A 72,089-nucleotide genomic window follows, 5' to 3' on the forward strand; every position below is an offset into this window, starting at 1 on the left:
AATACAAAATAATGAAATTTTGTAATGAAGATTAAGCCTTGGATGAACAAAGGCCATAAAAAGGCTTTTCAAAAGGCAATTATGTGTACATTTCCTCCAATGAAAACACATATATTATCTTAAACTGTGGCATACAAGAAAACGAAAATGCAAATGACAACATTAAAGTTTGTCAAATATTGATAACTACCTGGAAAAGTTGAAAACTAAGCCCTTGAATAGTATGCAAAAGGAATATCCAACCAATCCACAAAGCTGAACAAGACTGGTAAAATCGTAACAAAACTTTTTCCACAAGTGCTTAGTCTAAAGAACCCACAAATTAGCTCGGAAAATAATGGGAATTCTAGCAAGATGGTGTTGAATCCGTTTCAACCATACAAACATTCTACTTTTAAATTATTATTTTTTACTAGAAATCTGTCATCCGGGCAAATTTGCGGCATCGAAGATGTTTCATTTCATTGGGATAAACAACAATGTTTTGATAATGAATAATTCCACATTCAGGTTGGTGTTTCCAAGTATGAAAAGCCTACAACGAAATTACATCATAACATAATGTGAGGAATTGAGAATAGTTTATGCAATCCAAGCATTTTGGCATTATTTCTTAGCTAACTTCTAAGTATTTATGTAAGCCATTAAGCTCTTTTATATTTAACTAATAAATCAGTACTACATCGAAGGATCTATAGATAGCTACTGCTATTAAAAGAATTTATTGTAGAGTTAAACTATATTTAACTAAAACAAAATTTATTGTAGAGTTAAACTATGTTTAACTAAAAAATATTATTTATTAGCAGCTTTAAACCATTATAAAGAAATAAGAATATCAATGTTTAGGAAAATGAAAGGAGCTAAACTAATATTTAGGCATTATTCTATATGAAATAAACAATTATCGTGCCCCAGATATTGCTCACAACTTCACCATCCTTGATAACTATAGATGTCGACATCATTAGTTCTTGTATATTGAATTTCAATATGTGATGAAGGCACCATCCTAAACCTGCATATAGTTCAATCAACTAATTCACTGGAAGAGTTGTCTTCTAAGAAATGCTCAGTTCCCATCTTCAAATTGGTCGACCAAATCACATTAGTTCAATCCAAGATGGCCTGATAAGGTTTTCATGATTAGTCTAAATTACATTCTTAATAATACAACTCTCGTCTTGAGAATTGACAGAAGATTTCAAGGTTGCCTTCCAACCAAATAGCCAACGTGTTTTCATTAACAATTCAAAATTCTGGCAAAGTGAGCACATCGATGCTTGTTTATAAGCTACAACAGACTCACATACTAGTCAACTAGTTCTGGAGCCATTCAATTCATCAATATAAGATAGGCTCAACCAAAGCCAAAGCCTTCATTAGCTTCATGAATTTCCAAAAGTAATCGCTCCTGAAGTTGTTCTTTAGAGGAGTAATCAGGCAGATCTAACTAGTTGAAATTGCACACCAAAAGCACGATATCACAAAGCATAAGATCTTTGGAAGGTGATTTGACATGATCTTAAAGAGACATCTAATTTCGTACTTACAAATCATTCACCAAGTATGTGTTGAAGGAAGTCTTTCTCGGGATCCATATGCTTTGTGAATATGAAACTTCTAAGTTCCAGATATGCCTTGAAGAGCCTTAAATCCTTCCAATGGGACGTGCCAATTTTAAAGTGCTAATTAAATAACAATTTTTAGGCTGCATTGTCATTGTAGAGATGGAAAAATAAGCATAAATACAAATTCCCAAATGGGGGATAAATGATAGTTTATAAGTTTTATATTTAATAATCTTTAAGATTATGGCTGATGTTCCTCAGAGGAAAAATGAATACTTTATGTCTTAGTGATAAAGTGTAGTAAATGTGCCATGTCCTCTTTACTAAAACTATGAACAACTTCCCAAAACCATTGGACACTGGAGATGCAGAAGCGTACCCATTGAACTTTGTATTGGTTTTGAGATCCTCAACTGCAAGATCAAATATGTTGCAAGAATCAGAGGTTATCTTACCAGATTAACCAAAAAAGAGGAAAAATATATTCAATGAAGAACTACTTACAATCAATTTCAGGAATTCCACTCATTAGAAGCTCAAGCTCTTTGTCATTTAAGATCGAAATAAGTTCCTTTGGTACTAATCCATTGAAACTTTTCATAAATGCATTGATTTGAGGGCGAATGGCAGTTGTTAATCGATGTTCAGCGACAAGATCCACATATTCATGTTTATTTTCTTTTGTAGCTCTTACATTTCTTCCTCCAAGTATAATTTCACAGTCTGTTACCTATGAAAATTTCAAGGATACAGAAAGGAAAAGTTTCGTATGGAATAAATTATCAGAATAAAAAGTTTCAAAAAATGGCATTCGTAGATTAGTGTACCAAGAAAAGAACAAATAATACCTCTATTTTCTCATTTAGAATGCGTTTATATTCATCTGCATCTATACTGAATGTCAAATCAAGGATGTCATTAATATCATCAGAATAAAAAGTTTCAAAAAATGGCATTCGTAGATTAGTGTACCAAGCAAAGAATAAATAATACCTCTGTTTTCTCATATAGAATGTGTTTCTATTCATCTGCATCTATATTGAATGTCAAATCAAGGATGTCACTAATATCATTCTATCAGTAGAAAGAGAACTTCGACGTTAAAATGAGGAATACATTAACTAATTCATCAGTGACTTGTATCACATAAATAAAAAGAGAAAGTTAAAATGTTATGTTAATCTGAGGATTGTTCATAGAGAAAAAGACACATGGTAACTCTAGTTAAAAGAGAAACAAGGAGAAGCCTATTAGAAAGAAATAACAACACAGAAAACTGCTACATACCTTCAACGTCCATTTCAGATTCTTATAATAACCCGAATCAATAGCCTCAATGTCATGATATGTAACTTTCAGGCCAAGTATGTGCTTGTAAAATGATCAAGTAAAATAGACATCTAGGAGTTGGCCATCTAATAATGCTTTTGCAACCTGTAAAGAACATAATCAACAAAAGACTTCAGAAATATATCATACAAAAGGATGAAACTTAAAAACCCCTTTCAGATTAATGATCCACTAAAGTTTAAGAGAAGCATTACCACACATCCTACAAATTTAAAGTAAAATAGATGTTCTGTTTAAATTACTGAATTTGGATTGCGCTGAAATGTAGATTCATTCCCAACAGTGATGAACAATAAGCACCTTTGTGAAGAATTAGCCTAGAGAGTAATTGTTACCATTCTCTTGTTAACCCACTAGCATCAATGCCCTATTCTCCTTGAAAATTCACTGATAGGTGCCCATTAAGATCTTGATTTGAATGCATCTGTAACTAATTATACGAATCTTCCAGCAAATATGTTTGACGAACACAAATATGTAGTGGTGCAGAGGGAACATGCACATGTTTCTCTCTGATCCTTGAACGAAAATAGTCTTTTTTGTTGTCAAAATTGATTAACCTTGATGCTCTTAACATAAGAGAAGGAGACTTCTCTAATAATATTGGATTTTGTTGTATTAAAGCATTAAGAAATCTTTGATGCTTCTCAGCAAAACTAACAAATATTGCACTTTGCTCTTCCTTTTTCTGTGGGGAAGCAGTTGATTTTACACATGAAAATGATGTGCATGTTGTAGCCTCTTTAATCCCCTTGCAGTCACATCATAATTATCCATTTGCATAATGCTAGTTCCTAAATGTATTTTTTCACACAAGATAAAGAATGTCTCAATAAATGGCAACAACCTTTGAGAACCTAGAGGAAGAGGAGGTAACATGGATTAATATACATGTGTGAAAATAAATCAAATCCATTTTCAAATTTAAATAAGAATGCATTACATTGCATGTTTCCTCCCTTTGAACAAATATAAAAACCACTAGTAACTCCAACAACTTAAAAAACCACTAGTAACTCGTCATAAACCAAACCAACGATCTCTCTCAATACCTTTCAAATATCAGATAAAAACAAATGATGTCTCATTTCAACCAATTTCAACCACACCACACCATAAATACCATATAGATGCATAACTATGAAAAAACAACCACACCTCACAAGAAATACCATACCATATAGATGCAAAATTGTGAGAAATCAACCACACCACACAAGAAATACCATACATACATACATACATACATATATATATATATATATATATATATAAGCATAAGCTATGAGAAATCAAGAAATTCCATATAGAAATACCATATAGATACAATACTCTGAGAAATCTCAAATTAGTATCTAGGAAGATGTCATTCCAGAAACTCAATTTCAAATCCAAAATTAAAAATCTAAGATTTGCAATACAACAGTCTTACACAAACACTACACATTGTTTGAATGAACACTAGACAAGATCAAAATCGTTTAGACATACACTATTTATACTCGAAATTTTTAATCCAAAATTTGCAGTACAACATAGGCCTTTCACGAAGTCCTTTTCAGAATCATTTAGACAAGTAAAAGCTCAAGACCAAACCAGACCAAAATGTTTTGACGAATATAGTTAAGATCCCATTAAGTCAACCAAAAATCTATATAACATATCATTATAAATTTTTTATTACTGCTAACAGAATTTAAGACATAAAAGATGTGAATATTAGGATTTGGAATTGTTGTTTGCAAAATTCAAGTCACTGATCAACAAAACCTTCAATTTGGCCTCGGACGTTTTAGCCATTTTCTTTACTTCTCTAGTGATCTCAGCTAGCATATCCATGATTTCCTTTGTTATTGGTTCGTAGATGGGCTTGTCTTCTGGGTTCTTATTTGGTCTTAGCGTCGATGAAACTGGGCACTTGACAACGATTGGATTCGAAACTGGGGCCTTCTCGGTACTAGGAGCCTTCAGCTCGTTATCAATGTCGATGCCTCCATTGCTCTCGACTTCTTCCTCCTATTCTTTGTCTTCCTCCCCACGATCTCCAACAGAAGTCTTGTCTTCCCCAACTGCCTCGGTGTGATGTACCTCCATTTCATCTTCCTCATGCCGCTCACGCCCATGCCTTCTTCCACAGCTTAAACAGTTCCTTTTCATGCAGGCTCTTGTAAGCAAAAACATCTTCTTTAACTTCCCCCTAAGCCATTTTGTTCTTAACGGATTCATAGAGAAGCCTCACAATAATTACAAGAAATGGATAAGGGCAGGCCATATGGTCATGCTTGAATAACAGAGATCAACCAAACTGTCCGACACAACAAAGATTCTCCTGACTTTTGTTCAACTTTTGGGACAAAAGACTGCGGGTGCTCGAGCTTTACTTGGGCATGCCAGGGATGAATGAAAAGGTTGTTAAAAGCCTCAGACATTTCTCAGATAGGCATGGAGAAAAGAAACCATAATTCCACAACAAAACCTGCGCACAAGTTTCTTTAAGATGCACCCAAGCTGTCTTGTAATGTAGAAAAATCGGAGGAGACCAAAATTGACAGTCGTGCACCATAGAACTTATGTTCAGTGCCATAAACTCCACGAAGCATTCAAATAGACTCTCCTGGAACTCCGACGTAAAAGACTTCGGTGTAAAAATGGTGCACACAGATGTTAAGTGGAGAGCATAAAGGTGGCATAAAAATCTGTGCACACATGTGAGACATACACAAAAAGTGTAGACTAAGACCAGAGATCGACTGATTCAAAAGAGAGACCTATCCGCCTAATTAACTATCATTTGATTATACTCCAAGTATATTATTTATATAATCACACATATTATTCTACATATCAATTCATTTATAACTTCGTACTATAAATTGGCATATCGCTGGCAATTTACAACATTAAATTATTAAAAATTTAATAAACTAAATATTTTTGTATTCCATACTGGAGTGGGTTCAAGAAGTGTCACCTTGATGATCAATATGGGGACTAAGTATGTCAATATTTAGTTAAGAATGGTTGCTATTATTTGGTGAGTTTGAATTTTTTGATGAGGTTCGCCATTAAGTTCGTATATTAAAAATGAATTATAGGATAAAATAATAAGAAATCAATATTAGTAAACATAAAAAATTCTATCACCAACATGGAAACTGCAAGGACAAATTATAAGCTTGAGTTGTGACATGAAGTTATGAGTTTTGATATATGTACTTGGTCAATGTCTACGAGGTTTGCCGAACCTCAAATTTTTTGTAAAATTCGAACCTCAAAGTTAAAATTCGATGAACCATGTGACATAGTATTAATTTTTTCCACTGGAAAAATCCGTAATATTTCATTATAAATATGAAAGATTACATATGTAGATGCTTTGAAGCATATGCCAACTGTTCTGTACATTTTCACAAAAAATTTGCATGTCTGTGCTGTATATCTGTCTGTTACATTTTCAAAAATTGTGCAAAATTGGTGCCATTTTTGGCAATCCTCAATCTATTTCAAATTATATCATGTTGTGCAGTCAAATCCTCAAAAAATTGTTATGTTATGTCGCCTGTTGACCCGCAGTAGGATATGTCGGGTCTATATATGGCCGATGGTAGTATTTCTGCTCCTGCTGGTCCAAAAATTCAGTGATTTCCCATAACCCATTCTCCATCACCGCGGCCTCCTTGGAAAGCTTGTCAGCAGTCTGGTTATGTTCTCTGTATATATGAGAGATGTGAAAAAAGTTAAAAGCATCCTTTAGTATAAATACTTCATCAAGCAATACATTCAGAGTGTGTGAGTGACATGTGGTGACTCTATTGACCCAGTTTGTAACAATCTGAGAATCGCCAAATATGTTGATGCTGGTGCATTGGTGACTGAGTGCAAAATGTAACAGATGTCGGAGAGAAATGAGCTCAGAATAATTGTTTGTGCCAGCCCCCAATCCTACTTTGATATGAAAGAAGTGCCTCGAGGATATGTGTAAAATGATACCCCCTCCGCAGCCATGTTCGTTTGCAGCCCCGTCGAAAAAAGCCCATGGCGAGCCCATGTCGATATTGGGAGGAGGGGTCGGCCGTCGCAGTTTTGTGGGAGGAGGATTTGGTAATTCGTTGTATGCTGTGATGATGCCAGCTTCAACGAGTGGCCACCTAGCCTCCCATCCATCAAATATCATTCTATTTCTGGACTTCCAAATAGACCAGTTAACAATGATAGGGAGGTTTACAATTTTCGAGCCACTGTGTTTGTTCCCCCAATCTATCCAAGCGCAGATAAGGTCTGTACCAGACCAGTCTCCCGTGTATTGTATGTGAAATTTGATATTATGCCATATTTGTATAACAATGGGGCATCTTAAGAATAAGTGTTCAGTGGTCTCTGTGTCTGCTTTGCACAGCACACAACGCGAGGGTCCCGATACTGCCCTACGCTTGAGGTATTCATCAGTGGGAATGCGATTGCGGAGGACACACCAAGAAAATAATTTGGATCTGGGCGATGCAGTTAACTTCCATATCTGGTGCCACCATCTGTCTAGCACTTCCGGCTTTCTGTGGTTAATGATGAGTTTATATCCTTCACGAGGAGTGTAAATCCCACTATCAGCAATCTGCCAGATGAGTTCATCCGGCCCTTCCACAATTCTGATATGGGATTCAGAGAGGGCATCGCAATATTCTTTCCAGGGTTCGTGCCATCTGATCGGGATATCTAATTGAGTGCCAGATTTCCAAGCCTGGTGTAGTATGTCAGAGCCCTCAGGATCAGCAATCTGTGCAAGCACCCTGATGCCACGGGAGTTTAGGAGGGCAATCAGATCCGGTGGAAGCCTGTGTCTACCTCCGCATCCACTCCATGGGTCCATACCTATGCGAGCTCTGTTTCCACTTCTGATGCGCCACACGATATTGCTTCTGAGAAGGGGGAGGGAGTGTAGGAGGGCTTTCCATATGGAAGAGATGCCCGTTCTGTTCCAGTTTGGAAGTCTAGCCCAATCGATGATGTCGAGAGGCCAGATGTACTTATGGTATGCTATGTCAGTCCATAGACTGTGGGAAGTCAGCAGCGCCCAACCCATCTTTGCAGCAAGAGCTTTTGCAAAGGATGCCAGGTCCTTTAATCCCCATCCCCCCCATTTCTTGGGGAGAGCAATCTTGCTCCAGGAGATCCAAGCAAAGGTGCGCTTCTCTTCCTTTCCAGCCCACAAGTATTTGTTGCATAGTCTCTGAATCTTTGAGAGGATGTTCCGGGGGATCCATGCTAATGCCATCCAAAATACAGGGGTCGCTTCCAGCACTGATTTGATCAGAGTTAACCTTCCCGCTCTGGAGAGGTATCTGAAGTACCAACATGATATTTTCTTTTCAATCTTGGTGACAAGCCACACCCAGTCAGCTATTTTTTGATTTGTAGGCTTTAGCCAATATCCAAGGTATTTAAGACCTCGATCCAGAGGCTGAGTGATAAATGGAAAAGCCTGCATAGCCGAATATGATTCAGCTACAGAAGTACCTACCAAAGTGATGGAGGACTTCTCCTGATTTACCACCATTCCCGTGGCATGAGTAAATAGTTTAAGGATTCTGTTGAAGGATGAGGTGTCCTGGATACTTCCATCAAGGAGAATAAGGACATCGTCCACGAACAGAAGGTGTGTTAGAAAACATGCTTCTGAGATCTTTAAGCCTCGGATAGTTCCCTCCCTTTTTGCAGAAATGATGAGTCGACTGAGCGCTTCTGTTACCAATAGGAACAAGAGGGGGGAAAGGGGGCATCCCTGACGGAGTCCCCTCTCTGAGTGGAAGAAATGGGATGCAGCGCCGTTAATCAGAGTACTATAAGTTGGTGAAGTAATGCATGCCATAATCCAAGTGATAAGCTGATGCGGGAAGCCCAGATGGATGAGAATCATCTTGATGTAAAGCCAGCTGACTCTATCAAAAGCCTTAGAGAGATCAATTTTGAGAAGAATGCTCTTGAGGTGCTTAGTCCAAATAGAGTGAATGGCTTCCTGTGCAGAGCCAATGGCTTCATGAATCTGCCTATTTTCCAAGAAAGCGAATTGCTGTGGAGCGATGTGTTTGGATAAAATGGGTCTGATCCTATTTGCAATGATCTTGGATATGATCTTATAGAGAACATTGCATAGCGAAATGGGACGAAAATCAGCGAAGGATGATGGAGAGTCTGATTTAGGTATGAGAGCAATGAAGGTGGTATTAATAGCATGATAGATCTGACCAGAGGTTCTGCTCTCTTCCACCACCTTCAAGATGTCTTCTCCAATGATGTCATAAAAGGCCAGATAGAATTCAATGGTCCATCCATCGGGGCCAGGACTCTTTTCCTTCTGAAACCATTTTATGGTGTGCTCCAATTCATTCATGGTGACCGGTGCATTAAGATCCTCCAAGTCTTCATTGTTAACAAACCTCGGGAAATGGGATGCTACGCGGATGATCTCAGCAAGGTTGGTTCCCTCAGGGCATTTGAAGATACCCTTGAAATAGGAAGTGCCTAGACTGGATAGCTTGATGAAGGAGTCTGCCAGACCCCCATCAGGATAGGGTAGGTTCCAAATGGTATTTGCCACTCTCCTCCCATTTGCAAAATTATGAAAAAATCTGGAGTTTTCATCCCCTGCCTTGAGCCAAGTAGCTCTACTTCTCAACCTGATCGATTCCTCTCTGAGCTTGAGTATACTGTGCTTCTGCTTCTCTAGTTCGACCAGCCTGTGTTTGCTTTCCACAGAGATAAAGCCCAGGTTTTGTTCATCCAGCAGAGTGTGAATGTCTGCTTCTATCGAGATGAGCAGTTCATCTTCCTTGGCTTTTTTCATCTTTGCCCATTCAATCACAATATGTTTAAGTTCCATCAGATTTTTGACAAAACCCCTAGCCAAAGAGGGTTCCCTGCTAATAGGGTGTGCTGCCCAAAAGTCCGTGACCAGTTTAGAGAAACCAGGGTCCTGCAACCATAGATGGTTGAATTTGAAAGGGGCTTTTGGTTTAGGGTGAGGACCCATAATTTCCATCAGGATGGGAGAGTGATCCGAAATTCCCCCAGTACTCACCCACTGCTTATAATGATGGAGATGGCGAAGCAGCAGTCCTTTGATCAAAAAACGATCAAGTCTACGAGCCAAAGCTGCTGGCCCGATCCTTCGATTTCTCCATGTGGGAAGAGGGTGATTCATGGGGATGTCGATGAGATCATGTTGATCGAGCAGGTTCCTCATGAAGTCTGATATGGGGTCTGCTTGTGCCGATGAGCCCCATGATTCACCATATCCCAAGGAGAAATTTAGGTCTCCTCCAATGATCAGGTTTTCCTCTTGCATCAATGATCGATCAAGGAGGGTGCGCCAAAATCCTTCTCTCTGCTGACAGGGTCCATAGATGTTGATGATACGCAGTGGCAGCCCAAGGTCTTTGGAAAAAATGTCAGCACCCAAATATCCTGGCCCTCCCCATGAAGAGTCCAGTCTGATGGAGTAAGGATTGAGTCCAATGGCCATTCCACCCGAACGGCCCATAGCATCCAGCCCAATGTACTGCCACTTTGGCGCAATCAATTTTAGGGCAAGAGATATAGATTCTGCAGAACCCAAAGTCTCTTGAAGGAAAATGATGTCTGGTAATTCGACCTGAAAAAGTCGTTTTAGGGCTAGTTTTTTGGGGGAGCTATCTAAACCCCTGCAGTTAAAGGATAGGCACTTCATGGGGGACCCCGCTGTAGGGGGTTTGTAGCTCTAAGGGCCCCGACAATGGTGGATTGACGTCCCGAAGCAACTTCAGCCCCAGCACGCCGAATGGCTTTGTTCAAATTTGATTTTCGTCCCCTGGATGAGGTGTGACCAGGATCAGGGGGAATAATGCTTAGCCCCGAGGTACCATCAGAGACAGATTGTGAGGGTCGGGGCCGGAGAGAATAATGGTGAGGCGGTTTTGATTCAGGGAGAGGCACAATAGGGCGAGATGGGGACGAGGAATGATCAAGGATAAGGGAAGGAGGGATAGTAGCAGTAGAAGGAGGGGGCGGCGGGATAGAGCACTGAGCCTTTGATACAGAGATAGAATTAATGCAATCAAATGATAGGGAAAGAGTATGAGATGAAGGAGATAGATCAGTACCCGATTTCTGAATTGCTGCAGCTGCTGCCCTTGTCCTTGTCATGGGAGGAGTGGATGTGCCCTCAGTAGTAGACGGAGGATGATGAAGCGCTCCATGTGGAGTTGATGTAACCATCTGAGGCGGGGAGATCTAAGGCGCAGTTCTTCGAGGAACGATAGGAGTATATTTAGGAGGGCTGTTCTCGCGTTTATTGAGAGGGAAATCCTTATAGAGATGCCCTACCTGGTGACACCGGTTGCACCGAAATGGAACACCCTCATAATCCAGTATCTGAATGCGCTTGTGCCTTCCCCATTGCAGGGTGATGTCCTCCTCTAATCCTTCCTTGGTGTCAAGATGTACCAGGATGCGCGCCATGGTTCTTCTCCGAGAATCTACATAAGAGCGATCGTGATCCAAGTATGTCCCCAGAGCGTTTCCAATTTTGATGAAGGCCTCCTCATTCCAATATTGCCGGGGGAGTCCAGGTAACCTTACCCACAGAGGTCCAGCAGCGATCTACTCCCTTTCAGGATCAAATAAAGGGGTCCATCGCTTCAAGAGTACGGGAGCTGTCTCAATGTGCCAATAGTTCTCAAGTACAATGTTCGTATGATCTTCCTTAGCGAATTGGAGGGTGAACCATCCCCGGGGGAGTACCTCAACCTCAGGGAGCTGAGGGAGAAGGGAGCCCCAGATTTCCTTAACCCATCGAAGCAAGCGGTCCGCCGAGAATGTGCGTCCTCGCACGTGACCCACCAAGACGGTGCAAGCGAGCGCCATAGTTTCCTCGAAACTTGTCGAATTCCCGAAAGTGACTGTGGTTTCCTTCCTGATAGCCCTAACGCATCTTGCCTTCTGCTTCTTTGTTCTCGGGGCGGATGGATGATCTGAAAGAGGGTTTGAATTGCCTGCCGAGGAAGGCCCTGGAGCACATGAATTTACCACGGGAGTACCGAAACATCCTGAGGGCTTGGGCCCTTTTGACGCGGAGGGGGTAGCCGGGTTCGACTGCGGGGGCACATGAACCCTAGGTTCCGAGAGCGAGGAAGGTAAAACAATCGGTGTGGGAGGGATATCTTCGAGAGTCAGAGCCTCGGGGTATGAAGATGCGAGCAAGAAGGCGGTCCCGGGAGATAACGGCGGAGCCTCGAGATCCTGATCCGGCGAGGCAATAGACGTCAGGTTAACCCTAGTCAGAAGGTCATTTGCAGGATTAGATGCGAAAACCGAAGATGTGAAAATGGGTTCGGTGAACACTGACTGTCCAGATAGCGGATCCTCGGAATAGTCCACGAGGTCCGTTACCGGAAAGTCCTCCATGCCGTCCGAGTTCATAACTGCTCCCGTCGCCGTCGTGCTGTCGCCTGTTCCAAAAAAACCCTAACGCCCGACAGAACTACCGTTCCCTGTGGTCCTGCGGCCGTGCTGAGATGTCTTCAACCGAAACCGTCGCGGTCTTCTGCGGAGCGCGGTTTCAGAGCCATTTTCCTCCATGTGACATAGTATTAATGTTCCTTAATGTATCTTATTTTCATAAAAAAAGTTCACTTGCAAGTATTAGTAATAAAGAATGCTCCTTTAATGAAGGTGGATGATTTGCTCTTTGTGTGATTTGACAATAATAAACTAATGATTTCTCTTAGTGTCAGTATTTGTATACTGGCATCAGTGATCAAAAATCCTCTTTTGATATTCATATTAGGGTCGCACTCATAAATTTTTGTCATTCCACATAGGTCCTCATTCAAAATTTACTCATTGATGGTAGCCCTAGTAAAAAAAACCTCACTCTCCCTCAAAAATCAATACTTGTTGGCCCACCTTCATGTCTTACGGAGCATACATCAATCATAAAAGCTCATTTCATTGTGTCTTTATGTCAGTCAAGTCAACATGGAGTCTAGTCATTCAAGGTCCCATTAGGTCACTAGGTTTCATTTTCCAAGCTCCAATAAAACACCATTTCACTGCATAAGGCCAATTTTGCTTCAAAGTATGTTTCTGACTAAACAGAAATGAATTTTACAAAAGTGAGAGAGGTGTTTGTCCATCATAGGTCAAGGAACAAAAACCTCCTTCATTTTTTACACAGGTGTTATGGTTTGGGAGAAATGTAAAAAATACAGTTGCTACAAGAGAGTTGTTGCATTTCTGGAGTGACCTTGGGAAAATCAATTTTTCTCCTACATGGAATGTCCACATGAATTGATTGATAAGTCAAATAATAAATATATAGAAATATATTTCCAATTAGCTATCATGAGCTCAATTTGGAGCTGAGTGAGATCTCCAAAAGTTTCTTGCAAGAGCACACTTCATTTTTGCACCCCCATTCTCCACTTTTTGACCAGTCTTGGGAGAATTGATTTTTGAGGGGCTATAATTAATCATTTTCAGTGATTGATAGGTCCATTGTGTATCCAAGAGAGAGATATTTCCAACGAACTATCATGGGTTGAATTTGGACTTCGGGAAGGCACTCAAAAGTTGATTTGAAGTCGACGCTGCGCACTTCCTTCTGGCGCTACGCACTGGCGTTGCACACTTCTTTCTAGCGCTACGCATTGGCGTTGCACACTTCCTTCTGGCGCTACGCATTGGCGTTGCACACTTCCTTCTGGCGCTGCTCACTTGTCCAAGAAAGCCAAAATCGCCTCCAAACTTCACCAAATCGCCTCCAAACCTCCAGAAAGTGAGAGATAGACAAAAATAGAATTTTTCTCCTCCTACAGTCATTTCTTAAGGTGTTTTGAAAGTTTATTTAAAATTTTGGTGTTTTTCTCATATCAAAACCCTAGTATCTTCCTCAAAACCACCATTTCACTCTCAATTCCCAAAATTTAACTCCCCTACACTTTCATACTCTTCCCTCATTACAATTCCCTTTCCCTAAACCCTTTATCCCAATACTCTAAACCCTTTATCCCTAAGCCCTAGGTTCTACAACTACCTAGGCTCCCAACCCCTAACCTGTAAACAATTTCCCTATCCTAAAATTCAATCATATTACTGCTACATGTCCCCTCCCCCATTTCATAAATCCCTAAACCCATCTCCTTCAATTTCCCTTTCCCACTCCTTACTCCTAAAAACCACATTCCACCAACATTATACCTCCCTAGGTTTTTGACATTAAAACATCGTGCCAGAAGAAGAAAACAGACCATACAGTGAGGCAGAAAATGCCAAGGTTTTGTTAGAAGAGACACTTGAGAAGCATGGTTTGCTTGAAGAGCAAGACGAACAAGCACCAAGAGGCAGGACTAGAACTAAAGGTTTGAAAAGAGCTCTAGAACTAGAGAAACAAAAGGAGGTTGAGCTTGCAAATGAGCTCACATGGAATGAGTAATTTGCCATCTTGACTAATGAGAACCGGGAACATTGGCTTGACAAGGTCAACTAGCATTTAGAGAAGCTCCTAAACAAGTCTAATCAGCAAAATGACATTCAGAGGAAGATTGAAAAACACTATGCCAATAGAGAAAGAAATGCAAGGGCAAAGCTCAAGGCTGCAAAAGCAAAAATTGAAGCCCTAACTCACCAAGAAGAGAATAAGAAGCTTGATATACTTGCAGAGGCTTCACTCCAAGCCTAGCCACACCAAACATCAACTCCTTGACCAATTTTGAAACCTATTGGCTCATTTTTGTAAATATTGTCTTTTTTGTGTTTTTTAAGGCAATTTTATATCAACAGCATGGTCAAACGAGCAGCACCCTAGGCATTGCGAACTTTTTGAAGAAATGGATACCACCACTAGATGCATAATGACAAATACATCTAAGAAAACCATGTTTCTAGCCTTAGTTTTCAAAACTGGCAGGTGAAAAGGGCAAAACACAAGCAAAAAATCATGTTTCTGCCTCATTTTTGGCTGAGGCGCTATAGACATACTAGTCTTGGGAGAATGAATTTTGGAGGGTCGAATCAGGCCCATTTTTGAAACTGAAGGAATATTTGGAAACTAGACAGGACAAGCTTTCCAATGAGCTATCCTGGGCTCAATTTGGACACCGGGAAGACAGTCAAAAGCAGTATGCAAGATGGAGGGTGCACATGACACTGTGAGGGCGCACTTGACAGAAAGATAGCGCACTTGACCATTTGCTTGATTTTTCATTGTTATTCTCTAGATTTGATTTTCATCTTTGGAAAACAACTTTTTACTGATGTAATTGATATTGCAAATGTAATTTTGGTCTTTTACTATTACCTATGGGTAAATACATTAGGTAAATAGACTTCATCAAGTCAAATGAATCAGTTTTAATGTAATTAGGGATGAGTCACTTTGACCACCCTACACTCTAGCTATCAGTTCAGATTTTGGTGGAACTGCTCCTCCTCTCATGGATTCGACCCCTGAGGTTGGGAGGATCTTGTTTTGATGTCTATATCTTCCCTTTCTTCACTCTTTTCAGAGGTTGGACTTAGTTGGATGTTGTACTAGTGATCAAAGACATTATTGTATCTGATTTTGGCCAGTTTTAATAGATGAGTAGCAACTATTTCTTTGGGATACATGTGGTATGGATGTTTAACATTGTTTCTTCTTTGTTATCATTTGTATGAATGTTTTGTGAGCTCATAAACCATTTCATGTTTGTTATATGGCAATTCTCAAGTTGATAGGCAGAATACATGCTTGCTCATGCTATGTTTTGGGAAAGTTATCATGATTTGTCCATTTTTCTTCAGTTTAGGGAGTATACATCTTTCATGATTTTCCTAGCTCCTCACTTGTCTGAATCATCTCATCCCAAGAAACCCTAATGTGCTAGCCTATCTACCTATATTTCCCCTTTGAATGTCTGCAATCATATCTTATTTGCCCTAACCTAGCTTCTTTGACCTAATCCTAATTGAGCAACCAAATTTCAAACAAACAAAACTCTCTGCACTTTATACCTAGCCTAAAACCCTAATCCATCTAGCGCTCTTGGTTGTGATTCTTTGGAGAGAGCCCTCTCTGGCTTGGTAGGGCTAACTACCAAGTCAAAAGGTTGGTATGTGGTTATTTCAACTAGATTCTTCCTCGGCCTTGGAGATTCGGAGGAGTGATAACATATTGGCACCGTTGCCGGGGAATGAAAGATTCATTTCCCCTGGGTGTACAACAAAGTTTAGATCTGATTGCTGATGGTGGATAGTGATCACATCCATTTTGGAAATTGAAGGAAGATTTGGAAACTAGACAGGACATGCTTTCCAATGAGCTATCCTGGGCTCAATTTGGACACCGGGAAGGCAGTCAAAAGCAGTTTGCAAGATGGAGGGCGCACATGACACTATGAGGGTGCACTTGACCATTTGCCTGATTTTTCACTGTTTTTCTCCAGATTTGATTTGCATCTTTGGAAATCAACTTTTTACTGATGTAACTGATATTGCAAATGTAATTTTTGACTTTTACTATTACCTAGGGGTAAATACATTAGGTAAATAGACTTCATCAAGTCAAATGAATAAGTTTCAATGTAATTAGGGATGAGTCACTTTGACCACCCTACACTCTAGCTATCAATTCATATTTTGGTGGAACTGCTCCTCCTCTCATGGATTCGACCCCTGGGTTGGGAGGAGTTTGTTTTGATGTCTATATCTTCCCTTTCTTCACTCTTTTCAGAGGTTGGACTCAGTTGGGTGTTGTACTAGTGATCAAAGACACTATTGTATCAGATTTTGGCCAGTATTAATAGATGAGTTGTAGTTGTTTCTTTGGGATACATGTGGTATGGATGTTTAGCATTGTTTCTTCTTTGTTATCATTTATATGAATGTTTTGTAAGCTCATAAACCATTTCATGACTATTATATGGTAATTTTCAAGTTGATAGGCAAAATACATGTTTGCTCATACTCTGTTTTGGGAAAGTTATCATAATTTGTCCATTTTTCTTCAGTTTAGGAAGAATACATCTCATATGCTCTTCCTAACTCCTCATCAGTCTTAAACCATCTCACCAAATCACCTTTTAAGTGTTAAGCCTCCTGCCTACCTTGCCCCTTTGGGTGTCTGCGATCATATCTAATTTGCCCTGATCTAGCCTCTTTGACCTAATACCCTCATCCAACAATAACCCCACAAAATCAAATCAAACAACCTCTGCACATCATAACTAGCCTAAAACCCTAATCCATCCAGCCCTCTTGGCTGTGATTCTTTGGAGAGAGCCCTCTCCGTCTTGGTAGGGCTAGCTACCAAGTCAAAAAGTTGGTCTGTGGTTACCTTAACTGGACTCTTCCTCAGCCTTGGAGATCCGGAGAAGTGATAACAATTTCAATGTGTGTTTTAACAATAACATTAAAATATGTGTTTTGTAGCATATATTTGTATAGATGCCATGCCATAAAATTCAAAACAATTTATAAATATTTACAAATAAAATATAATATAAAATTTCACATATTATTCTTTTATATTATATATTTTTATAAATTTAAGGTTGGAAAATAGTTATATTTGTATATATTTTAATCAAATTTTTATTTATCAAAATCAACTATTATAAAATAGTCTAATTAATTTTTTTAATGTTGGAAAATATTTTGATTGGCTTGAAAAAATGGCACCAGGTAATATTTTGACGGGTAAACATAGTTAGTCCTGAAATGGACCGCAAGACTTATAAAGAAGAAACCATCACACACAACCATTAAATCACAACCACAAGGTATATATAGTCAGTCCTGAAATGGCTCACAAGACTTATAGAGACCAAACCACCACACACACAACAATAAGACTAAAATAGTCCATAAGACTAAAATAGTTTTGTCGAGAAGCTGGGAGCATTTATTTTGAAGCTTTACATTAGGGCCGAATACATCAAGTAGATGAAGAAGCACTCTGTCCCATAGGCTATTTTTAGCCTGGTGGACGTTAAAATAATTTCTTTCTTTCTTTCTTCTATATGTTACTCCATATTGTACTTGTGCCATTTTCATCATGTATGTCAAGTAAGGCATAATCTAATTTATAGGTGAAATTACTTTTTCTACAACCAATGTTTTTGGTTAATTTTGATCAAAATCTAGAGAGATTTTTAAAAATTTGAATTTAAATTGTTTAATTTGCACAATTTGAGTGCCCCAAGGGTTTTTTTTAGGGTGTTGAATTAATTTATACATTCAAAAATGTATTTTAAATAACAAAATTTTTTGAAATTGTATTGCCGAATATTAATAAAATTTATAACCATGTTATATATAATGTTATTTAAAATGAGCATGGTGTATGGATGGTCAAAGTGGCATGTGGTCATTGCATAATTTTTTTTTCAAAAAATATCACAATTATGTTTTTGATGTTGGAAATAAATTATCACCATCAAAAACCTATAAAACACCCCAAATTCATAAGTTTAAAGCAAATTTGCAAGGGTTTAAAATGAACCACTACCATGATACAATCGTAATTAAAAAGAAAACTAAATAATTATATTAACGGTGCCAACTAGGATCTATTAACTGCCGTTTAGTCAGTGTACCAAAACGAGGACAAACTCTGCGAAACTCTCACGAGAAATTGTGTTGGTCTCTGCTGGTCGCTGATAGATAAATACGTAAACGCCCTAAGAAATTTGCCTAAAAAGTTTGAACTGCAGTCTGATCCGCTGCTCCACGGGAGGTTTCGAGTTTAAGTTCGAGTTCGGCCTCATCGGCTTAGTGTGTGTCAAAATGAGTGGGCAAGATGCTCTAACCTCCCCGCCGGCACACCAGGCGGCCATTGACGAGAGTGATTTTCATGGCGGCAGTTACCAGGTATGTATATTTATGTTTGCTTTAAGAATACCGAAGTTTACCGATATTTATTTGAGACTGAATTCACTGATCTTTCTTTGAGATGCTGTTTTACAGAATTTTATTTGAAATTGAAGTGCGCAGGTCTTTAAATGAGGGTTTTGTGCTTTGTGTTTTTTGTCAAGCCCTAATACTTAACGCACTCTGATGTTTCCTTTTCCTGTGAAGTTCGACGGCGCTGGAAATGAAGTTCGCGAAAACCTTCCAGAAAACGCCGAAGAAGAAGACGATTACGCAGAGTACATCCCCATTAAGAAGCGAAGAATGATGGAAGCCCAAAAGATTCTACAGAGAAAGGGCAATGGTTCTCTGTTACAGGACGCCGATCAAGCTGCGGCTTTAACAGAGTCAAAACCTAGCCTGCTCGTAAAGGCTTCTCAGCTGAAGAAAGATTTACCAGAAATCAGTCCCATGGAGCAGATCGTACAGCAGGAAAAAGATATGATTGAGCGTCTCTCTGATAGGAAGACTTTGATGTCTGTGTGGGAATTGGCCAAGGGAATTGAGTATCACGATCCAATTGTAACTGGTTGGAAACCTCCCACTGCCATACGCCATATGACCGAGAAGGAATGCGAGGCGGTACGAAAACAGTGGCATATCCTTGTCGACGGTGATTCTATTCCTCCTCCTATTAAGAATTTCAAGGATATGAGGCTTCCGGAACCGATTTTGAAGAAGCTTAAAGCCAAAGGAATTGTTCAGCCAACTCCTGTGCAGGTGCAGGGGCTTCCTGTGGTACTTTCAGGCAGAGATATGATAGGCATCGCGTTTACTGGCTCGGGGAAAACTCTGGTCTTCGTCCTGCCTCTGATTTTGGTTGCTTTACAGGAAGAGGTGTCTATGCCAATAATTCCTGGCGAAGGGCCCTTTGGATTGGTGATTTGCCCGTCTCGCGAGCTTGCGAGGCAGACATTCGAGGTTGTGGAGGAGTTTGTGGCCGTCTTGCAGGAGCGGGGGTATCCGGAACTGCGGCCGATGCTCTGCATCGGAGGCATAGATATGAGATCTCAGCTAGAAGTTGTCAAGAGGGGTGTGCACATTGTTATAGCGACGCCAGGCCGGCTGAAGGACATGCTGGCCAAAAAGAAGATGAATCTGGATAACTGCAGGTAATAATTTATTTCTCGTTTCGAAGGTGGGAATGTTATACTACAACTGTACTTCTATTTGTATGTTAATCCTTCTCGCTCAACAGCCCCACAGAGCACCACTAATCAGTTCTCATTCGTAACGTGTGACCTGGTGACCTGGTGTCTGATTTCCAAGCCATGGTTTGGTGTCGGATTATTCTCTTTTTCGTTTTGGGCCTCCCATCTTAAAAGAAAATTGTTTTAAATTAAATTGATAAAGCAAGCAAAGAAACTATAATAGTTTACTGTTGGGCAGAAACCAAATTCCCAGTGAGAGAAGTTTGGTGTCAATATATAGAATTGCAAACAAATTGAAAATAGAATTAAAAGCAAATTAAAGCTCTAAAGAAAATACAAATAAAAGCAAATATTGCTGTAAACGGAAATAAAAACAAACTATAGCATATGTTCACCTTAACCCATAATTGAAAACAAATTTAGCCATGAATAGAAAATAAAATTAAAAACCAGCATTGATGCTAAAAGTGAAAAATATAGTAGTATTGGTCCATCTTAACCCGAGATGTTCAGTGCCAAGAGGTTTATGTTGAGCTTTGTAGCTTGGAAGGTACTTGTAGTCTTGTGTCTTGACTAGAAGGACCTTAATTTGTCTCTTTAGGAGTTTGCATGCGACATGCAAAGTGTGCAAATGAATTGCATGCATGCGACATGCAAAGTGTGCAAATGAGTTGCATGCATGCGAATGTGTTGCGTGTGACATGCATGAGATGTGTATATAAAACAAGTTAAATTTATGACTTATACTTGAGTTAAAGTAGAGAAGCTAAATATATGATAGTCAACTAAAGTAAAGTCACTTATCTGTAGTTAACTTGATGAGCTAATTTTGGTTGTTATTCATAGCTCAGGAAAGTCATAAATTAATTCTAAGTGAGGAGCTAAGAGACAACAACAACAACACAAGATTGAGAGAGGATTCTCAGTGAACGTGTGCTACGTCTAAGAGAGTGCAATGAAGCTAGTAATCATTTTGAATTTTCTCAGTTGTGCCATTATCCCAGGACAAAAGCACAATTAAGTTCCGTGATTAATTTATTAATGGAGAACTATTGGTTGGGAAAAAATATGTTTATGAGTGAGATTCAGATCGAGTAATTTTGCTTCCGCTAGATATTTTTGGTTAGGAACTTACCATGTATTCGTTCAGTTAATAATTGTTGGGAGCCGATTACTGGGTGTTGGTTTCGGGAAATTCGAACTTGGTATCAAAGCAGAAACTTTGAATCAATCTCAAAATTACAAGTGTTAGGTTCGTGTCGGATTGCAAAAGCTAGGTTAGCTAGGATCATACAAACCATAAATTTTAAAAGTGATGAGATTTTTTTTGGGAGATGAATTTTCTTTTATAGGCATTTTTTTTGAGTCGTGAAAAAGAAAAAAATATGATTAATAAAAGGTGGAAATAAAACAGGGGGCCCGATTTAAAAAAAAATTGCTACTAGACTATACTCCTGAAGTGTCTGGGCAGTAGGCTCAAGCTCAGGTAGCAGGCCTAGGCAACATGTCGAAGGTGAAAATTTAACTATTGGTTAGTTTGACAAGGACAGCTACTACGAAGACATGTTGGATGGGGCAGGAAATTTCAGCTTGTGGAAGGAGCAAATTGTTTTGTTATTTGAGGAGTAGGAGTTGTGAGACATTGTGGAGAAGACTGTCCCAATTCCTGCAGATCTTACTTAGTTGGCCGAGTTTAATAAGAAAAACATGAAGGCCAAGATAATAATACCAGCCTCCATTATAGACCATGTTCTATCTCATGTCACGGGGAAGAAGTACGCTTATGAGATGTGGGCATCCCTAACCAAGTTGTACCAAAGTTCAAACCAAATGAGGAAGATGGTGTTGAAGGAGAAACTGAGAAACACCAAGATGTCTGAAATTGACATAGTTGCATCATACCTGACCAGGATCACTCAAATTAGAGATGCTTTGGAAGTAGTGGGGGAAACTATTGACAATGAAGAGTTGGTCAAATCAACCTTGAGTGGCTTTTCTTCGAAGTGGGATGCCTTCATTGATGGGATTGTTGTACGGGAAAATTTGCTCAATTGGAACTTAAGATAGGTTGTGGGATGATTTTGTATAGGAGGAGACAAGGAGACATTCCAAAACTGTGTGCCAACATGATGGAAAGGATGATAATGAGAATTTTGCTCTTGTTGGAAAGGGCAAAGGTAAAGTAAATGTAAGTGGGGGATTTTCTTTTGTGTGAATGACATGAGCGAAGTGAAGTGCATCGTGTGTCACAAGACTGGTCACTATGCGAGCGAGTGTCCATGTAAGGAGGAGGATCAGGTGGCTGCATCAACATTAACTGAGGTTGATGACTTTATGAAGAAATTCAAGAAGGAATTTTCTTTAGTTGCCTGTGTTCTTGACAATAGTACTGTTGTGTATGAGGATAGTGGGTAATGGCTAGTGGACAATAGAGTGTCTAGTCAAATGACAGGGATGAGGTCATTGTTCTGCAGTGTTTTAGAGATAGACTCAGATGGCCATGTGAGCTGTGGAGCTAGCACCACACATGCGGTAAAGGGGGTTGGATGTGTCAGATTCCATCTAGAGTTAGGAGGATTTTTGGAGGTGACAAAGATGTTTGTTCTGGGGTTGATGGTACACATGCTCTCAGTATTAGCCTTGGAGGATGCTAGAGTTTTGTTTTGGGATGGACAAGTGCGGGCGACCTTGGATGCAACTATAGTGCTTGGCATAAGATAGGGGCAGTCATATAGGTTACTGGGACAACCTGTGGGTATATCCGAGGGGATCTTTAATATGGGATTGTTGAGATTTGTAGCTTGGGAGGTCACCCAAACCCTAGGCCAGAGGGTTTTGGAGGAATGGGCACACAAAATGGTTTTGTGGGCTTAGGACCCAAGTATGGGGTTTTGCACCCAAAATGATGTGGGGACAACCATGAGGAGGTTGAGTGATTTGATGCCTGGAGGTGTTAGAGGGTCCCTAGATTAGCAAGGGTAGTGAAAATCACTCAAATTCGAGGTCTAGAAGTTGAGATATTAATTTTTATGTGATTGTGTGGGTGAATGGTCGCAAAATTCAAGATAAATGACCTTCTTGATGGATTAGATGACACCCCAAGTAAAGGTATAAAAAAGAATGAGGAGGAGTGTCTTTCCTCGTCCAATCAAGTCACTTATCTCTCATGTGAAGTTTGAAATAGAAGGTTGAGCGCACCATAGGGAGCCGCTGCCCTAGATGACCAAGCGAAGGGAAGAATAGGGGATTCTTATGACTGTCTTGGATCTGTTTTGGGTAGCACAGGAAGGAGGTAAGGCCCGAGATTGGGAGGACAGATCTGGGCACAAAACAACAACGTATCTTCTCCTCCAAACCGAGTATTACTGAAGTGCTACAGATGGTTGGAACATAGGTTTTTGTAGGGCCGAGTAACCTACTTGGGAGCTAGGACTAGGCCGTATGCATCTGAAGCAACAACAAATGGATTAGGTTTGTTGGAGTGGGCTAGAAGGTGTTTTAGGTTTTGCCTCAAATTGCCCTAGATAGGGCCGAGTCCCTCACAATAGTCTTGCTCAGATCCAACTTTCCAAGGAAGTTTGGAGAGCTGGAAGGACATCTTCTAGGAGGATAAGTGAAGGATTGGACAATGGTTGATAAGTCCAAGATCAACGAATCAGTTGGAGAGCATCTGAAGTTTGAAAGTTGTTGCTGAGGACAAAGTCGAAGTGATTGAGGACTGGTTTTAGGGACTATTTGTGTATTGTGCAAGTTTGAAGTGGAGTAGAAGGTTGGCCATAAGTGTTGAGGGCTATTCTAGAGAATTATGTGCAAGTATTTCACCTAATAAGCAACAAGGCTGAGATTTTCAAAAAAAGCTATAGGTAGGACCAAGCTGTAGATTAGGGTTGGTCTGTGGTCAAAAGAGGGTTGGAACAAAATCTTGAAGTGACATATGTAGCAATGAAAAAGGGGAGGATAACTAGGACAACAAAGTGTTTGGGCTTGTTTGAGGTTGGTTAAGAGTTGGTATAGTATCCTAACCAGACCAAACACTTCAAATTTGTTGTAGCACAGGAGCCAAGCTTGAAGGCAGGAAGAAGAGTCCCCAAATCAAAGGTGTGCTTCTCCATGCATTGATCATGTTGCTAGAGGATAGGAGGTCCTAGTTTAGGACAGTTGGTGAAGTAGCCAAAAGAATAGTTGTTCAGGAGGGTTGTAGTGGCGTTCTCCAAGCCCTAAGTGCAGGTCATTGAAGGACAAATGAGTTGTTAGAAGAGGCAAAATTAGGTGAGCCCAAGACTGATTCTTGTTACGTGGATGTATGAGGGCCATTATCCTTGTTACGGGAGCCCTAGACCGTTGTATTAGCAGTTTGATAATATAACGAAGTTGGGCAATTAAAATTTGTTAGAAGTTGTCTATATTTGTGCATGTGTTGATTCACTGCTATTTATTGTTCTTTTGTGCAAAGTAGGTTCTTGTGATACTTGGATTGGTAGCGTTAATGATTGAAAGATTCTAACCTAGACTCCAGTATCATGGAAAAACAACATATGGTATCAAAGCTACTTTGAAGGGTCAATGAATCAAAGTGTGCACACCAAAGCGACTTAGAGGGAGCTGGGATTGTCTAGATCATGGAGCAGAGGGTTCAGTTAAAGACATGGAGATGTGGTCTTGACTGGCTTGGCAACAAGATTGGTTGGGAGTTCTGGTGGATTGATGGTGAGCCTGGTGAACAACAGTTTGTTGTAGGGCAAGTTGCTGATCATGGACTTCCTATGATTTGCCATGGATCGTTGGGACAACTCTAGGATTGCTTTGGCATGGACGAGATTGGTTCATGTGATGAATTACATATTGGTAGGGTAGTTTCTTCATTGGATCGTGATGTCGCATATCTAATATTGAAGGGATGTGCACGTGTTGTGTTTGATCCAGGAGGATGAGTGCTTGCAGGACTGGGTTGCGGTGATGATGGCCCATGTTCAACTGCAACTTAGACTGACCTTGTAGGACACGAGATTAGTGATAGGTTGAGCTAGTGGAGATCGTGTAGACTCAGAGGGAGCAACCCTATGGAAGTGTTGAGGTATGATGTTGAGGTCTTTCGGTTCAGATGAGATCAGGCAGAGGCAATATCGAGATTGTAGGGTTCATTCTATAGAGTATGCTGCAATGATGGATGCCTGATGGGCACTTGTTGTCGGTGATGATGTTGATGGAGACTTCCTAGTGTTGGAAGTACCTCCCTCGCTAAGAGGTAGTGTTGAGGTAGTGTTGAGATTTGTAGCTTGGGAGATACTCCAAACCCTAGGCTAGAGGGTTTTGGAGGAATGGGCACACAAAATGGTTTTGTGGGCTTAGAACCCAAGTGTGGGGTTTTTCACCGAATGATGTGGGGACAAAACCATGAGGAGGTGGAGTGATTTGATGCCTGGAAGTGTTAGAGGACTCCTAGAGGAGCAAGGGTAGCGAAAATCACTCAATGTGAGGTCTAGAAGTTGAGTTATTAATTTTTATGGGATTGTGTGGGTGAACGGTCATAAAATTCAAATTGACCTTAGCATAAGTGACCTTATTGATGAATTAGATGACACCCCAAGGAAAGTAATAAAAGGGAATGAGGAGCCTCATTCCTCATCCAATCAAGTCACTTATCTCTCAGGTGAAGTCTGAAATAGAAGGTCGAGCACACCTTAGGGAGTCATTGCCCTAGATGACCAAGCGAAGGGAAGAATAGGGTATTCTTATGACTGACTTGGATATGTTTTGGGTAACGCAGGGAGGAGGAGGTAAGGCCGAGACTGGGAGGACAAATTTGGGCACAAAATAGCATCATATCTTCTTCTCCAGACCGAGTATTATTGAAGTGCTACAGGTGGTCGGAACAAGGGTTTTTGGAGGGTCGAGAAGCTTACTTGAAAGCCAGGACTAGGCTGTATACGTTTGAAGCAACAACAAATGGATCAGATCTGTTGGAGTGGGCGAGAAGGTGTTTTAGGTTGCCTCAGATTGCCCTAGATGGGGTCGATGTGAAAATTCGGCTAGCCCCGAATCCTATTGCAGCAACTGATGTTATTTCTTCTATTTGTTAATTTAATTAAACAATTTTTTTGCTGTGTGCTATGACAAATATTGAGACAAATACACTGCAACCTTCACAAAACAAATACTGCGGAAGAAATAAAAACATAGGAAGAAACATATGCACACACACAAAATACACCGTTATTTTTGGACTAAGTCACCAGAAAAACCCAACTCGGGAAAATCGGTGCAACAACTAAGGGTTTTAATACTATGCAGTAGTGAAAATCTGAGTACAAACTATGGATGCTTAAACTAGCAATCCAAACAGAGAAATAACTAGTAATAATAACTAGTGAGAAAACTTTCTCACTCCAGAGGCGATCCCACACTGGCCTCAGCTTGAATTGAGCTGCTCCTTGCTCCCTCTGCGACGCAGTTACTGCGTCCCACAAGCTCGAAACTGTGTCTTTTCTCACTGTCTCGTCAACTGCTGTTTGGGAAACTGATACTCTTTGCCTTTGGACCCTCTGCCTAACTTCTGGCCCAAAATCTCGACTTCTCCCTAGCAAAACGGAAATGTCCCCAAGAGGGCTCTGCACTGCCTCTACTCACCGGAACTGGAAAAGCTTCTTTCGGCCTCACTATCTCTGCCCCTCTCTCATTGCCTCGACCTCACTGAATCACTTCCGACAACACACAACTGCTACTCTGGAAATCAATTTCTTAGCAAAATCGAACTCTGCAAGTGTATTCTCCAAGCCCCACAAACTTTCTTCTTATAACCCTCTGTTGAGACTTCAACGACCAAGATTAGATCTTAATCTATGGCTAGGATTAACTAGAAGTCGATCCATGTGAGTTTCTATAAGATTCACACGATAACTTAATTAATTCTGATTAATTAGTCATATTTCCTAAGTTTTGACTTAGGAAATATTTAAAAATTGACTAATAATTTAATTAAGTCATTTCTAGTTGGAATTTCCAGAAACGATTTATGGGTTTTGGAGATCTCATGTATTTTAGCCTCTCCACAAAATTTCGTGGCTAGAACACATCTGATCCTACAAAAACTAACACTCCCTCTTAGCGAGGAATGTGTTCTAGCACTGCTGCCCCTTGTAGCAACACCCTGTCTCTGCATCATCCCCTGTCACGCTGCTGATGTTTGGCTGTTGCTGCCCACCAACCACTGCGTAACTCTGATATGTGCTGCATCTGTGTTGTTGCTGACTCTGCTGTACCGCTGACAACACCGCATCTGCACTGCAACTCCCTCTCCATATGTTGTTGCTGTAAATGCAACAACTGCAACTGTGAAGCATCCTAAATACTGAATCCACTGTGATCAATATGACGCATCTGTCACCTAGGTGATCAATATGATGCTTCTCCTCCTTGTCTTTCTTGCTGAGAGGACACTGGGTGCTGTAGTGGCCAAGCTAACCACATCTGAAGCACTTGACCTTTGACAGGTCCTTCTTCTTCTTTCTCCGCTCCTGAGCTCTCTGACTTACAATCTGCGCTCTGATACCATGTGAAAATTCGGCTAACCTCGAACCCTATTGCAACAACTGATGTTATTTCTTCTATTTGTTGATTTAATTAAACAAATTATTTGTTGTGTGCTACGACAAATATCAAAACAAATACTGCAACCTTCACAAAACAAATACTGTGGAAGAAATAAAAACGCAGGAAGAAACAAATGCACACACACAAAATACACTGTTATTTTTGGACTAAGTCCCTAGAAATCCTAACTCGGGAAAACTGGTGCAACAACGGAGGGTTTTAATATTATGCCGTAGTGAAAATTTGAGTACAAATTATGGATGCTTAAACTAGCAATCCAAACAGAGAAATAACTGGCAATAATAACCTTAGTTGGAATTGAGCTGCTCCTTTCTCCCTCTGCGCAGTCACTGTGCCCCACAAGCTCGGAATTGTGTCTCCTCTCATTGTCTCATCAGCTGCTAACTGGGAAGCTGATAATCTTTGCCTCCGGACCCTTTGCCCAACTTCTGGCTCAGAATCTCGACATTTCCCCAGTAAAACGAAAATCTCCCCAAGAAGGCTCTGCGTTGCCTCTATGGGGCAATCACTGCCTCTCTGCAATGTACTCACTGGAACTAGAAAAACTTCCTCCGGCCTCACTATCTCTGCCCCTCTCTCACTGTTTTGACCTCACTGAATCACTTCCAGCAACACATAACTGCTACTTTGAAAATTGATTCTCAGCAAAATCGAACTCTGCAAGCATATTCTCCAAGCCCCATCGACTTTCTTCTTATAACCCTTTGTTGAGACTTCAACGACCAAGATTAGATCTTAATCTATGGCTAGGATTAACTAGAAGTTGATTTGTATGAGTTTATAGAAGATTCACACCATAACTTAATTAATTATGATTAATTAGCCATATTCCCTAAGTTTAGACTTAGGAAATATTTAAAAACCGGCTAATAATCTAATTAAGTCATTTCTAGGTGGAATTTCCAAAAACGATTTCCGGGTTTTGGATATCTCAAGTATTCTAGCCTCTCCACAAAATTTTGTGGCTAGAGCACATCTGATGCTACAAAAACTAATAGTTGAGTCCCTCACAGTAGTCTTGCTCAGATTCAAGGCAGTTTGGAGAGTTAGGAGGACATCTTCTAGGAGGACAAGTGAAGGATTGGACAGTGGTTGATAGATCCAAGAGCAATGAATTAGTTGGAGAACATCTGAAGTTTGAAAGTTGTCGCTGAGGACAATGAGGACTAGTTTTAGGGTCTATTTGTGTATTGTGTAGGTCTGAAGTGGGGCAGAAGGCTGGCTGTAAGTGTTGAGGGATATTCTAGAGAATTTTTTGCATGTGTTTCACCTTATTAGCAACAAGGTTGAGATCTTTAGAAAAGCTACAAGTAGGACCAAGCCCTAGATTAGGGCTGGTGTATGGTTAAAAGAGTGTTGGAACAACATCTTGAAGTGACTTATGTAGCAACGAAGGGAAGGATAACTAACAAGGGACAACGAAGTGTTTGGGCTTGTTTAAGGTTGGTTAAGAGCAGGTTTAATGTCTTAACTAGACCCAAACACTTCAAATCTGTTGTAGCAAAGGAGTCGAGCTTGAAGGTAGGAAGAAGAGTCCCCAATTTAGATGTATGCTTCTCCATGGATTGATTTTGTTGCTAGAGGATAGGAGGTCCTAGTTTAGGACAATTGGTGGCATGCTCCAAAAGAACAGTTGTTGGGAGGGTTGTAGTGGCATGCAAGCCGTAAGTGCAGGTCATTGAAGTACAAATGAGCTACTAGAAGAGGCAAATTTAGGGGAACTCAGGATTGATACTTGAAGGATGAAGAAAGGATGGCAAGGGAACAAATCACATCAGCCCAAGTTCATTGTGGGAGAAGGACATCTTGAATGATAGGTGGCATCCCTCTGTGCCCTAAGTGTGTCTTCATCGGGCAACATAGGAACACATTAGTGGGAAGAAAGTCCTTGAGAGTTGTGTCCTTGAAGGACTAAGGACTTGTTAGTTTGGCAAGAGGTCCCAAAGGAGTTGAGTTTTGAGAGATCTATAGGGCAATAGTTAGGATGATTTCTCTTTTCATGATAACTGCTTGTGATGTCTTTTTACTTTTTCTTACTTATTAGCTTATTCACTTATTTTTATGTTCATAGATCATCAAACAACTACCAAAACAAGAACAATAGTACACAAGAACACAAAATGTAGGCTACAAGCCAGGGCCAAAACCTCTTCACTTGAGAGGAAAACCCGCAAATCTCTTCTCTTGTTATAGATTCTTCAATTGACGAATTCCAAGATCTCTAGACCAAGACCAATACCCTCCAAGACCAAGATCAAGTCCAACCCTTCTGGATGATGTGCTTCCTTTGTCCAAGTCAAACCTAGTAAAATCTTTTCCAGTAGCACAACTTCGACCCCCAAGCTTCAAAATTTCGACCGCTATTGCAGGTCTGAAATTTTCGGCCCCCAACAATACTGATGTTTCCACACGTGTGAGCGAAATTAGCCTTCCAAGGCCTCCCAACAACTTCGCTTGCCTTGCTTCCTTGTCTAGGGCTAGAAGATGACCTATTGAGTCCTTCTAGCAACTTTGATCCTCTTTTAGCAGATAGATAATTTTGACCTTGAAGCAGCAAACCCTAGCTTCCTTTTTGCATGTGTGAGAGAGAATTAGCCTAGAATCAAATCTTCTTCGTCCTCTTCCTTCTTTGCTGCCTTCTTCATCTTCCTCCTTCACTTGAATGAGTGATTGATGAATGTCTTCCAAGGAGGCTGAGTTCCCTCCTTTACATAGGCTTCTAAAGGTGGACGTGGCTCATCAAAATAGGCCGACTTCCCAGCTACTAGGTCGACTTGGCCTTGAAGGGTATTTTGATACTTTTAATGACAAAAATAATTTTCTTTGCAAGTTACAATGTGCTTGATGGGGTCTTCAACTTATGACAATGACTCTTTGACTCCTTGACCTAGGACAAACCCTAGAAGCACTCAACGGGTGCTTGAACTCTCAAATAAAAGACCCTGAGCATGAAACCCATGCTCCAAAAATAATAATAATAAATTTTATTTCATTTTACAATATACAAGAATCAAAAGTACATTTCATATTTATGAAGATCGAACCTAGTTACATATTTTTCAACATCGAGGAGCAACAATGGGCGGTTGAGAGGTGTTCACAAACGAATTGTGAACAACGTTTCGATGTGTTGATGCATTGAAGGACTAACGGTCAGCTAGAGAGTAGTTGGAGCTGAGTTTAGTGACCTAATGGAGCTAGTTCATTGATAGAGGAAAATTAGAGTTGTTGCAGATCAGAAGCCGAAGGACCGGGCGGATGTGTTCAGGATATGACCAAGGCAGTTGTGAAGTCGACTACATCAGCTAGGCGGTCAGTGTATCTTGTTCGTGCAGTTTGGTTGTTATAGTTGTTGACACAAAGTCCTAGTTGTATATCTTTGTATCAGTGGATGTAGGAGGGCCATTATCCTTGGCACGAGAGCCCTAGACTGTTGTATTATCAATTTGTTAATATGACAAAGTTGGGTAGTTAAAATTTGTAAAAAGTTGTCTATATTTGTGCACGTATTGATTTACTACTGTTTATTGTTCCGCTGTGCAAAGTAGTTTGTTGTGATACTTGGATTGGTAGCATCAGTGATTGTAAGATTCTAACCTAGACTCCAGTATCATGGAAAAACAATAGGGACTAGTGTTAGTTATCAAGAGGGAGCAGGTGGGGAGGAAGAGCGATTCTTCAGGTACTACCAGGAGCCTCAACTGGTATGATATGACATTGATGGATGCTTAGGAGCAGGATCCTAGGAGCATGGTTGGAAGGAACAAGTCTTCCGATCAGATTTGGAAGGAGGTAGTACGGAAGTCTTCTAGTTTAGAGGGAGGAGCTACAACAACGGATAACTTGGTAGTGTTGGAGACAAATCCAGGTGGAGGAGGTTCTTCTAGAAGTACCTCCCTCGCTAAGATGGAGTGTTCAGCTTTGTAGCTGGAAGGTACTTCTAATCTTGTGTCTTGACTAGAAGGACCTTGATTTACTTCTTTAGGAGCTTTCATGCGACATGTACAATGTGCAGGTGGTTTCCATGCATGCGAATGTGTTACATGTGACATGCATGTAAAACAAGCTAAATTTATGACTTGTACTTGAGTTAAAGTAGAGAAAGTTAAATATAGGATAGTTAATTAAAGTAAAGTCACTTATCTTCAGTTAACTTGACAAACTAATTTTGGCCATCAATCTTAGCTTAGGAAAGTTATAAATTGATCCTAAAGTGAGGAGCTAAGAGACAACATTCACAACACAAGATTGAGAGAGGCTTCTCAGTGAGCGTGTGTTGGGTTTGAGAGAGTGTAGTGAGGCTGGCGATCAATTGTGTATTTTCTTAGTTGGGCCATTATCCTAGGATGGGAGCCCAAGTAAGTTTTGTGATTAATTTGTTAATGAAGAACTATTGATTGGGCATAAATCTGTTTATATGTGTGATTCAAATTGAGTAATTTTGCTTCTGCTAAATATTTTTGGTTAGGAACTTAGCTGTGTATTTGTTCAGTTAATAATTGTTGGGAATCGATTACTAGGTGCTGGGTTTGGGAAATTCTAACAATTTGCACTTGGGTTCTTTGTTTTTCTTGGTGTTTGATAGATCTAGGGTAAAATGGATGTTAAAATGTGCAACTAGAGCCAAATTTCACTTTGGGAAACTCATTTGAAGAAGTTGATTATTGGATTGAAATCCTCTTTCCGAGAGGACCAAAATTGACCTAAAGATCACTAAATTTGGACAAGGAGAAACATGTTTTTGAAGTCAAGCCCACACATATACAATTTGTCAAGGTCGACTTGGGGTCAAGTTGGACAAATTGACCCTCCTCCATCACATATAAATAGAAGAGACCTCCAACCTCATTTGGAACATTCACAACACATCATTCCTCTCTTCTCATCTGATTGGGTTGTACAAATCACAAGCAACTTGTTCTTCTCCACATGTGTGAAGGTTTGACTGGGCGTTTCTGTTCTTTGCATTGACCAAGTTACAACCAGCTTTGACCAGCATTAATCGGGCCTTGTTTGACTTCATTTGGTTGCGTTTTTGGTGGCTTTCTCTATGTTTCAACAGCGCACATTTATTGGGACAGAAACCAAGATTTTCTGGCTAGGTTGACCTGTGTTGACTACAGAACAGACTTTCAGTTTGATCGAGTTTGACTGCTCCTTTGATGATAGTTTTTGCTGTTGGTTAATCTTCAAGGAAGGCTGAATTGGTTTGACTTTGACTGAGCTCAAGATGGTCACGTTTATTGCTATGTTGACCATTGTTGACTTTTTGGTTAGGGCAGTTTGATTGTTGTTGGCAGAGTGTAGAAATTGCAGATTTGTCTGGGTTGTTTGTTTGGCATTTGGACAGTGGTATTGATCATTTTGCACATAGAATAAGTCTATCAACTCAAACTTACGTGTTTCTTTTTTAATTTTGAGGATAAGCCTTGTTATGTGGTGGTCCTTTGCAATTGAGGAGTGATGCATGTGCCTAAGGGTGATTGTTGAGTCACATGTTACCAAGAGGCTTTGAATCCTCTGAGCATCAAGAATCCTTAAACCTTGGAAGAGAGCCAATGCTTTGGTTTAGTTATTAGATGTTTCACTTGGTCACTAATCCAAACTTGTTTCATGTTTTCCCTTAGCATCAAGGGTGAACTATTGAGAAATCTAGGGCATCAGATGTTAGGAGATTTCTTTTCTTGATAATTGCTTGTGATAGAATTTTATGTCTTGGATTATGATCTTCTCTTCTTAATGTTATTATTGTGTTCTTTTCATCAAGACAATTACCCAATAAACAATAGAAGACAAGAGACACAGTGTGTAGGCTTGTCAGCGAGGGCCAAAACCTCTCACTCTTTGAGAGGAAAACCCAAACAAAATTCTTCTAATAGATCTTCAATTGATGAACACCAAGACCATGACAAAGACCCTTGACTCTAGAATCCTCCCAAGACCAAGTCACTAGCCTTTTCTTGAACGCTGACTTTCCTATACTCATTCTTGGCTTCCTTTCTCGGCTTCTTTCCTTCTTGACCCCGACTTCCTTTGATTCTCGGTCTCTTCTTGTAGGCTCGTAACCCTACCACAAAAACCCTAGATTATCTTCGCTTCCTTTATAGTCTCTTTAAGAGATAGACTTCTTGCACCTTTACTCAGCTTCTTCTAGCGAGGCTCTATACCCAAACAATGATCACCTCAAAGTGACAACAACTCTTTCGGCTTCCTCTAGATACCTTCGGATTTGCTACCTTCGCATGTGGGAGGAAAAACTAACCCAAAAACAATGCGTGCCTATCTTCACTATCCTTACTCTTTGTTGCGCTGATATGGAGGCTTCTTCTGGTGTATATTTCGCACTTCTTTCTCGACTTGCTTCACCGAATTCGTTGTCTCCAAATGAGGCCGAGTATGGGTATATATACTAGTTTGTTCATGACCTTTAGGCTGACATGATCTCTAGGAGGAAAACCGACTTCATCTTCTAGATGCATGCCTTTGTTGTAGGCCGACATGATGAGGGCTAGTGACAAGGTCTTGGAGAATGACTTTACATAGACAAGTATGACTCTTTACAATGTGTAACGACTTCATTACACATGACAATGACTCTTTTGTTCTTTTATGACTAGATGACAAAATTCCTAAAGGCTTTCAATGGGAGCCTACTCAAAAATAAAATCTCTTGCTTATGAAACCCATGATGCAAGCATTACAATAATTTTATTTTTCTTCTTTACATCTCTTACATAAAATCACAATTACATGCCATTATGAAGACTGAACCTAGTTACACTTTTCAACATGAACCCCCTCCTGCACCTATAACCCCTATGCAAAGAACTTTTCTTATGAGAAATCAGTAAAACTGTCAGGCCAGGAGATAACTCTTCAAATCAACTATGTTTATTCATTAAGATTACTCCTTGTTATATACATGAGGGAGTGACTTTTGGGTACCACCTTCCGATGACTCTTCATTTTCCATTATTTACTATTTATATTATTTACAAGTGTTCACCCTATCCCCATGATTAAGTGTCAACATTCCCCCCTTAATCTGAAGGGATGTTGGTGAGTCCAAGCATCATTTTGAATCTTTCAAGCTTTTCTCTTCCAAGCGCTTTGGTGAAGATGTCTGCAATATGCTCATTAGTGGAACAATGGTGTAGATGGATTGTCTTGCCCTGAACATGATGTCGAATCAAATGGTATTTTGTATTGATGTGCTGTGTTCGATCATGGAACTTTGGGTTCTTGGCCAACTTTATTGTAGAGGTGTTGTCAATCATGAGTGGAGCTGAATGTACTTGTTTTACCTACAACTCTTCCAGAATTTTCCTGAGCCGCACAATTTCTTTTGTTGCCTCAGCTGCTGCTACATATTCTGCCTGTGTTGTGGAATTTGCTGGAACTGATTGTTTGCGTGATCTCCATGAGACAACGCTCGATCCAAGACTCATAGCATAACCAGAAGTAGATACCCCAGTTTCTTTGTCTCCATCGAAGTCTGAATCAGAGTATCCAATCAAGCTGAAGTCGCCCACCTGTGTATACTTGAGTCCAAAGTCTTGAGTTCCCTTCAAGTACTTTAGAACTCTTTTTGTGGCAAACCAATGTCCCTCGCAAGGCTTTTGCATAAAACTGGAGAGGATTCCAACAACAAACGAAATGTCTGGTCTAGTAGTAGTCAAGTAGTTGAGACTTCCTACAAGTTGTCTATACTTTGTTGCATCCTCAAATTCTTTTCCTTCAATGGATGTGAGCTTTAAGTTTTGTTCCATTGGAGTAGTTAAAGGATTGCACTCAGCCATGCCAAACCTGTTCAACAAATCTCCAATGTACTTCTTTTGAGAGAGGCCTATAGACTTCGGATGTTGAGTTACTTCAATACAAAGATAGTAGTGAACTTAGCCCAAGTCAGCCATTTCAAAACCTTTCCACATTTCCTTCTTTATGGATGCAATGTAGCTCTCATTATTCCCTGTCATCAAAAGATCATCTACATATACCACAAGATATACAACTGTTTTGCCAACTTTCTTGACAAATAAAGTTGCATCATCAAGATCATAATGTTTGAAGTTGAGTTTCAGAAGATGCTCAGTTAACTTTTCATACTAGGCTCGCGGTGCTTGTGTGAGGCCATACAAGGACATCACAAGTTTCATACTTTATGTTCATGTCCTTTCACATCAAATCCTTTAGGCTGGGACATAAAAACATCTCTTTTAGTTCTCCATTCAAGAAAGCAGTTTTTACATCCATATGATGGACTTTCCAACTGTTTTCAGTTGCTAAGGCAAAGAGTGTGTGGATGGTAGCCCATTTTGCTGTGGGGGCAAAAGTATCCTCATAATCGACCCTTTTCTTCTGTGCAAAACCTTTTGCCACAAGCCTGGCTTTGTGCTTGTCAAGTGAGCCATTAGCTTTATACTTGTTCATGTAGATCCACTTGCAGCCAATTGGTTTGGTTCCCAATGGAGGATCAACCAGCTTCCAAGTGCCATTCTTTATCAAGGCATCATACTCCTTTTGCATTGCTTCTTTCCATTCATCATGAGAAGTGGCTTCTTTGAAGGAAGTTGGTTCAAAATCTGTAGACAAATTCAGTTCACAATCATAAGAAACATCCATATCAACAGGTGAATCAGAATCATCTACATCACCTCCATTTTGCATGGTTGAATTTCTTGTTCCTGTCTTTCCAACCTCATTAGGATGAACACTTTCAAGTGTCTTTGTCAGCCACTTTGGGGGACCTTTCTGAGATGGTCCAGGCTGCTCAGTTGATTGAGTTGGGACTGAATCAAGATTGAGTCTCCCAATTCTGTTAATCACATCACTCAAAGTATCATCAGTGGTTGGAGTTTCATGCGGGGGAGAGAGTGCTTCAGAAGAAGATTCCATAGATTGATTCAGTATAGGAATCCCTCCTTTAAGATGTGGAATCTGATTATCAAATTCTTGAAATGATTTTGCATTTCCGAATTTATCCAAGTGATCAAGTTGCTGCTCAACAACATTGTCAGCTTTGGAAGATTCTAGAAAGATTACATCTCTAGATACAACAAACTTTTTATTAACTTCATCATAGAGACGGTATGCTTTGGAGTTATTTGAATATCCCAAGAAGATACACTTACAACACCTTGCACCAAGTTTATTTCTATGTACTTTTGGTATCAAGGCATAATAGGTGGAACCAAAGACCCTGAGATGCTTTATCGAAGGAATGTGGCCGTACTACATTTCATAAGGAGTCTTGTTTCTAATAGCATTAGATGGACATCTATTCTTTACATATACAATACATAGAATTGCATCAACCCAAAACATCAATTTTACATTCTTGAAAAACATCATGGAACGTACCATATTTAAGATTGTTCTATTCATTCTTTCAGCTACTCCGTTCTGTTGGGGATTATAAGGCACAATTGTTTAATGTTTGATCCCATGTTGGCGAAGATGGTTTTCAAATTCATTTGAAGTGTATTCTTTTCCATTATCAGTGCGAATAGAGCCAATATGAGATTGTGCATCGTTTTCAATCCATTTATGAAAGTTCTTGAATGTTTGAAAAGCATCAAATTTGTTCTTCAATAAATAAACCCAACACATTTTGGTGTAGTCATCAATAAATGTCATCATATATTTATTTCCATTTGTAGAAGGAACAAGCATTGGACCGCATAAATTTGAATGAAAGAGTTCAAGTTTTCTATGTGCTCTGGAATGTGAATCATGAAAACACTGTTTGCTATGCTTTCCTAGAATACAAGCATCACATTGCTTAAGTTTTCTAGGAATTGTAGGCAAACCAGTAACACCATTTTTCTTCAACTGGCGAAGGCTGTCATATTTCAAGTGTCCAAATCTAGCATGCCATAATAGACTTGATGGAAATGTACTTTCATCATAATGAGAATTGTATGAGAAATTTTGTGCACGAGCAGAGGTACCTTGCAGCTTGAGTGACCGTCATGACAAGTGAGCGATCTGATGCTTTTCTCACCTCAACCTTGCCATCAACCATATGAATGGAGTGTCCTCGCTGGCAGATGTGGACCAAGGACAACAAGTTTTTCCTAAGCTGTGGGAGATATAAAACATCATGCAAAAGAAAGTCTGGAAGACCAGACAATTTGAGCTTGATTGTGCCAAGCCCTGATGGCTTGAGTTTTGATTTGTCTGCAAAGTATACTGCTCCATTAACATTGTCAGTAAATTCTTCAAAAAAATCTCTTCTAAAAGTCATGTGGCAAGTTGCTCCTGAATTAAGCAACCAATCATTTTTCCAAGAAGCAAGTGAAGCATTAAACAAGTCTTCATTTACTCCAATATTATAATGTGCCACAACATAATGAGCGAATTTAGGTGCTTTACCTTTCTCTTTGTCATTGGTTTTACCTTTGGGTTGATTTCTTTCCTACTCAATTTTGTCCCAAGGCAACTTGCATGTGGATGCATCATGTGATCCATCTCTATTGCAACGTATGCAATGGAGATCAGACTTTTCTCCTTGAGAGTGTCTGCCTCCCCTGCCTCTGAAATTTCTTCTTCCTCTTCGACCACCTTTTCCTCTAGAAGGATCTGGAGCATGATTCTTCTTTCTATGTGCAAGACACACAACTTCTTCAGAAGACTGAGGAGCTGTCTTCTTCCCAAAAGCTTTCTCTCTCTCAACAAATTTATTCACAAGGGAGTCAAAGGTAATTTCTTTGAGGTTTCCATTCTCTTGCAATGACTCAAGATAATTAGAATAAGTGGGATAAAGTGCCTTGACAAAAGCTATGAGAGGAATGTCTAATTCAACATTAGTGACTTTGATATCATGCATAATAGATTTTACTTCTAATGCAAGAGCAAGAGGATCATCATTTTGTAATTCAAGGCTTAACAATTTAATCATCAGTTGGACAAATTCAAGCGCATAGTGTGAGTCATAGAGTTACTTCAATTTTTGTAAGGCATCAAAAGCCATTTGAAAATGGTGAAATGTGGCGACTCGCCTCTTCATTTACAGTTGCTGCAATCAAGGCATAGGCTTTGCTGTTCTTGTTTTCCCAAATGGCGAATTCCTTGTCTGAGGTAGGCTTTGCTGGTTCATTGTCTCCTTCTCCAACACAAACTCCTTTCCACAGCTCATTAAAAATGAGAGTATGTTTGATCTTCCGCGACCATTCTGGATAGTTCTCTTTGTCGGTGAGAGCCACTCCCACAATAGATATCAATGAATGCATTTTAAAATCTGTATACTGTAAAAATACTTATGTTGGCAAGAAATGCACTTTTGGTGGTAATTTTTTAATTTTGTAAAAAATTACAATTCTGATATATATAGAGCAGAGGTATTATATGAGGGAGGGCTTATATGGGGGAGGCGGGTTCGGGCCCCATGGTTATGACTGTCGGGGAAAAAAAAGTAATACAACGCATACACGTTATATGTAAAAACTGGGAGCGGATTCAACGTATTGGGAGTTGATTTATATTATTGAACACATTGTAAAAAAAATCGAGAGTGGAATACAATCATGATACAGTGACGATGTCGGGTATGGGCATGGTATGGCAGTGTTGATAACTGCAACGTTTAGGAGTAGTGTTTGGGAGCTGCGCTGTGTTTGGGAGCAGCGTTGTGTTTGGGAGTAGCGTTTGAGAGCTGCGCTGTGTTTGGGAGCAGTGGTGAGGGGACCGGACGAGAGGGAGGACCGACTATATGGGAGGGGGGTATGGAAGCGATGTACGATATATGATATATGGCGGTTTGGAAGGCCAATATATAATCGGGTATGCAGAGGGAGATAACCGAGAGTATACCACAATCATGCCATTAAACATATGAATGGAGAGGAGGCTATACCTCACAATACAGTCACAATGCCGCAACATGATGCATTTACCAATACATAGAGTGTAATATGAATCAGTGTTCAAACAAATACATACCATTCACCGCACCGACGATATTTCTTCTAGCTATTTCTTTTAGTTGTTTTTTTTACAAGAACGGTTATGGGATTTCATTAACTGATTGGCTAAGAGCCACAAATTCGGTTACAAAAGGAGAAGCAGATTTCTGCATAACTTTCCAACAAGAGGAATATAACGCCTACTCTAATCAGGTTCCTCTTTTTACATTTAATATAGTGCACTTCTGCTGCTAATTTCCCGAGCTGAAAAATACAAACAAACTGTTGCAAAAGAATGCAATAAAACATGGCTCTTTAGGGGATTGGTTCCCAAAGGATTTCCTTATCTCTGAGGATAGTACCGACAGCTAAATGGACTGCCTTGTTTGCCTCAATGTCTGCTTCTTTGTTATTTGTTCTCAAAACATGAAAATAATTCAGATTTAGGGACTTTGACATGCCTTTGATCCTTGTAATTATCCTTGCTAGCTGCAGGTCCGCTGGATTAGAATTGGTCGCCACTGCTTTGATGATAACCTGGGAGTCCCCAAAGACATTTGCCTCCTCAAGGCCCAGCTCTTTGAGGAGTTTGATTCCTTGAAAAAGGGCCATCGCTTCAGCTTGTATGCTTGAGGAATGGCCTAATCCCCAAGCAAATCTGTGCGAAGATGTGTCATCTGGGTTTATGATGAGCCCTCCAGCTCCAGCAATTCCTGGATTCCCTTTGGCTGCCCCATCAAAGAAGAGAGAGGGAAGTGTTTGATTGGACAGCCAGGATTGAAAATCTTCTTCGTTTTTCCTGATTTGCCATTCTTTGAGGGTTGGAGGAGAGCTGTTCAATTTTTGAAACTTGAAATTGAGGGTAGTTCCCAAATCTATGTCATGTTGGCTTAGATTTGAATCATCTCCTTTGTCTTCCAGCCACTCAACTAGCTGACTTTCCACTGAGTTGGCAACTATTATGTAGTCCTGTTCCTTATTCCAGAATATCCTTCTATTCCTTTCCAGCCAGATTTGCCAGCTGATGAATTTAGGCAGAGCACTCCACGCTGTCCTGATTGTTTTATTTTTTGGAAATGGGCCTGGATATCTGGCCATCTAGCCCGCGAACAGATCCGAAACTGAGGAGGGGAAGATGAACTTGTATTTCCAGGAAACAAGAAGCTCCTGCCATATGGAAGCTGCGAACTTGCACTCGATCATGAGATGGAAGGCAGATTCTAAGTTTTCCTTGCAAACATGCATCTAGAAGGCCCATAGATGCCCCTTTTCTGAAGCCTATCTTCAGTGAGAATTTTTTGATGGCAGAGAAGCCAACAGAAGTGATCAACTTTTGGAATTGAAGGGATTTTCCATATGCCTACCCAGGGGGCAGGGTTGGGAGGCACGTGGGGTCGCTCTAGACATTTAACGTATCCCTGAGCTACCGTGTAGCCTACCCGATTTGTGCCCCAACCTCTCACGTCCTGCCTGCGTGCATGAATAGGAGCCAGCCCGTGCATCTTCGTGGTGAGCGTTGCCAGCTCTGAATGCAAGTCGGGAGGAACTGGGAGCTGTTTCCAGCCCGTCCAAGCATCATCCTTCCAGTTCGAGAGGTCCCATAGTGTGTTGATGCTAGCATCTGACATCCAACGTTTCAACTCTGTCATGTCTCTTGATTCTGCCAGCGGAGGTCTATTCAGGATACTGTCATTCCATAGGTGGATACGCTTTCCATTTCCTGGTATCCAGAATGAGTGATTTCTTATCAGCGGGCCAATTCCTTTGATGAACATGCTGAAAGGAGTTTTGAGTTGATTTTTGGGCTGATCCAGGCATCTAAGTGTCGTTCCTCTGAAGTATTTCCTCCACAGTGCAAATTGTACCCAACCTGGATTAGGAGCTATTATTTTCCAGATCAATTTGGCTCCCATGGCTAGGTTTTGAGCATTGAGATCTTTGAAGTTCAGAGCTCCCTCCTAAATTGGTCTGGTGACTGTTTCCCAATTGACTAGGGAAATTCTCTTCTTGTTTTGTTTGCCTCCTTTCCAGAAAAACTGTCTGATTAGCTCCTCCATCTTTTTGATGATTCCCACAGGCGCCAGGAGCACTGCTTTAATGAGCACTGATTTTCCGGCAATGTTGAGCCAAGAGGATCCCCAGGCTTGCATTTTTGCTTTGAATTTGTCTAACTGAGGATACCAGTCTTTGCTCAAGGCCCTCTTGTGAAAGATGGGCAGACCAAGATATTTAAATGAGGACCAAGAAGTTGAGGCTGCAAATCCGAGGCATCTGGCAATGGAGCTAGCAGTTGAAGCATGAATATTCCAACAGTAGATGTGGCATTTGCCATTGTTTAATACGCTGCCTGAGACCTTACAATAGTCTTCTAGTACTTCTTTGAATTTAATAGCTGAATGAAGGGAAGCAGCCCCCAGCAGTAATGTATCATCAGCGAAGAGGGCATGGTTGATGCTTTTTACCCCTCTTGCAATGCACAGGCCAACGATGTCTTGATCTTGCTGCTTTTTATCTAGATAGAAGTTGAGGACAGAGGCCTGTAGGACGAATAGGAGGGGTGAAAGGGGACACCCCTGCCTCAGCCCTCTAGAGGCTTTGAAAAATTAGCAGCCCTACCATTCACCAGGGGGGCAATCCAAGGCTCCGAAATACATGCTCTGATCCACTTGATGAAATTTTGACCAAACCCCAGTTTTTGCAACACATCAAACAAAAACCTATGTCTAACACGATCAAAAGCATTTGCTAGATCTAATTTAATAACCATACCTTTTTCCTTTCGGTGTAGGCTGGAATGAATCGCCTCTTGAACCAGAACGAAATTATCCACCAGCTGCCTGCCATGAATAAATCCACCTTGATTATCCGGGATGATTTTGGGGAGAATTATTTTCAACCTGTTAGCTATCACTTTGGTTATCACTTTGTACCCAATATTGCATAAGGAGATTGGGCGAAATCTGCTGAAAGAGTTTGCTCCTTTCTCTTTGGGAATGAGGGCGAGAAAGGCTGAATTTGTGCAGCCTCCAATCTTCTGACAGTCTTGGGACTTCTGAATCATTTTGAAGAACTCCTTCTCAACAATCTGCCAACAGGTCTGGAGAAATCTAGGCGTAAAACCGTCCAGTCCCAGAGCTTTGTCGGGATCCATTGCGAAAAGGGCCTCCTTGACTTCCTTTTGCGTGATTTTGCTTTCAAGTGCCTGGTTCATCTTGGAGGTGATAAGGCTAGGGACATCGTCCAACAGAATGTCATTTTGCCAGCTCCTAGATCTTCCCTATACAACTTCTCAAAGTGCTCTGAGGCTGCCTTTTTTATGCTTGCAAAGTCCTTCAGTATGCAGTTGTCTTCTTTTATTTCAATGATGGAATTGCGGCCTTTCTTGGCTTGGGCTTGTTTGTGGAAAAAGGAGGAGTTTCTATCGCCAGATTTGAGCCAAAGACTTCTGGACTTGAGCCTCCAATACTCTTCTTCTGCCAGACAGGCCTTATGGAAACTTTGCTGAAGCTTGGCCTCCTTATCCAACTCGTCTTTAGTGATTTCAGCTGCTTCAAGATGGAGATGCTGACTTTCTAGAGCGATTTGTATTTTTTTCCTTTCCGCAGCAGGGTTGGGCAGGGTCTTAGCCCAATTTTTTAGCATGGCTTTAACCCTTCTGAGTTTTTCCTCCCAAACAAAAAAGGCTGATCCCTTGACTGGATCTTTCCAGCAGTCTCTGACCTTTTCCATGAAGTCTGTCTCTTTGGTCCAGAGAGAGTTGAATATGAAAGGAATAGGCCCCAGATCTTTGGGGGGGCAGCAACTCTAGGCTAATAGGCTTGTGATCTGATACGCTGCTGTGAAGAATGCGCATTCTAGCTTCTAGTCCAAGAAGTAGGAAGGAGCTTTGCACCAAAAATCTGTCAAGTCTTGCCGCTATGTAACCCGGGCCGACTCTCTTATTTGACCACGTGAACTTGCCAGTAGTCGGCTTAATGTCTATCAGATCCCAATCTTGCATGAGATCTTCCGCTAATTCTCTTGCCGGATCCCTGACGATACTGCCTCCTCTTTTTTCTGACGAGAGGAGGGTGAGGTTGAGGTCTCTAGCTATGATTATATTCTCTAGATTCTCTAGATCTACCAAGTTTTTGATGGAGTCCCAGCATAATTTTTTCTCACCTGCATTGTTAGGAGCATATACATTGAACAGGCAAATAATTTCCTTAGATTCTAAGTGTTGCATTTTTAACAAAATCCAATGAGTGTTTAGGGACTCAGAGATTAATGAGAACTTATTTGGATTCCAGAGCGACCCAAGTCCTCCCGATGCTCCACGGGCAGAGGTTGCTTGCGCTCCGTCTTTCTTCCAAAATTTTTTGCTTGCCTGGAGGAAGACTGAATCCTCCAATTTAGTCTCCTGGATGAGAAGAATGTCCGGGGCTTCCAGTCTTATTAAACTATTCATTGCTTCTTCCTTAGCTTTAGTGCCCATTCCCCTACAATTCCAGGAGACTATCTTCATCATTTACTTTTGCTGTGATGAGCTCCTTTGGAGCTCTGGGTTTGGATCCTCTTCATCTTCGAGGTTTTTGCTAGGAGTTTCTCTAGCATTGGCTGGCTGCCCTGAAGCTTGTCCTTGTAAGTTTCTTGGTCTCTTTTTTCCCTTGCTGACATGCGCCCTCTTGTAGATCTTCTAGGGGTAGACTGTGATTCACCTATTTCCCCTTCTTCCTCCGATTCCTCGGACTCTTGGGTTTCCTCTTCTTCTTTTGACATCCTCCCTTTGGATCTCTCTGGTACACTTTTGGATTTAGCTGGAGAGATCTCCTTCGGGACTTCTGTCTCCTGCGTGTTCATGATTTCTGATCCAAGGATCTCAAATTTATTCCCTTGGCTTTCCATGGAAGGTTTCTGGGCAGGGCCCGCTTGGGGAGCTTTTGCATTCTTCCTGTGTGAAGTTTTGGGTCGCTTTGCCTGATTCCATCCTTCTTCCTTCCCTTTTTCTTCTACCCCTTTGGATGGGCAGTCTCTGGTGAAGTGTCCGTAGACGTGACACTTCTGGCATTTGAACGGCAGCTGTTCATAGTCCAATTTCTGTACATGCGTCCAGGGACCTACAATTATTTTGATGGCTTCTGGTAGTCCGACCTCCAGATCTACCTCCACACAAATTCTGGCACAATCGTACTGATCTTTGCTGTTGGCCTTGTCTATAAATTTCCCAAGAGTGTTTCCTATATGTTTCAAAGAGTCCCAGTTCCAGCAGTGAACGGGAAGATTGGGGAGTCTTACCCACACCGGGACCGCTGAAGGCACATCCACCGCCGGATCGAAGTCTGGCGTCCATTTATTTAAATACAGGCCTTGAGGGCCCATGAAGTAGGGGCCATTCCTGAAAATGAGATCCTTGTCCTCTTTTTCAGAAAATTCAAATAAGAAATATCCTCTTCTGAGGAAGTAAGAGGTTACCTTGTTTTTTATCAGAGGAGCCCAGTTCCTAGCAACCCAGTTCTCCGTTGATTTCGGGGAAGGCCAAAGACCTGTAAACTGACCGACCAGAGCACGATCTGCCAGAGATAAGGCTACCTGAATCGGACCTTCAGGCGGAAGGGCGATCTCGGGGATATCTTCTAGTTTTTTCACGAACTTAGCAGCTTCCACACATTTCTTCTTGGGTAGAGAGGCCAGCAAGGTTCTGAAGGCCTCAGCGGCGGAAGGCGGAGGAGGGGAGGAAGACCCCTGGGGGGGAGTCAGCTCCTCCATGAAGGGCTAGCAGATCCAACCAGATCGGCCGCAGCTTGAAGCGAAGCCCTCGGCGGACACGCCTGCAGGGATCAGAATTCACAGAGAGCAGGTGCGCTCGCAGTCTTCAGATCGCATGGAATGCGGATCTCGCAGGTTAAATGTGCTATTTATTTTAGTTGTTATATGACATTGCATGCCATATTATTGAATATCTCTCAAACCCTAACTTATAACAACTCACTAATATATCTAAAGGGTCTTAGGGAAGTTTACTTGGATTTTGGTAAAACTTATGTTTGTTCTAGGCTCAGCCAATACCTTCACTCAAATCATTATATCCGTAGGTGATCTTTATAGGGAAGCCTCCCTTGTTGGATTTAATTCAACACTAAATAGTTGGAGAGAAGTGACTAAGGTGACAGTGGTGGCCTATCTCTTGTTGTCATGAGACCTAGATTGCCTAGTGGGGCTTTGTAGTAACAAGGCTACAGACAAGCAAAATGGCAAATGTGTCCATGCTTCTTGTAGAAATTAGGTTGGTGTTTCACTAACTGGGAATGGAAGTAGGATTATAGCCATTGTAACATAGTCGGGTATTGGGTAGAGCCACCAATGAGCCCAAGTTCATTGAGAGACCCCAGATGTGCAAATCTACCAAATTTGGGCGACGAGCGAACAAACTAGCAAATGTTTCCATGCTTCTCATAGAAATTAGGTTGGCGCTTCACTGACTTAAACATGGTGATGGTGGGAATGGAAGTAGGCTTATAGTTATCCATTGTAATGTAGTTGATAAGTTGTTGGGAAAAGCTAACAATGAGCCCAATTTTCATTGCATCATGCAAAGAAGAACATGCAATACTTGCATTACCAAAAGGAGTTGTGCCAACTAAAGGAGAAAGCTTGTGTGAAGATGGAACCACACTAGTTCCCAGAGAGGGACTTGCTACCTTGATGACCAAACCAAGCTGGAGAGAATAATCGTTAGGAGGCTGGGAGGAAGGAGCTATCGTCGTCACTGTCATAGGAATAGGAGTTGGGTGCGATGGGGACTTCACCACAGAAGAGATATGAGCAAATGGATGAAGAGGAGGGTTGAGCCACCCATCAAGATTGAAGAGGAACATCTGTAATTAGCTACGGCTGAACTTTAGTTGCCACACTTTGTGAGCCTACGTGTAGAGCCATTGAAAAAAATTCCTTCCTATGACCTCTGTTCCATCCTTACTTCTTGATGTGGTGGTTAAAAAAGATTATGACCGTAGTCATAATAGCTAGTGCCCGATCCTATGGATGATGAGATTGGGCTTTGATCCACTTATGTGTGTGCAGGGAGTGCAATGTAAGCCTCACATGTTTGACCACACCACCTCCAAGTGCCCTCATGGCAACCTCAGGGGTTGGACACCTTCATGGGAATTGAACCTTGGTCATTGGTGGATCCAACCCTTTTGGACTAAAGCCATCATTATCAACAAAACTAACATTCTAATATTGGTCTATTAGTCGATATTTGCTTTGATTTGTGCCTGGAAGTCCCCATTTATGTTAAGTTGCATAGTAAACTGAATCTTAATTTCCCTTTACCTTTAAAAAAAGACCAAAATAGAACATTATATTTATTAAAAATCAACTGCACCAAAGCTAGCAGCAAAATACATCTAACTGGGTTCATGAGACTTCCTCAAAATAGACCATCTAGACAGACATCATAGGACTTAAAGGACACTTCTAAACAGGAATTCCACTTATTTTTGCAGGTAACCTGCCCAACATATTGACCCAAAATACAAATTACTCAGTAAACATTCAAACTAATGACAAAGAGGGACACTGCCGCCTTCCTGCTGCTCACAAGGCTGAGGAGAGTTTGGTCCTTCAATCTCCATAGGATCGTGCATATGGTGAGCAGATTCATCTTCATCTAACCCTGCTTGGACTGAATTCTCTGTTTTTTGGTTGTTGGAGGTAATGGAGAGAGCTCCCACTTGCAGTGAGAGAAGCAGACTGTGAAGTCTATTACATTTTGACTCCAAAGAATCAATTCTTTGCTTCTGGAGCAAGAGAAAGTTCATAATGTTGGCATTATGGGTAATGCTGGCCTACTCAAGTTCAGTAAGTTTAGATGAAATTACAAATAATGTGCTGCTGTTGACCTGGTTGATATCTTCTTGCTGGTGAAAAGCTTGTCTTATTTCCGTTGCAATGCTGTTGCCCATAGCTAACCAGTTCTCATCATCAACAGAAGCAAATACCAGAAGGAAGACTGAACAGAAGGGTGCTGCAGGTCTTGAAACCAGACCAATAGACCCCAAACCAGGTGAGAAAGTATGGTCCACAAGCAACAGATGAAAAGAGTGATAATTCAAGCTTATCCCATTCCCACAGTGCTAATAAGAAAAATTAGAAAAACCATGAACAGAGATGCAAAAGGAAAAGGGCATGAGAACCAGGACTTGCATGAACAGAGTTCGGTGACAGAATTGAAGGATGATAGAACCAACATCGAGAACAGAGCACTGCACAACACCATAAACGCCAGGAGAACTCTCAGTGCCAACCATCTCCCACTAGAACCAAACCCAATTGTCTCAGGAACAAGACAGAGAGAACCAATGAAGACTGCCACATCGTGAGATCAAAAGCACCACCCAGGGAGCACTAAAATCACCACCAGAATCCCAACCCAACGGACTCCATTCCAAAAAATCAGAAATTTGCCCCAACAAAGATCTCAAGTTTATGCATTTTCCTACTTTTCAAACAATCATTTCTGTGCATTGAATAGTCACAATTGAACCCTGGCATTCCATATGGAGATAAGGAATGGACCACCCCACACCACCCTTCCCAAGGCACGGGCAGCTGCTGACCATTGAAATTTGCATGGATGTGGCATCCATTTAAAACCCACTTACAGAATAATCTAGGGGATAACACAATAGTCAAGGTTCCCATTTTTTGCAAGGGCTCTTGGGCTTAGAGAGGAAGCCATCTTAGCCCACTGGTCAGCAGTCAGCCTCCCCATTTAATTCTCATTTGTTTGTATGTTACTGTGGAAAATGTAGCAAGCAAGGTCTTCTAGCTTGTGCCTTAGCCAGTGAAGACCTCGAGTTGTCCTCATGAGTTAGACTTCAGTGATGGTGAGTTTATTTCCAGTTTACAGGAATAATCATCAAGAGTTCATGCGTAGTGTTGGACAGTTGGAGGTCTAGTTAAGTGGAAGTCTTCATCAGTTTGATTACAGGATCAAGTGGCAGTTATGAGTTCAGATAGAACGAGTTGAGACTTAAGTTATTCAGTGAAAGAAGGACGAGTTATGACTCCAGTGATGGTAAGAGAGAGAACCAATTCGACTCAGTTAACTTGTCAATCACAACTCGAATTCTAAATTTATACTTGCTTAATTTAGCATGGATCAAATCTATAAAAGAAGGACGAAGGCACAAGGGATCACAGAATTGTTTTGTGCATGAGGTTGTGAGACAAAGCAAGCTCACGAGATTGTGAGAGAGAAAGCCTTGATTGTGGAGCGCAAGAATTGTGTCCTAAAGAATAGGAGCACAAGTGCGCTAGAATTTAGTGTGCAGGTGTGTGGAGCTGGGGTCTTAAATAATAAGAGTTGAAGTGTGCATAGAAATAGGGGACAAGTGCACTACGAACTAGGAGATTTTTTGCGCAAGGAGATAGGCTCAAGTGCGCTAAGAAATAGGGCCAAAAGTGCGCTACAGAATAGGAGATTAGTGCAAGGATTAAGGAGGCTCAAGTGTGGAAGGAAGGAGGAGCAAGATCAAGCAAGAGATCAATGAGTTTGCAGAGCAAGTCAAGGAATCAACAAAGGATCAATTGTGTGCAGGAACCAAGTTCAAGTTGTGATCAAGGAATGCCAAGATCAATTGTATTACCTGAGATTTGTGTGAGAAGCAGAATGCTTTCTCAAGAGAGACAAATTGCTTTGCAATAGAATCAATTGCTCTAAGACAATCAATAAAATAGCCACATCAAGCAAGCAGATTTTCCCTGTTGGGTTTCTTGAGAAAATAAGTGTGTAAATTTGTGTGATGCATTTTTATTCCGCTGGTTATGAATTGTTAAGAGACTTTGTATCTTGGTGAATGTAAACTAGTCTCAATTTTCAGTTATTCATCTAAATAGTTGCAGAGTTTCATGGAAATTTAACGTGGTATCAGAGCAAAGATCAATATAAATATCAACCCCAGATTGACTAGTTAGTGGACAACACAGATCAAGCAAAAGGCTTGAGCTAGAGTTTGAAGAGCAGAGTAGAGCAATTCCTTGGATAGCAGTATGTCGTTCCTAGGGCTAAGGTCATATCATAGTTTAGAGGGAGCCTCTAATTTCTGTGCATGGAAGAAGCGGATATACGTGGTGTTGGAAGATAATGGGGTGCTAGAATTTGTGAAGAATCAAATAGTGCCACCTCAAGATCCCCAACAGTTGGCCCAACATAACAAGAATGACACCAAGGTGAGGAGGACCATTCTTGAGGGTATCAAAGACCATATTATTCCTCATCTCCATGAGGAGAAGACATCATATGAGATGTTTAAAGCCATCTTAGATTTGTATCAGGGTTCTAGTGATGCTAGGATGCTTGTTCTCAAGAAGAAGCGAAGAAGTATTCAGATGAGCAAAGGAGAGCCCATCATCACATATCTTTCAAAGTTCACTCAGGTTTGGGATGAGCTAGGTGGTGTGGGTAAGACAGTAGCAAAAAAAGACCTTGTGAGTCTTGTGCTTCTGGGACTCCATAAGTCTTGGTATAGTTTCCAGGATGCAGTGAGTGGTAGAGAGAATATTCCCAGTTGGGAAAGGTTATGGAGTGATTGTGTTCAAGAAGAAATCTAGAGAGGAATGAGAGCTAGTAGAGAAGCTCCAACAAAGGACGAGGAGAACTTTGCCCTGACAGACAAAGGTAGCAGCGCCAAGGGCAAGAAGGGCTAAGGAGAGGCTGAGTCCAATAAGAAGGGCGAGAAGAAGAAGGATCTAAGCATGATCAAGTGCTTCCATTGTGATGAGTTCAGACACTATGCCACTAAGTGTCCTAGTCAAAAGGAGTAGTCCAGTAAGGATCATGTGGTTGCATTAGCGGAGGTAGATGTGTTTTCTGCGCAGTTCGAGAAATATTCCTCATTAACAAACAACATTGTATGGTATATTGATTGAGGAGCATCCTTCCACATGACCGGGAACAAGAAGTATTTCAGCCACCTGAAGGAGAAGGACACACAATTTCAGATTGAGCTAGGAGATGATGGCTTATATGCAACTAGAGGAATAGGTTCAATCAATTTTCAGAGGGAGTCAGGTAAACCTCTTCATCTCAAAGATGTCCTCTATGTTCCAGGCTTGAGGCAAAATCTTGTTTTGGTAGTTGCCCTTGAGGACAAGCGTTATGATTTCATTTTCAGTAGAGGTAAGGCTTACCTCCAACACTTAGCTTTTGGATGTAAGAAGCAAATAGGTGTGAGGGTGAAGAATCTCTACAAGTTCCAGGTAAAGTCAGGCACAACCTTGAGTAGCAAGGCATGAAGTGCAAAAAGTAGAGACATGAGGGTTGAGGAGAGCAAAGCTCAGAGGGAGTCCTTAGAGCAAGAGTAGGTTAGAGTACCTGAGAAGAAGCTACCCAATATGGAGGCTTAGCCAATATGTTAGTTTGAGTCTTGGCTAGTTGATAGTTGGGTTGACCAGCAGGATCAACATTACACAAAGTGGGGACATTTTTTGGAAGTGGGGACAGTTTTTGGAAGCGTCTGCTATATATATATATAGTTATATTTTTTGCATTTATATTTAAAAAAACATCCAAAATACCAAATTAGTTGTAGAAGACATGAAAACACGCATATTTTGACATAAATCAAGATAGATATGGCATCCATTGTACATCAATGATTAATTATTCCAGCATCATTCATCTAGAATCTAGATTCCTCTTCTCTTGTCTATCCTTTGCCTCTACTTCAATTCTATAGGGATATTAGTCAACATTGCCTAATTTTGATCAAATAGCTTAATCCAAGCCTTATAATATGTTAGAGAAAGCTTAACATGCTTGATCAATGATTTTGACTTGAGTGAAGGGTACATAATTGCTAAGGCCATGACAAAGGAGTTCAACAATCAACAACACCAACACTGGGGTACATATAGGGCTTGGTGCTCTTGATTAAATGACAATCACATGCCCTCATACATGATATAATCCAATGAAACGCCACAATCCCATTGATCCTGAAAATTGTTAAGTCTGTTGAATTTTGAATGGGATATGAAATTCTATTTTCTCCATATGAAGTTTGATGAGGTTGGAACTACTCTCAAACATCCTAAGTCATTTCATGGTAATGTTAAAAATTTAAGTAAAAGGATGGAAATGAAAGATAAAGGAGAATGCCACTTTTACTTTAAGAATTTAACATTACCATTGGGGAGCATCTAGGAAGCGTCTAGGGGCACCTTGGGAGTATTCAGAAAATGTAGTTCCTCACATAACAATTCGAAATTTCCAAAAAAAAGGCCTCGTGGAACCGTCTGAATCGTCCATCTTCTCTTGGATCCACTCGCGATCCATGGTGGATACATGCCCAAACCTCCACAGTTCCGCACATGGTCCTTTTCAGATCCGCGGATCGGGCAGCAGGAACCATAGATCGGGCCCCCACGAATCCAATTTTCCAGGAATCGCCCAAAAAAGGCAGAATCGTGGATCTGTACGGGATGCGGTTCTGCCTCCAGATCCTTGGGGGGACGGTTCCTACAACACTGAGCAAGATGATGAGGAGCAGAGCCCAGGGACAACCACTTTGTTAATGGCTCCTAGTACAGGGAGAGTTCGAGCCAAGTGGGCAGAGGAGTTGTTTGGAGGGAATCAGGAGAGAGTTGGACCTCCTAGGACCACCTTCAAGTAGAGTAAGCAGCCACAAAGATACACAGGGTACATGGCACTTATGACTGAGGTGATAGAATCTCAGAACATGGTTGGAAAGCACAGGTCTTCAGATCAAATTTTGTAGGAGAAAGTAGGGAAGTCTACTAGCTCAGAGGGAGCAGCTCTAGTAGCGGAGAATGTGGTATTATTGGAGAAAGATCCAAGTGGACGAGGTTCTTCTAGAAGCACCTTCCTTGCTAAGAGGGAGAGTTGAAAGTGTAGCGAGCAAGGTCTTCTGGTTTGTGCCTTTGCTAATGAAGACCTCGAGTTGTCCTCATGAGTTAGACTTCAGTGATGGTGAGTTTATTTCCAGTTTACGAGAATAATCATCAAGAGTTCATGCGTAGTGTTGGAGGCCCAATTAAGTGGAAATTTTCATCACTTTGACTACAGTATTGAGTGGCAGTGATGAGTTTAGATAGAACGAGTTGGGACTTCAATGATTGATTGAAATAATGATGAGTTATGACTCTAGTGATGATTGGAGAGAGAACCGGTTCAACTTAGTTAACTTGTCAATCACAACTCGAGTTCTAAACTTGTACTTGCCTAATTTAGCATTGGATCAAATCTATAAAAGAAGGACAAAGGCGCAAGGATTACACAATTATTTTGTGCACGAGGTTGTGAGACAAAGCAAGCACACGAGATTGTGAGAGAGAAAGCCTTGATTGTGGAGTGTAGGAATTGTGTCCTAAAGAATAGGAGCACAAGTGCGCTAGAATTTAGGGGCATTGATTGTGCATAGGTGAAAGTGCGCCAGAGAATAGGTGATTAGTGCAAGGATTAAGGAGTCTCAAGTGCCCAAGGAAGGAGGAGCAGGATCGAGCAAGAGATCAGTGAGTTTGCAGAGCAAGTCAAGGAATCAGCAGAGGATCATTTGTGTGCAGGAACCAAGATCAATTGTATTAGCTGAGATTTGTGTGAGAAGCAGAACACTTTCTCAAAAGAGACAAATTGCTTTCTAATAGAATCAATTGCTCCAAGACAATCAATAAAATAGCCACATCAAGCAAGCAAGTTTTCCCTGTTGGATTTCCTGAGAAAATAAATATGTCAATTTGTGTGGTGTTTTTATCTCCGTGTTTTTATTCCGCTGCTTATGAATTGTTAAGAGACTTTGTATCTTGGTGAAGTAAACTAGTCCCAGTTTTCAGTTATTCATCTAAGTAGTTGCAGAGTTTCATGGAAATTTAACAGTTACCACTGTGATTGAGGATGATCCGCATCCCCCCCTCCCCCTCGCAAACCCGCACCTGTCATCCCTAATTAAAGCCATTATTATCAACAAAACTGACCTTTTAATATTGGTCTATTAGTTGATATATGCATTGATTTAGGACTGGGATTCCCCATTTATGCTAACTTGCATGGTAAACTAAATCTTAATTATCTTTTTCCTTGGTTTAATAATAGAATATTGATACCATCGATTCAGGATTTACATCATATTTTCTTCCACTTAGTGGCTATTTACTTGATAATTTATCATCATAAATTTGACGCTTTCAAGATAGGTTTTGTCTTTGAAGCTTTTTATTTAATGACCTTTTGGATAGTAATTTATTTTTTCCATGCCACTTTTAAATAATTTTCAAAGATTATTATGTATCCCAAACCTATTTGAAGGAATGAAATGTTGAGTGTAGAGTAGTGACAAGTCTGGCAATTATCTTTCTTTCTGGTACTGTATTGCTCTCATTCTTTCTTTGGCTTCTAGTCTTGACACACCCTTTCTGAGATTGAGAGTTCTCTTTGCACTCAATTTTGAGTAGTGACAAGTCTGGCAATTATCTTTCTTTCTGGTACTGTATTGCTCTCATTCTTTCTTTGGCTTCTAGTTCCAGAGCCACTTGACACACCCTTTCTGAGATTGAGAGTTCTCTTTGCACTCAATTCTTTCTTTGTTCTTAGATCTTAGATCTTAGGCTATACTTTGCCTTTGCTGTTAGAGATATAGGATGTGCTTTTGTACCCCGACTTTGTAACTTATTTAGTCCCATTGGCCAAACTTTTCTTGTTAGTCATTGTACATTAATAAAATTATATTATGTTATCTTATCTCTACTTCTTGCTCGTGCATTCTTATCATCTTTGGAACTTGTTAATATTAGTTATGAAAAATCTGGCCAAATGACGAGTATTGCTGTGTGGCAGGTACCTTACCCTGGATGAGGCAGATAGGTTGGTAGATTTGGGTTTCGAAGATGACATACGAGAGGTTTTTGATCATTTCAAAGCTCAAAGGCAAACTCTTCTCTTCTCTGCAACTATGCCAAAGAAAATTCAAATTTTTGCAAAAAGTGCTCTGGTGAAACCTGTGACTGTAAACGTAGGCAGGGCTGGTGCAGCAAACTTGGATGTCATACAAGAGGTTGAGTATGTCAAACAAGAAGCAAAGATTATTTATTTATTGGAGTGTTTGCAGAAAACTCCCCCTCCTGTTCTCGTTTTCTGTGAGAACAAGGCAGATGTTGATGATATCCATGAATACCTTCTTTTGAAAGGTGTTGAAGCAGTGGCAATACATGGAGGGAAGGATCAGGAAGATAGAGAATATGCAATTTCATCTTTCAAGGCTGGCAAAAAGGATGTCTTGGTGGCAACTGATGTTGCTTCAAAGGGACTGGATTTTCCTGACATTCAGCATGTTGTTAATTATGATATGCCTGCAGAGATAGAGAACTATGTACACAGAATTGGACGGACTGGAAGGTGTGGAAAAACTGGAATTGCAACCACCTTCATTAACAAGAACCAAAGTGAGACTACTCTTCTTGATCTCAAACATCTCTTGAAGGAGGCAAAACAGAGGATACCACCAGTTCTGGCAACGCTTGATGACCCTATGGAGAACGTCGAGGCCATTGTTAATGCCAGTGGAGTGAAGGGTTGTGCTTACTGTGGGGGACTTGGACATCGTATTGGAGAATGTCCAAAACTTGAACATCAAAAGAGTATGGCAATTGCAGGTACAAGACGTGACTATTTTGGTTCAGGTGGATATGGTGGGGAAATTTGATATTTACATCCCATTTTACAATTATCCGTTGTACAAACTATGGATGCCCCTGCCGTGTGGAATTAGGACTTGGTAAGGCTGAGCTCCCAGGATTTTCTTTAATGATATGTCATCATCCATTAAAGTGGACAAATCTTGGTTTTACTTGGGATGTGACCATTCTTTGTAATTATATATGCACATGATGCACTTATGTGTGGATGTCATAAAGAAGTTTCTAATTAACCAAAAAAATTGAGATGATATATGTAAGTATGTCCAGCATGACACGGGAAAGAAAAGTATGTCCAGCATGATCTTATAGAGGGATTCAATTGTTTGCTGTTTTCTGATGGTGGAACCTTGGCTGATCGAAGCATTAATTTGACTTCATCAATTACATGGTTTTGGTGGCTTGCAAATAAAGTATTGTTAAGAAAATGACACATTCCAGTTTGTTTGATATCTTAGTCTATTGATCCCACTGTTTTGTCCTTGTTATCGTTCCAAAACCATTTCAATTCCAGAATCACAATCTTTGAGAATGCATCTAGAGCTTATTTTATTAGGGAAGTGTAGGTCAATGCAAGTATGTTATTTTCTGATTGGGTGCTTAGGTTCTTATCCCTATGATACCTTTGTACGTCAGTAATCCTATATTTGGTTTATGAGCGTAAGGAAAACTACTGAGTACTTGAAATTGTTCTTTTACTTGCCAACAAACATCTTATCTTTGTGGGAAAAATTAAATCGTAAATCAGAATCCTTTGATATCTTTATCTACATCTATTAACAAATATCATGTTTTTGAAGTGTATTTGTGTTGGCCTGCAAGAGTGCCCACCTTTGTTTTGCATTTTGGACAGGGTGTTGTTTGAACATAGCCGAAATAGAAGTTTTGAAGAATGAAGGGTCCAGTTATTACTGATATATGGAATTTTAGGGATTTTCAGTGTCAGTTGCATAATCCTTTCAACTAAAAGGAATAATCACACGGACAGAACTCAATACAGAACATAGTCTGGAGATTTAAAAGTTTGTATTGGGTCTTCACATTTATGCTCAAAGGTAATGCCATGGGTTTCATTACAGAGAAAAATTATAAGTATTCGTGCTCTTTGCAATATGTGTGGATGGCATCATTTGAGTGTTTATTCGCAGTGTCGTGGAACTTCTGGATTGATTTGGTGGGAAACACGTGATACGTGGATTTTTATGCTGAAATTCAGGATTGTGAGTGCGACTACAACTACTGGAAAATTATCTAGATATCACTGCACTCTAGCTTCTGGCTGAAGGGATCGGCTGATCCATGTTTATAATGTTAACAGGTGAGTTACTCTAGTTTCCATTTTGAACTTTTGAAGTTTTATTGGATATCTAATTAATTATCACGTGTCGTACTTCTGGCTTGGAGATGTGCCTAATTGAACAATTTGTATGGCAGGGAGTTTGATGTGATAGAAACATTGGATGATCATTCAGCATCTATCTTCACTGACAGTTTGCTTTCAATAGTACAAAACTATTGAGCTGCGGTGCTGAAAAGTGAGTATACAGTTATTCTTTTTGTAAAATTACTCTTCAATACAGTTTTTTTCAAAATTCCCTTAGCTATGAATTGGTGAATTACATTTGATTATTTCTCTATTTGTTTGAATCAGTGTTGGCGCATATCATGATGTTATCGAATTATCACGATAATATCACCAAAACCATCCTCGCTGATAATATTGCCAGTGTATATTGCAATAATTTGCCTTTTTTTATATTAATGCGATAATTTGGAAATTCTCACTGTCTCTGTAATTATCGTGTTATAATCAAATTCTTGGTCATTTAACTCTCATTTTTTTAGAAGTTAGGGGATTGAGCTCTGAGGATATTGTGACTATTTTTCATCAAACAAACAAGGGGAAATTTGTTGTTTTCATTTCCCATGATTCTCTCGTGTGTCACTTAACCTAATAGTTAATGGTAATATTAAATTCTTAAAAGTAAAAGGAAAAGTTTACTTCAATTTTTAACATTATCGTTAAATGTTTCAGGTTGTTTGAGAGTGGTTCCAACTTCATTGAATTTCATTCGGAGAAAGTAGAATTTCAGGTCCCATTCAAAATTCAGCAGGCTTAGTTTTCAGGATTTCATGATTGGTAGGATTGCAATATTTCTACTGGATTTTGTGATGTATGAGGGTATGGAACTGATATTTAATCAAGAGCACCAAACCCTCTATTTACCTCAATGTTGATGGCATTGATCTATGTACCTTGAACTCTTATGTCATTATCTTAGTAAAAATGTACCCTTCACTCAAGCAAAATCACTGATTAGGCATGTTGAACTTTTTCTATCTTATTTTAATGCTTAGAGGGTGATATTGATGATGAGGATCCCACTGTAGTGAATGATTACATGCAATGAATTTGATGTTATGTACATATTTGTTGTAGCATGTTTTTTTTTTTTTTTGTACTTTAGAGGCCATTTAGAGTCTTTTTGTTGATGTATTTTTATCGGAAGATGGATTACATTTGGCACCCTTATTTTGCATATTTGTGTATAATGGTTTGGATTCATATTGATGCATATGAATTTTGTGTTGTTTTTCAAAATTTGAATATTTTATATATTTTTTGAATGTGCCAATCTTCTGAATTTTATGTTGTTTTTCTAAATTTGAATATTTTATGTATTTTTTGAATGTGCCAATCTTTTGGTTCGGTTCTGATAACATTGCTGATGAGTTTGTGACCATTTTCCATCAAGCAAAACAAGGGGGAATCTGTTATTTTCATTGTCATGGTTCATCTCATGATATGAATTTATTTTTATCTTGATGTGAATTTGTATTATCGTGTTACATCTTATGACTTGACAAATATGATATATTTCAGTATCCTTATCTGATGTACCACATAACATCTTGTGCATCTTAAATATCAATCTTATACTCATATTTATGCAGCAATGTGTTTATTTGATGTTGATATTGCTTTAGAAGTTAAAAAATTGGAAAAAAAATGATTATTTTTGTATTTTTTTAAAGTCTTATAATAATTTCTGATATTTTCCCCGAATATTGATAATAATTTAAATTTTGGACTCTCCAATAATTTAAAATTTGGACTCCCGGTGATAAATTGCCAATAACGATAAATATAACATTGGTTTGAATGTGTTGTTTTCTGCAGATGTGATGTTTTCTGTAAATTTGAAACACCAGATTCTGATTGCAAGAGTACATGCTATCATCAAGAAGTTCACATCCCACACAGATTCTACCAATAAGTTTGCTGTCACTGTGGACAGTTTCTTTCTGATAATTTTCTGATCAAGTGGTTTTATGTACTTAATTTCTACCCTTTTTAGGAATAAAAAAATCTGTTAAGCCTCAGTACTGGTAAAACGAGGCCCTGTAGTGTAGATCAATTGGCAATAGGGTGCACTGTTTGTGATATCACTGGTTCAAACCAGTGTTGTTAAAATCGCGATAAAATCGCCACTTTTTTTTTATACCGATTTTTATCGAAAAAATCGCGATTTTTAACCAAAAAATCGTGAATGGCGCGGGCAGCGGGCTTTTTATATGCAAAATCGATTTTTTTTTTAATTCATTGTGCTGTCCGCGCGGAGGAGGAGGAGAAGAGGTGAGGGAGAGGAGCTGAAGGGTTTCCGTCGGATTTGGGAGCGAATCCAAGCGTTTTTAGGAGGAATCCAAGCCAAGATCACCAATTTGTCCATAAAAAAGGTATGTAGATTAATTTTTTTTTGTTTTGCTTCTATAAAAACTTTGTTTTTCATTGTTTTTAAGGAATTTTTTGAAATTTTTCATTGATTTGGGATGGGTAATTTGTTATGACTATGAGAACCAATTTTTTATTTTTATTTTCTCATTTTTTTTAAACATTGTTTATTTTTTTTGAATTTTCATTGTTTTTTGGCATTTGCCATTGGCATTTGGTTGGGTAACTTGGGTTTGGAAATTGGGATTTTGGAAATAATTAACTTGTAATTTTGTAAATGCTAAATTGTAATTTGTATTATGTAATCCTAAATTCCTATTTCCTAATCCTTATTTTTCCATAGGTTTGCAAATTCAAAATTCAAAAACAAACATGCCAAGGAAATTGGATCCTTTCTGGGAATATGGTGAACCTAAAACTCCGAATGATAGACAAAACTTGTATTGCAAGTTGTGTGGAAAGGAGATATTCGGGGGGGTGTACAGGTTGAAGTTCCACCTTGCACAAATCCCTGGACGTGATGTGGTGCCCTGTCAAAATACAAATGCTGAAATTATCCGAAAAGCCATGAGAGCATTGGGAGAATTAGAGCACACTAAAGAGGCCAAAGAAGAACTCAAAAGGCAACTAAAAAGGTCAGCTGAAGGAAGTGGGCCAAGTGGCACTGGTTCTACTGCAGCGTCAGTCAATCCGGTAGCTGCATCATCATTTTTTGTAATTCGAACCACACCTGGTGCACAACCAACTATCGGTTCAATGCTAAAAAGAAATGAAAAACAACAAGCTGACAAGTTGATGACAAAATTTCTCCTCTGGAGTGATATTCCTTTCAGCATTGTAAGGAATAATCCATTTTTCCAACCTACTGTTGATGCTATTGCCAGTGTTGGCTCGGGGTACAAAATCCCTTCTCTTCATGATTTCAGAGGCCGGCTTCTTCAAGATGAAAAGCGTGACTGCACCCAAAGATTGGAGGATTTTAGGGAATCATGGGCACAAACAGGATGCACTGTTATGTCAGATGGTTGGACTGACCAAAAGGGGAGAATCCTTATAAACTTCTTGGTTAATTGTCCCAAGGGGACTATGTTTATCAAATCTATTGATGCAACTCATCAAATCAAAGATGCAAAAACTTTATGTGATTTGCTGGATGTGTTTATTTTGGAGGTGGGTGCAGAAAATGTTGTCCAAGTCATAACGGACAATGCTGCAAATTATGTTGCTGCTGGTAGAATGCTTATGGACAGGCATCCTACTTTATTTTGGACACCTTGTGCTGCCCATTGTATTGATTTGATGTTAGAGAACATAGGGAAAATTCCCTTTGTCAAAGAGACTGTTGACTCATCAAAAAGCATCACAAAATTTATTTACAATCACACATCTGTGCTTAGCTTGATGAGAAAATGCACCAACAACAAAGAGTTGGTGTGCCCCGCCATTACACGGTTTGCGACGAGTTTCATATCTCTTCAATCCCTCTTGAAATCTATGTGGGATTTGAAGAGAATGTTTCTTTCAGAGGAGTGGCGTTCTTCGCCAATGAGCCGCAAACCAGAAGGAGAGGCCGTGTGCAGACTTGTTTCATACCAAGAAGAGTTCTAGGCGGGAGTGCAGGAGGTGTGCGCTGTCACTGAACCTTTGGTAAAGGTTCTTCGGTTGGTAGATGGTGAGAAGCTCGCAATGGGCTATTTGTAAGAAGCCATGGATAGGGCCAAAGAAGCCATTCGGTCCTACTATGATGACAAGGGAGATGATGGGTTCCAGAGACAACTCCTTCTATAGAACGTCATTGATGAGCGATGGAACAACACACTCCATCGTCCCATTCATGCTGCTGGGCTTTTCCTGAACCCTACATTTTCTTATGCATGTGGGTTTGATTTTGATGCTGAGATCATGGATGGATTATTAACCTGTGTCCAGAAGATGGTGAGATCTCCAGAACAACGTATAGAGATCTCTAAACAAATTGAGACGTATAAGATGTCAGGTGGCACATTTGGCTTTGAGATGGCTATCATTGATAGGACGATCAAAATGCCAGGTATTTTTTAGTTTGTAACTTTGTACTTTGTAACTTTGTTTCAAATTTCATTGTCTCTTCAAATTCCATTTTTTTCTTATGTTTATTTAAAATTTTATTTGTAATTTTGTTGTAGACACATGGTGGAAGATGTATGGTGGCAGAGTACCCCTTTTGCAAAAGCTTGCCGTACGCATCCTCAGCCAAACATGCAGCTCCTCGGGATGTGAGCGCAATTGGAGTGTATTTGAAAAAATACACAACAAGAAGCGCAATAGGTTAACAACTTAACACTTAAACATTTAAAATATTGCAAATTTCCAAATAAATTTTTGAATTCATTAAACAATATTTTTTTTATAATATTAATTATTAATTATTATTTCATGAACTTTGTACAGGTTGGAGTCCCGTAGACTTAATGACATGGTCTATGTCTACTACAATCTTCGATTGTGGGTGAGGCAACTAGACAAGACACCTGATATAGATGCCATCTCATTGGATGGGATTGACACCACTGCTGAATGGAGGGTTGAGACCGAGAGGCCTCTCATGGATCCCACTGAGGATTGGTTAGTGCAGGATGAGGGGGAGGAGGAGCAGGAGCAGGAGCAGGAGCAGGAGGAGGAGGAGTTGGAGGAGCAGGAGGAGGAGGTGACACCGCCTACCCGGGCTACCACTACCACCAGTAGAGGACGTGGTCTCCGTCTACCTACAGTAGCTGCTACTTCTACAGCTACTTCTTCAGCTTCTAGAGCACGTCAGACTCCACTGCCATTTCCACCACCACAGGCACCAACATCTTCATCTAGGGGGAAAGGGAAAGCAGTGACATTTTCTCGCAAGAGGGGCAGAGGAAATCAATAGGATTAGAGTCTTAGACTTTCATTTTATTGTATATGACATTATGACATGATGAGATACATTATCATATTTTTTGTTGATATTTTGAGGTTGAGTTGAGACTCAGGACTTACTATTCAGGACATGATTCAATGTTATGTGTGATTTTAGCGCTAGAAATGATATTAAACATCTTATATATTAGTTTTTTTATCATATTTATGTGTCAATGTATTTATTTTATGTTGTAGATGGTTTAGATATTAAAAAAATTGAAAAAAAATGAAAAAAAAATGAATATTTTTGTGCCAAACGATTTTTTTCCCGATTTTAACGATTTTTTTCCGCTTTTTTCCCGGCGCCGATTAAATCCCGATCGCGCTTTTAACAACATTGGTTCAAACCCCCAACTAACTTTGTGTGCCACACGAGGGGGTGTGTCGGTATGCCTTGAGGTTATAGTGTTAATGTTAGAATTGATCCTGTGTCATGCAAATATAGTGTTAGTGTTTAGAATTGATCCTGTGTCATGCAAATATGAACCGACCTAATTGCCGATTCCACCAGTTCAAAAGAAAGTTATAAAATCTTGATCAACCAAGATGGGGATGTCGGTGAGATAATTAAGGTACTGGTTCATTCTTATTTCTTGTTGATTAATCCAATCTATTTTCTTACTTCACCAATGGTAAAGCGTGTTGCTCTCCTCTGTTTTTGCATTAATTATAAGTTCAACTGGATCGAAGTAGAAGCCATCCAGTCGGTTGTCCTCATGTAGTCAGATGCATGTGTATTTGTGATTTTACAAGTGGGGAAACTTGTAGCCCATGGCTCACTGGAGCAACAACTTTTCTGAGTGCAAAAGTTTGATCTCTGTAAGTTTGCTTCACGAGAGTATTATATACTGGTTTCCTTCATTTGGTCCTTGTGTTAGTTTGTCCATATTGGTTGAATGTTTCAAAGCAATATACTCTACCTTTTCTATTTATATTACCAGTCATGTGAATGGCTGCCCGGGTACTGGGCTTTTCAAAGTATCTGTCGTGAAGAGTGATGTTGTGTACATAACCACAATATTTTTGTTGATGAAGCATTAAACTCTGTACATGAGTGATTTTGTATATATCATCATATTTAATATTTGTAAAAGGCCACTTTTATATGATAAAGGCTTAATCACTTTTAAAAGTGACTTGAGTTTCAAATTAGGGTGTTTTTCCTAACTTTTGATAAGAAAGAGTTTCCCTTCCCCTCTCACTTGTTGCTGTGTTTTTTTGTTATAAATCAAACAGATTTGCAACCATTGGGTGTGCAGGTACGTCTATTGTTTTATTTTTTTGTTTGTTTGTAAATTTTGCACTGGATATCTATTAATAGCAAAAATTTACAGTTTTACAAAATTTCCATTCCAGATTTATCTCCTTTTGTTTTTTTGTTTTTTAAATCAAACAGATCTGCAACCATCGGGTGTGCAGGTACGTCCATTGTATTATCTTTTTTTGTTTGTTTGTAAATTTTGCACTGGATATCTATTTATAGCAAAAATTTACAGTTTTACAAAATTTCCATTCCAGATTTATCTCCTTTGGGAGCTTATGGCACTTCTATGGATTTACCTTCATTGTTTTATTACCTTTTACTTTTATTGTGTTAGACTTAGTTTTATGTTCTGTTTTATCGTTAATGGTAGCAGTAGTTACATTCTGGATATAAGAAAACTAATTGGTATCAGAGTTTCAGTGGATTATTGCTTTTGCTGTGCAATTTCAAAAAAGCATATGCAGAGGGATACTTCCCGTATGTGATTACGACTCCACCGGATGAAAGCTTTAGGAAGTTTGCAAGAGCAATGTAGTTGATTTAGCTACACCGTAGACAAAGGGACCTTGGACACGGAAATCACTGTGATATTAATTGGAATGAGATGCTGCCCTCTATTCAACCGAATTTCATGGACGATTTTGAACGAATTTAATCCCAGTTCAATCAAATTTGGTTTTTGAATTTATTTATTTGGGGACGGTTGAACCATACCCTAAATGTTTGCTTTTTTGGCGGGATGGCTTGTGGCCCCAATGACGTTCGTAGCTTTTTTGAAGCCTTCCTCCCCTGCTGTTTTCAAGATACTGGAACCTGGAAATGTAGGGTATGAGGGTGTTGGCGAAGTGAATGATGAGCAACGCCATAGCCACGAGCCACTTGTCGTAACCATGAATCGATCGGTTGCTAGAGATCATGCCCACGAGCCGCTGATTGGTAGACAAAATTGGAGGACGACGTCGGGTGAGCCAAAACTCGGTGAGCCAACCCCTTTGAATGGTTGAGACCTTACAAAACACTGGGACATGGGTCGCCATGAAGCCTTCCTGGACTTGACCAAACGCACCAACGTTTGAGCAACCACCCTGAGAAAGCCATAGAGTTTGAACGAACCACGACCCCGAATTGCAGGCTAAGGGGAATTGCAGAACCCTACTGTAATCACCCTGGATATTGGTTTGTTGCCCCAAATCTAGAATGAGAATTGAATTGCCGTCGCAGAGCCTCAGAGTGCCCAGAGAAAGTCTGCTGGGCTGCCCAGATCCCACGACCAATGTAAGGCTAATCCCCATCGTCTTGACGTCTGAGAGAACAAAATGCCAAATATTGGCAGGGTACCTGGATGCCATGACACAACGAAGAGAAACGACATCGAAAATTGCATCCACATACACCATAATTTGAACTCTAGGATCAATCTGTTGAGCAAAAGCCATTAAGACTACAATTGATATGTTCTCCTCACACGCAGGGTAATTACACTCCCACATAGGAGCTAGAGGACGGATAACCTTACCATAATCGAACTGCATCATGACTGCGAGGTGAATGTTCTAGTTTGTCGAGCCGAAGAAGATCCCCAACATGCCATAATTAATACAAAGATACTTGTCGTTCGTGGTTGCCCCCTGGCCTCCCAGCTAGCGAGCCAAGCCCTTTCACACAAATCACCTTGTTTAACCATTATTTGCACCCGCCATGGGGAAGCGTGCACCATCTTAGAATTAAAAGGTCTACTTCAAATCCAAGTACTTTGGATTTGGAAGATTTAATGTGTCTATTAATAGGGAATTATTTGGAAGATTTAATGTCTTTTAATATGTGGAATTGGAAAATCTAATTTTAAAAACTGTTTAATAGAAGTGCAATTATTGAAGATATTTCTTTTCTCGTGGGTATAAAATATTGTTATTTACTGTTTTTGCATATTTATTATTAAAAATCAAAACATTTTTTTTATTTTATTTAGCTTTTAAGCTGAGAATTATATTTATGCATATTTGTTCTGATAATATCTTAATATTGGTAATAATTGAAAACTTTAATGAGTCAGTTGAATTGGGATTGTAATTGGGATTGTCAATATTGTTGGACATTTGGCATGTGCTATGTCGACAAGTGTGTTTGATTTGAATTTTCATTGGTAAGCTATATTATTTTGTCATGATGGGTTTATTAGAGATGCACATTCATAAATATAGGGAAGCACATATTTGGTTTCATTGATATTTTTTTTAGAAAATTATTGTTATAATTAAATCCATGAAAAATTACAAAATTTGAAACCCTAAATTGTAATGTGGCATTTTTTTTCAGTGCAAGTGCTTAAATTTATTAAAACAAAATTTTGAAACCCTAAAATGTAATGGGGCAATTTTTTTAGTGTAAGTGCTTAAATTTATTAAAATTTTTCATTTTATTATGTTTGAAGAACAATTGTAAAATTCAATAATTAGGATAAAACATGCTAAAATGGAAAAAAGATTTTAGTAAAGTTAATGGAGGATTTTTTCTTAGCATTAAGCTCCTAAAATCCCAAATGAAACCTGAAATGAAGTCAGAGATGGATGAGGATAAAGATTTCCAAGTTATATACCTGTTGAGTTAGTTTTTCACTTTTGTTTTGTGCATACATGTAGTTGCTCTAATTCAAATATTTTAATATAAATTTAAATGTTATATAATTGGATAAAAATGTATTTTTTAGTCTTTGACACTCCTATAATCATATGGTTGTGAAGCTTGTGGTTGCAACATTTTTAGAGAATTATGGAGAAAATTGAAGAAATTTAGAAGTGTTTTATATTTATAACCTTAAATTTTAAAAATATAATGTTTATTTCTCTTAGAGAAGTGTGTTTTCCTTCTATTGAAAATATGATAAGACTATATGCTTAATATATACATCCAAGACAACTAACATGAAAAACAGGAGTCTTTCTAAGATCACTTCAACTTCATTGAAAGTCACCTATTACTTAAGAGAAATGCTATAAAGATGTTAAGTTTTAGTTAAATCATTATAGAAAAGAAGACATTGTAAATATTCATATCATTAAAAGTACAATCATATTTAAATTTAAAGAAAAATGGTGGTGTATTAAAAAAATTAAGTGAAAGAGAATTAAGATATTATAAAAAGGTCATAAATGTTAATTATATATATATATATATATATATTATTAATTTAGAGGAAAAAAAAGGATATTGCTAAAATACAAACAAAACTCACAAGTTCAATAATAGAAGAACTAAATAAGAAAAAGGTATTATGTGATTAAAACAATTTTAAGATGCACAAATTTTAGGTGTATCCAACTTAGTAATGAGCTTTGTTTTTAGAAGGCCAGTAAACAATAAAAAGAGGGAAGTCCAAGTAACAACCACTAAGAAAATGGAGAATGAAAAGCATTCCTTTTAGAAAGTATTCGATCAACCTGACTCCTAGAGCAACTTTACCAATGGGATAATATACCACCACTCTCTTCTGGAAAATTAGGAAATAAAACAACAAATCTTGGAGTTGATCCAAAAGAATGATGGGACTTGGAGACTTTGCATTGATTATTGGGCATTGAATAAGATCACTGTTAGAAATGGATATCTGATCCCATGTATTGATGGCCTCTTGGACCAAATCAAGGGGGACAAGTACTTCAAAAATATTGATTTGAAGTTTGGCTATCACCAAGTTCCAATAGAACCCATAGATGTATGGAATACTGCCTTCAAATCCAAGGAGGGACTCTTTGAGTGGTTGGTCATGCCCTTTGGGTTGACAAATGCCTCTGCAACTTTTATGAGTCTAATGGATGACATATTGCGACCTTTCACCAAATTGTTCGTGGTTGTATATCTAGATGACATGCTCATCTTCAACAAGAGTTGGGTAGATCACTTGCAAAATATTCCTTCAAACCCTACGGCAACACAAAATATGTTCCAACTTGGAGAAATGTTCCTTTGGCATGAACCAGGTCCAATATCTAGGCTACATAATTGATGATAAAACCATACTTGTGGATTTGGAAAAGATCCAAGTCATTCGGTATTGGCCAACCCCGAAAACTCTCATAGAGCTTCACATATTCTTGGGCCTTGCCAATTTCTATCGAAGGTTCATGTTGGGATTCTCTCATATCACTTGGCATTAGGGTCAGTGTACCAAAGGTAGAGAACAAAAAAAAAAAAATTGCTCTAAGGAACAACAAAAGGAATTTGTTGAGTTGAAACATCGCCTTTACTTTGCACTAGTACTCACATTTCCAAACTTGCAACAACCCTTTCAAATCGAGACAAATGCCTCTGACTATGTTATTGGTGCAGTTCTCACCCAGCAAGGGAATATGGTGCTCTATCATAGTGAGACACTCTTTGATACTATTCAGAAATACCCCACCTACGGTAAGGAGATGTACTCCATTGTGCAAGTTTGTTGATGTTGGAAACATTACATTTTGCGGAAGGACACGATCATCCACACAGATCATCAATCTCTTTAGTTTATGCAAACATGAGGGAAGTTACAGAATGATAGCCATCAGAAATGGTCTACATATCTGCAACAATTCCATTTGAACATTAAATACAAGAAGGTTAGCACTAATAATGTTGCAGATTGCCTCAGTCGGCCCCCGATTGTGACACTAACTATTGTTCTCAACTCTTGTGGGCACAAGACTTTTGGATGGTCGTGACTATACATAAATGATCTAGAAATTTCCACCACATACCAAATGCTAATGGATGGAAACCAAGTACCATACTTCCACCTCCATGACGCATTGTTATGCTACCTAAGGAACCTTTGTATTCCTTCAAGTAAGACTTCCTTCTACCAAGCATGGTAAAACCTGTGTATTTGTGGTCGTTTGATTTTCTAAGATGGCTATATTGACTGCTTGCAAGAAGAGTATAACAATGAAAGACATTTCCAAACTTTTCTTTGAATGATTGTGGGTGTTCAATCCTTCTTCGATCTCAGTGGTATTGATCTTGGGTAAGGATGGCCCAAAATATTTCGAGGGTTCTTATTTCCACTATTGAGAGGAGGGAGGTTGTTGCTTTTGAGGGCGTTTCCTTCTTTTAGCATGTTGCCGTTGATTACCCATTTCTCCTTGCTTTTTTGGTTCTTCTAGTTTCTTTGGGCAAAATCTAGCAAAGTCACCATAGTCACAAGGGATCTTACATTTAAAGGGAAGTTGATCGTAGTCCACCTCTTCAATGTGCGACCATATATCTTGACTCAGATTGATAATGGAAGGCAAACCCTTCTCTAGATCCACTTTTACGTAGATTTGAGCACATGAAAAAAGGTTATCTTGTGGCTCAACACAGTCAACATATCTTCCCAATGCATGACTGGTCTTTTTAAAGGTTGCATCATTCCAGTGGTGAAGAGGGAGTTAGGGTAACTTAACTGAAACTAGCATCAAGGAGGGTACATCACAATCCAGATTAAAAGTAGGGCTCCATCGATCCAAGTAAAGCCCTTGTGCACCCATAAAATATGGAACACTACGAAAGAGTTTATCTTGATCTGACAGTTTCTCGAAGAAGGTGAAGAAGCCCTTGCAACAGAAGGACAAAGTAACTTCTCCCTTGATCAGGGGCTTCTACTTATTCAAAACCCAATGATGCACAGTTCTCGAGGACCACAGAGCCATGAATTGACCAACCAAACCCCGCTTAGCGAACTGGAGAGCACAAGCTCTAGCTTGCAAATCAGATATCTCTAACTTAGGGATTTCATTGATCTTTTTGATCAACTAGGAAAACGAAACCTTCTGAAAATTCGACCCTTTCATGACCATTGAGTTAAAGGCCATGATTTCCTTATCAAGGAAGGGGAGGTCGGATTGGTCATGGTTGAATACCCAACGCAAGTAATGCCTAGTGGGCCAGAGGCGGGGGAGAGGAGCCTCGCAAAAGAGTAGCAAGGGGCTAAGAAGGGGGCATGGGGTGAAAGCAAGAAGGGGAAAAGGCAACAAGAAATGTGTCGACCAAACTAGTAGGGTCAAGCCTACGACAACCAATAGGGCAATCAAATCAATTCAAAGGGGAACTCAAAACCATAGGGTTGCGAACAATTCGTACTCATTCATAGTTAAACATTGAAATTATAGTTGTTTTGATAATGCTATTTTTATGCTTAAAAAATTTATAGAGAAGTTTTTCTTAATTTGTATATTTTGGACGAGTTAAAATGCAAGGGTGCCCTTGTGGGTGAGGAGAAGATGTCCCTGTACTCCACCATGACCTTATTAAATTGCTTATGTTGTGTGGAGGAACCCTTTCTGGGGGCCATGGATGTGGCCAAGATCTTCCCCTTACTTTGAGAGAGAATAAAAAATAAAACAAATTTCCCTGTATGGGATATGATCTTACTACATTTCTTAGCATAGATCAAAGAAATGGCGTTAGGCGGAGATACCTACGGTTATATCCTGTATAATTTTTTGTCCAAAGTAATAATAGCAATACGAGGTTTGGACTCATACACAACATGAAACATCCATGTCCATGTAAGGCTTGATGCTAAAGGGAAGGTGACACTGCTGGATGACACAAATATCTCATCCTTGGTGGAGCCACCTAATGGTGTATGGTTGCAGGTGTGGTGTGGTCGACATAACTAATCGCTTAACGACCTTTTGTTGAGATGAGGTTCTTTTGGTTCCCACTATCGACAATGAACTGCACTGGAGAAACCTTCACCCACATCTGTGAGTGGAAGGAACTTTCCCCCTCCTCTGCATCTTCAGTCTCAATCTTTTGGACCTTAGTGATGGCAATGGTGGCACAATTAGGTTATGTATTAATAATTTGTTTCCCCTTGTTGTTCCTCTTGCTGGGTTCTAGCTCAGAGTTAGAACATGCATCTGACTTTGAAGCTTTTAGCTCGACCACCAATGAATTCTTGGCACGACACTCATTTCTTTTGTGGGTGGGGATCTTTGTGATGCCTCTGAAGTGACTATTGGATGAAGATGCTTCGCCTACTGATACCTGCCGAAGGATCTGGGAAAAATTGTCCATCATATTGTTCCTTTGTTGCTCGAGGGCCTCTTTGAGCAACATTTTGAAAGGAATTCTAGATCCCTCATCTTTATTTTCTTCTGCCATGGGAGGTCGTTGGGGTCGGTGAGGCTGGTCTTGCAAAGGTTCAAACAATTCAAGTCCCAACTCCTTATACCTCGACCTCATTGGGGACATGCACAGGAAAATAGAGAAAGAGCAGACAACTCTAATGCCACTAATCTAGATTTATGAAGGAATGAGATGAAATATAGATTTAAACAAAAACACAAAGATATAGTGAAACAAAACTTCAATTAATAAATAACAATTGTTGAAATTTTTTTACATGTAGAAAGGAAAAAAACTAGCTCGAGTGATGGTAACTTATCTCTGAGAAGAGATGCGATGGTTACATGCCTTCTAAATTGAGTTACAATGAGGCTCTAAGGAATTTTTATCATGAAGAAATAATGAAAAACCTTAAACATTCAAAAACCTAACCCTAGGAGATGAAGCGCCAAAATTTTGTGGGCCTCGATGGGGTTAGTTGGAACATCAACTTCCTGGGGAGGTAACTTTGGCGTATAATCTCTGTTTAGCACACATGATACCTCGTTAAAAATATGTATCCAAGGACAACAATTTTCAATTGAAAATGGATAAACATTGGTCTCCATTTTCTCGTTTCCCCAAAAAATTCCATTAAGGTCTCAAAACGGCTATAGAAGTCCATGACCTGAAAAACTATTAAAAATAGAAAGTATGCTAGAAAATGGGAAACTGAAAGGAAACTGTGTTGGGGATCCAAGTGGAATAGGTGGGTGGCCACCAATATCCACCTAGATCAAACACTCCCTTGACCTTGATGTGTGATTGTGATGTTATGTATATGGATATGGCGAGTGCCTTTCTGATGACAATAATAAGATACTCTCATTAACAATATCCCTATATCAATATAACAATGAATTCAATGTATATATGAAATTAGTGACCTTGATGAAAACAATAATATTTGATATGGAAGTAACCCAAATGCATTGTAGTGATCTTGAAATAACAATATCCCTATGACATATGGCAATGATCCCAATGCATGATAGTGATCTTGATATGACAATATCTGTATGACATATGGTAGTGAGAAAGTGATATATGTCACTATCATGATTTACATGGCAGTGACATATGAGAGTCATACCTATGCTTGTGAGAATATTGACAATCGCATATGACTATGATTTGGATGGATAGATAGACTTGAACCTAAGTAATAGTGATACAGTGCTCTATGTCATAGTGATATAATGACCAATGTAATAGTGAGATAATGATGACAGAAAGTCAATAATCTATATGACATTGATACAATGATGTAAGTAATAGTGAAACAATGACTTTGATGACAGTGACCTTGTTTGCATAACAGTGATCTTGTTGGATGATAGTGACAGTGATCCTTGATATGACAGTGATAACAATCTGGATGACAGTAATAACAATATGTCTACGATACTCTTGTGACAGTGATATGGAGACTTGTGTAAACTTATGTGTTGTTGTATGGTGGGGTTTTCCCTGGTCCCTTACCTAAATTATGGTGCCTCTATTGTGTATGATTTTCTTTTGTTGTTTCTTATTATTTTGTTCCATTGTTGATGTTTATTGTTCTCTCAACATAAATGCTAATGAAGATATGATGTCATGGGGTGAATGTATTGTGAAAAATTTGAAAAAGTTCATAAATGCAATTATCTACAGCATAGAACAATCTAACCCTAAAAATTAACATCCCCAAAGTAAATTCCTTATGCTAGACCATCCATAAAAATTCCTAACCTTTGAAAACCTTAAAAGGAGAGGAATAAATGGCCCATCTTGCTGGACCCTTCATAAAAGAATCATAGCCTTTGAAAACCTTAAAAGGAGAGGAATAATTGGCCC

The 72,089-nt window shown here is 39.7% G+C and overlaps 3 protein-coding genes across 6 annotated transcripts; 2 read left to right on the plus strand and 1 right to left on the minus strand.

The window, feature by feature from the left end:
• Window positions 1-6,471: 6,471 nt before the first annotated feature.
• LOC149200377 (uncharacterized) lies at window positions 6,472-10,641 on the minus strand. The gene is made up of 2 exons (XM_089400929.1): window positions 9,162-10,641; window positions 6,472-8,657 (listed from the first exon to the last, which is right to left on the minus strand). Exons 1-2 carry the CDS (start codon window positions 10,639-10,641, stop codon window positions 6,472-6,474), a joined length of 3,666 nt encoding a protein of 1,221 aa, XP_089257055.1.
• A 7,872-nt stretch (window positions 10,642-18,513) lies between these two features.
• On the plus strand, window positions 18,514-57,486 carry LOC149200378 (DEAD-box ATP-dependent RNA helicase 35-like). 4 transcript variants are annotated; one of them, XR_016253828.1, is made up of 8 exons: window positions 18,514-18,800; window positions 19,008-19,951; window positions 54,341-55,277; window positions 56,051-56,252; window positions 56,346-56,515; window positions 56,632-56,732; window positions 56,849-56,925; window positions 57,233-57,486. XR_016253828.1 is itself a non-coding variant. In XM_089402705.1 (3 exons), exons 1-3 carry the CDS (start codon window positions 18,717-18,719, stop codon window positions 55,203-55,205), a joined length of 1,893 nt encoding a protein of 630 aa, XP_089258831.1. In that variant the 5' UTR covers window positions 18,514-18,716; the 3' UTR covers window positions 55,206-55,632. The 4 variants fall into 4 exon arrangements, 1 of the variants encoding a protein (XP_089258831.1); XR_016253829.1 differs by lacking the exon at window positions 56,849-56,925; XR_016253830.1 differs by lacking the exons at window positions 56,849-56,925; window positions 57,233-57,486 and having other exon boundaries at window positions 56,414-56,515.
• A 3,460-nt stretch (window positions 57,487-60,946) lies between these two features.
• Window positions 60,947-61,829, plus strand: LOC149200379 (uncharacterized). The gene is made up of 3 exons (XM_089400930.1): window positions 60,947-60,980; window positions 61,096-61,237; window positions 61,361-61,829. The coding sequence occupies exons 1-3, from the start codon at window positions 60,947-60,949 to the stop codon at window positions 61,827-61,829; spliced, it is 645 nt and encodes a 214-aa protein (XP_089257056.1).
• The last annotated feature ends 10,260 nt before the right edge of the window (window positions 61,830-72,089 follow it).

This window comes from Pinus tabuliformis, chromosome 2_1 (genome assembly GCF_031772625.1).
Source record: "Pinus tabuliformis cultivar Carrire ecotype Pingquan chromosome 2_1, CPIR1, whole genome shotgun sequence".
Taxonomy (NCBI): Eukaryota; Viridiplantae; Streptophyta; class Pinopsida; order Pinales; family Pinaceae; genus Pinus; species Pinus tabuliformis.

Coding starts and splice junctions, on each gene's coding strand:
- LOC149200377 (XM_089400929.1), bottom strand. CDS start 10,641: ATGAAGTGCCTATCCTTTAACTGCAGGGGTTTAGATAGCTCCCCCAAA. Junction 8,658..9,161: donor GGAAGAGAGCAGAACCTCTG/GTCAGATCTATC, acceptor TATTGGTAACAG/AAGCGCTCAGTCGACTCATC.
- LOC149200378 (XM_089402705.1), top strand. CDS start 18,717: ATGAGTGGGCAAGATGCTCTAACCTCCCCGCCGGCACACCAGGCGGCC. Junction 18,801..19,007: donor TTCATGGCGGCAGTTACCAG/GTATGTATATTT, acceptor TTTCCTGTGAAG/TTCGACGGCGCTGGAAATGA. Junction 19,952..54,340: donor ATGAATCTGGATAACTGCAG/GTAATAATTTAT, acceptor GCTGTGTGGCAG/GTACCTTACCCTGGATGAGG.
- LOC149200379 (XM_089400930.1), top strand. CDS start 60,947: ATGGCTATCATTGATAGGACGATCAAAATGCCAG. Junction 60,981..61,095: donor TAGGACGATCAAAATGCCAG/GTATTTTTTAGT, acceptor ATTTTGTTGTAG/ACACATGGTGGAAGATGTAT. Junction 61,238..61,360: donor CACAACAAGAAGCGCAATAG/GTTAACAACTTA, acceptor AACTTTGTACAG/GTTGGAGTCCCGTAGACTTA.